Source organism: Aristolochia californica, unplaced genomic scaffold (genome assembly GCF_029961685.1).
Source record: "Aristolochia californica isolate CCGP_79_NKW_82.1479 unplaced genomic scaffold, dmAriCali1.0.hap1 SCAF_6, whole genome shotgun sequence".
In the NCBI taxonomy this organism is placed as follows: domain Eukaryota; kingdom Viridiplantae; phylum Streptophyta; class Magnoliopsida; order Piperales; family Aristolochiaceae; genus Aristolochia; species Aristolochia californica.
The window spans coordinates 5,920,383-5,978,874 of record NW_027182257.1 but is presented as its reverse complement, the minus strand read 5'-3'; the positions used below and the strand labels follow the sequence as shown (position 1 = coordinate 5,978,874).

Here is a 58,492-nt window from a genome sequence, read left to right as displayed (position 1 = left end):
AAATGAAACTGATTGTGTAAAGTGACAATAGCACTGTCCGTAAAAGCCAGCAACTTCTCCTCTTAGCGGCGGGCCCGTTCGTCCCTTTTCCTCTCCTCCACCGAAATTCTCCGGCGTGCTAGATATCACTGTGAAGTCACTTGAATCCGCTTCCAAATGTCAACTTGGTATTTCGCAGAGATCGAGTGTCGTTTTCGTCAAATGAAAAAAATCTGGGAGGATGAAAATTATCCAACTCTGCTTTTTTCAAAGGGCGGTGGTGGAATCTGTCGTGGGTTGTCGATAACTCCCAACCAGATCTCTGTCACGGGCACTCTCCCGTTTGTATTTTGTTTCTCCGGTCCTTTCAAGGCTTTAAATCAGAGCAAGACAACCCCATTACTTCAAACGCATCGCACGATTCGTCCCTTCTTCGAATACAAACAAACATGGATCGTTTGAATGGAAACAGATTCCTCTTCCTTTTCTTCTCTCTCCTCGTACTTGCCTACGCCTCCGCGGCCTACGATAACGCAGGCGGTGGCAGAGCGTCCCCGCCAGACTTCTCCGGCAGGGGGCCTCGTACTGGCTCCGGTCATGGTTCCGGCCCTTCTGGCTCATGGGACTACAGCTGGGGGTGGGGGTCTGCTCCCAGGAGTGGATGGGGTTACGGTTCCGGCTCCGCCAGGTCGCCGAGTGGGGCAGCGAGGGGATTTGGGTTTGGTTACGGGTCCGGGACAGGTTCTGGTTCTGGATATGGGTATGGATCCGGCGGCGGTGGAGCGCAAGCTGGAGGGTCCGGACAAGGTAGAGGGTCTGGCGGTCAGGGTGGCGGCTCTGGTGGCGCTGGTTCTGGAGCGCACGGCAACCATTCTCCTCACACTTCCGGCAGTGGCGCCTGAACTGCAATTAATTTCTCAATACTAGATGAGTATATAAGAGAAAGGTGTGGCTAGGATACTTAAATTATATAGAGAAGATTAGATGCTCATATCTTTGTAGCAGAAGAGTTTGTAATACTACGTTTGCAGTATATGTTTGTCGTCTTCATCGTCTGGAATGAGCAGGAAGAAAACAGTTCAACTGTGTATGTTGCAGATATTCTCTGTGTAGTCCTCATTCGAGTTTGCATCAAGTTCTTACGCGCGCCATGTCGCGATATCTATGTGATTTGATACTTATCCAGGTGTTATGGTTGTCGATGATGAGAACTCAGAAGGTTTTTAAAAAGGATTTCTTGTTAATCAACTCTTGCGACAGGTGATGAACTGGTACCTGCTCCGACTCCGGGCTGGTGTTTCTCGTGGCGCCTTTTGAAAGCGAGGTTTTGCAGTTCTTGCCTGGATGCACTCTCTGTCTCCCACCAACTTCCATTGCTCTCAATCACCATCTTCTCCAGGGGGAAGAAACGGACAAGTCCAAGGAAATTAATTGATTCACTCATGCACCGCAATTGCAGGCCCGAGTTATCCGGGTTTGAGAAGAAGATGGGATCGGATCCCCTGCATAGCTTTGTCAAGGAAATTAACCAGTAAAATTCATATTTTTAAAATAAATAATGAACTATTAAGTAAAATTAATAGGATCCCACCTCTGAATTCAGTTTTCCAACCCAATCTTGCACATACATTAAGGTTTCTATAGTAATTGGCAAATCCATTGTCAGTGCTAAAGATAACTCAGATAAAACAATAGAAATAGGGACAACCAATATATTTTTGGCAATCAATGACAATGTTGGACATTTCCTCTCATCCATCTATAACTTGCAATAGTAAAGCCCCAATTATGTCTATTTTATACCTTGATCTAACACAACTCAATAGCCAAAACTAAAGAACAATTCTTCCCATACTTGTCAAATTTGCTAAGCATTGGTTTTGCTATTAAGGAAATATCATAATCGACGGACTCACTCCACCTAGTTAATATAATCCTTAATATCACATATTTTTGCAAAAAAAATGTTTAACGTGGGGTATTTAGTACATGAGAATAACTTAGTGACTTCTCTAAACATCTCCTACCCAGAACATATTTCCGTTGTCATTCTCTATTCTTCTTCAATTGACAATTACAAGTTCAATTTTCACATAAAGTCTTTATATTCTAAAGCGACTTGAAGTATCTTATGGGTGGAGTTCCAACAGATTTTACAATCCAAAATTAACTTCTTTTTAAAACTCTTTTGAGCGCTTGCAATTCAATACACAACTCAATCTCTTAAAATCTCCATCATTTCTTTTATTTGTCCAATATTTGCTTGAACAACTGTGATTAAAATATAACTGCTACATCTAACATATAAAAACTCTCCATCGAGCAAAAGAGGGTGTTGAATGATGGGCCCAAGCCCATAAGATATGGACCTACAAAAGATAGGCCAGAACTCACATGACCAAGGAAAGCCTACATATCTAAGAATGTTGGAAGATGAGCCCAAACCCATAAGATATGGACCCACAAAAGAGTTTTAGTTTAAAGGTGTTTTAGTCATGATATTTTTCTATTTATATTGGGTTATTTAATTATGCTAGGACTTATATTTAAGTGTTAGAGTTTGATTGTAATTGGGAAAAAAATAGTTTAATTATAATTGGACTCTACCACCTTCCTCTATTATAAATAGAAGTTCATGTACTTTGATTATAATAAGCCAATGAAGTATTTATCTTTTTCATAAATTCAATATGGTATCAGAGCAAGTTATGTGAATTGACTCTATCAACCCACAAAGGTAATGCGATTTTTTTTTAATATATTATCTCTAGCAGTTTAGGTCCGTGTTTGTTAGAAGACAGAGCCCAAACCCACACGACCAAGGAAGACCCAACATATCCAAGTGTGTTGCAAGATGGACTCTAGCCCATAAGATCCAGGATGACACATACATCCAAGAGATATAGAAGACGGGCTCAAGGCCTACAAATCAAGGAGAAGGCCCATAAACTCAAATACAATGATGACATGATGGTAAATAAAGAATCATCTCATAGAGATGGCATTGATGTAATTAGATTAAAGTTCCAAGGGTATTATGGTGATACAATAGTTTCATTAATCTATAAATAGAGTTTTAGGGGGAGGGTTAGGACAACAAGTCCATAACCTCTTCTTCCTATGGTTTTCTCCCAATGGGTCTCTTACCCTTTTTCTGCATGAGCTAAATCCATGGAGTCCTGAAAAATCAACATGGTACCAGAGCTTTGATTTTCAGGATTCCAACTATGGTTTTTTAGTTTTCATTTTCCTCTGTTTAGGGTTGGAATTTTTTTTTCCTCTCTTTTATTCAGTCTCGTGCACTTTTTTTTTTTTTTTTTTTGCTTTCATGTTTTGGTTCTTTTTCATAGTTAATACTTCTGTATTTTTAATTTTACTTCTAGTTTTCTTCTGCCCCTACTCTGTCTTTGCTCAAATTCTGCCATTATCATCGTATCACGATGGAGTAGTTCCAACAACTTACTAACCGTGGTTTTTATCTGAATCTTCTTGACTGGTCTTCCTCGTGAATCTACTACTAGCATACTTCTGATTATTATCATTGTTTTGCCACTGCTATGAATATCTCCGTTCTGTTGCTGTCGTGATTTATCGTTCTATCGAGAAGCCCACTTTGTTTGGAAAGTACGTTGTTGTTCAGCTCCGTTGGTGTCGCAGGAAACGACGACCTCAATCTCCACTGAGTTACTAAGTTGATGTCCATTACAACTTCCACTGAGGGGGAGAAAGAAAGTTTAATCTGCCTCTGTTCGGCGCTGCGGGGAAGAAAATGATATTGTAGCCGGATTTAAAACAAATTTCAGAAACTCCTCTGGTTTCCATATCTGTTTTTCTACTGTTGCTGGCATATTTTTTTCTTCTTCCGAAGATATCAGAATCGACAATCTCTAGCTTGGAAGGTTTTGTGTTGTTGTTAATCCGGAAGATAACTCTGTCTATCCTCACTTTGCCGAGAGATAACACATAAGGCTATAATTCTAGAAACTTATTGATCATCTAGTATTATTTTCGGAAGTTACTATTGTCGATTCTCCATCGAGCATTGTTGTTGTTTCTGGAAACTGTTGCTCGAATGCAGAAATAGGAAGGAAGGTTTCTATATGATTTTCTATATGATATTTCTGGAAGATCTCTTATGGAGTGAAGTTTTTTCGGTAAGTCCACTCTGTCCGAAATCTTGCTGTTTGGAAAGTTGCCTTCCGAGCTCTATACTGTTGCTTTATTTAGATTTCCTAAGTTAGGAAAATTTCATTGCGCCGGTTCATCGCCTGTTCCAGACCAACCAGATTGGCCGAATTCCCAGCAAACCCAACGAACTTGCCAACCCGAGCGTGACTTATGTTCCTTACCGAGTCAACCTAGGCCAACTCAGACCGAGTCAACTCGGTCCAGGCCAACTCGGGTCTGGGTCAATCTGACTCGGGCCACTTATTTTTTGCCTCGATAAACATGTCTGGACCAAAGCATATGCATATTTCTACAACAATTCAAATATATTGGTCTACTATTTGATTCAACGCGACTTGGTAAATTTTTCTCTAGCTAGAATATTATTTTGAAGAATTGACATATTATTCCTTGGTCAGCATATTATTTGGTACAGATATTTGCATTAAATTATTTCACGGGTCAATTTTACAAGGATTATTTTGGTTCGTGTTAATGGGCCCAAGCCCATATCAGCTGCTGTTATTGTGTATCTTTGGATGAGACATTATTATTAAAGAATAGGTGGCCTCAGTACCTTTTCTCATACCATAATGTATTTGACTCTAAAAAATATCACGGTTGGGACACCATGAGAGTCGGTGCCAGGATTGGGACACCATCATTAATTTAACTCTCAAAAATATCACGGTTGGGACACCATGAGAGTCAGTGTCCGAATTGGGACACCATGATAAATAAGCCCACTTCTCCCCATTAATGTTATTTATTATTCCTACCAATTGAGAGACATTATCTTGTGGAGGGACACAGATGGAGAAGTTTTTTTCTTTTTTATTATCCTTTAGTGAATAGACCCGCTACCTAGATTAATAGAAGTGACACTACCTAGGGGTGGCTTCGAACCGAGCCGAACTCGAGCCACTAGTGACACTACCTAGGGGTGGCTTCGAACCGAGCCGACTCGCGAGTGGCTCGAGTTCGGCTCGGTTCGATTCAGTATCTCTCGAGCTCGAGATCCAAAATCAGCGTGTTTGAGTTAACGAGTCGAGCTCGACCGAATCAAGGTTCGGCTCGAAAGCTCGCGAGCCGGCTCGTTAACGGGCGAGTCACGGGATCGGGATCGGGAGTTGGGGATTGAGAGCAGGAGCCGAGGGGTGGACGTCGAGCCCCTCCCGTCTGTCGCCTCTGTCGCTGTCGACAGCTCTTCGTCGACCGCTACATTCCCTCCAATTTTTTCGCCTCCTCTGTTTCTATCGCCGCCGCTTCCATCGTCACTGACAATAGGTGATCGCCGGCGTCGCGCCTTCGCTCCCCGTCGTCTCGGCAAAAAACCGGAGTCGCACCTTCTCGCGCCCCCCACCTCCCACCCCCCCCCCCCCCCCCCCCCCCCCCCCCCCCCCCCCCCCCCACAAAGTCGTATGTGTGAATTTATAAACAAGGAAAAAAAGCTCTTTGTCCCTTCCTCATTGCTCTTGAAGAAATTGAAAAAATATTTTTTTTCAATAAATGTTAAAAATACATTTTTAGTAGAAATATAGGGACCATTAATGCCTCATGTTTTTTAAAATATTTTTATAATTATAAATTCTTGTTAAAAAATCATATAATTTTCTAAGTAAGATTTTCTTGCCAAGATGGGCTAGAAAACCGTATAAAAAAAATTTGAATAAGTATTTGACAGTTGATGATATAATACTTTTAGCATGATGCAATTTTCATAGCAATTTTGTGTTTGACATTTTATTTGATTAAAAATGTATCGATAAGTATAGTAATATATTAAAATAATTATTAATTTTTATTTATTTCCTTAGAAGAGGCAATAAGAGGTCCATTTAACTTTCCTAAAAAAAATTTAAAATATTTCTTGTAATTTTCTAGTAAGTCTCTAATAGTACTAAGATTTTATTTAAAGGATTTATAATTTTTATTTGGGTGATTGTAAATTGATAGTGATATTTCATTTAATTTTGTTGTGTTTGATTATTGTATGAAGTGTTTAGACTATTTTATGGAGTGTATGGAGTGTATAAATAGTTTCATGGAGTGTTTATGGAATGTATAAACAATTTTATGGAGTGTTTATGGAGTGTTTATGGAATGTATAGACAATTTTATGGAGTATTTATGGAGTGTTTATGGAATGTATAGATAATTTTATGGAGTGTTTATGGAATGTATAGACAATTTTATGGAGTGTTTATGGAGTGTTTATGCAGGTATTATGTATATAGATTACGCCCAATTTTAAGTAGAGGTCATGTCGAATTTTATATAGGTATTATATACATAGATTATGCTCAATTTTAAGTAGAGGTCATGTCCAAACTTATACATGTATTATATATATAGGTTATGCCCAATTTTATGTAGATGTCATACCCAATTTTATGTAAAATGTATGCATAATTTTATATACAATTTATTTTATATATCTTTTTTGAAAAATTTTAAATGTATGTTGAAGCTCGAGCTGGGCTCGAACTCGGTTAAAATTTGTGGGCTTGAGCTCAATAATAATTTTAGCCTCGAGACGAGGTTCGACTCGAAGCTTGGCTCGAAATATTCAAATCAAGCTCGGCTCGAACATAGGCAGGTTCGGGCTCGGCTCGACTCGATGCCACCCCTAACACTACCTATAGAAGATAGGAGTGTGCCGAACATCTAACATGAGTTATTTGACTAGATTATGGAGCAATGTCATACGACTTGAAGTGATGCTACTCTCACTTATGTTATGCCAGCTGGGCCTCATGAACGAGAGCACCAGTGTGAGGAGAGTATTAGAAGATATGGAGGACTACCATTTTATACAAAAAGATTTTATACACCATTTGCAACAAGCTGGGAGTTCATAATGTTCTCTCACCCCCAGCTTGAGGATGAGTGTTGGAAAATAGGGCCCAAGCCCATACGACCAAGGAAGACCTATATATTCAAGTGTGTTGGAAGATGGGTTCAAGCCCATAAAACCAAAGAAGGCCCATACATCTAAGAGATATAGAAGATGGGCTCAAGACCCATATATCAAGGAGAAGGTCCATAGGCCCACATACAATGATGGCCGAATGGTAAATAAATAGTCATCTCATAGAGATGACATTGATGTAATTAGATTAAAGTTGCAAGGTTAAAGCCCTAAACCCTAAACCCTAAGTTCAGGGGTATTATTGTAATACAATAGTTTCATTAATCTATAAATAGATCTTCAGGGGGAGGGTTAGGACATCAAGTCCATAACCTTTTCTTCATCTGGTTTTCTCCCAATTGGTCTCTCCCTTTTTCTCAATGAGCTAAATCCATGGAGTCCTGAAAATCAACCGTGGTTATATTTTTTCAGTCTCTACACCCGTTAGTTGCTTTATGTTTTTCACCTCTATACCGCTATTCTATTTCTAAGAGTTTCTGGTTCATGACCGGTGATAACGACGATCCCTCTCTCTGAAGCTGCTCTCCCGCTCTGAAGCTTGATGGCGTAGGCCATGGTTGCCGCCTGGTCGGACTTGAATGTCCCAAGCCAGATTCTTTGGTGGCACAAATTTGGGCTCCTACGCATCTTTCATCCTTGGAGAAATCCAGTCACTGATTTATGTCGTCAGAAGGTCGCAACCTCTATTCCATCGAATTATCATCAACATTCATCTTCAGTTACTGATCCTTTGTTGTCAACCAGAGGTACCTTCCGTCTATCCTCACAAAAAACACGCTACTGATTTTCTAGTTCTGTCTGATCATCGCTGGGTTGCCATTTTGGGAGGACGAAAGACAACATTCAAAAGCCATCAGAATCGTCTTCCTAGACTCACGTTGTTACTGGCACTAGCCTCGCTGGCATTTTTTTCTGAAGCACGCATGGTATTGCTCTCTGCTTCGTTGGTTGTCAATTTGGGATCATATCTTTGTTTCAGATGTTGTTTCGGAAGTTATCTATCGAGTTGTTGTTTTTGTCTTGCTGTCATTCCGAAATTATTTTGCTAGATTATTTCCTCTGCCGGATTTATCTCTGTTCTCAAACCAGCGATTATCTCTGCTCTCGTCAAACCATTTATTTTTGGAAGTATTGAGAAAAATTAAATCCTAGTTCTGAGTCTTACACCAGCCCACGCCTGTTCTGACCCAACCCGGATAGGGCCGAGTTCCCTACGAATCAACGATCACTTGATGTTTCAAATTCCACCGAGTTAACTTGGGCCAACACGGTCCAGGTCAACTCAGTGAGTCAACTCAAACGTGACCCACTTATTTTCTACCTCGGTATATGTGTCCAGGGCCAAAGTTTATACATATTTTTGCCGCGACTCAGATATATTGGTCTACTATTTGTCTCGACGCAACTCAGTACTTTTTCTCAGACTGGATTATTATTCCTTGGTCAACATATTATTTGGTACAGATACTTACATTGGATTATTTCATGGGTCATTTTACAAGGATTTTATTATTTTGGTTCGTGTTATATGGGTCTAAGCCTTTTTCAGTTGCTGCTATTGTGTCTCTTTGGATGAGGCATTATTATTGAAGAAGTGGTAGCCTTAGTATCCTTTCTCATACCATCCTTTATTTGACTCTCACACATATATTTGGGTCAATCTTTTGAGTGTTGCTTTGGTCAGGAGTTTAAGTCTATCATGTATACATATGAGTGTTTTTAAGTCTATTGAGACTTATATATATACCCGTGGGTCTTTTATCACCATCTTGTGAATGACAAACATTACCCACTTATCACCCATTTCTACCTGTGAGAGTTGGTGCCCGGGTTGGGAGATCGTGATGGAGGAGCTTATTACTACATCTATGTTATACCCCCTTAATTGGCATTTATTACTCTTATCACTTGAAAGTCGTTGCCCCGTGGAGGGACACAATGATGGAGGAGTTTTATTACACTTATGAGCATTGCGTATAGATAATATCATATGCCTTGGAGTGATTTTACTCTCACTTATCTTATGCCAGTTGGGGTTCATGGAAGAGACCACCAATGCGAGGGGGAGTGTTGGAAGATATGGATGACTACCATTTTATACAAGAAGATCCTATACTTCATTTGCAGCAAGCTGGGAGTTCATGATGTTCTCTCACCCCCAGCTTGAGGAGTGTTGGAACCAAACCTACACGACCAAGGAAGACCCACATATTTAAGAATGATGGAAGATTAGCCCAAGCTCACACGACCAAGAAAGACTCACATATCTAAGAATGATGGAAGATTGGCCCAAGATCACACAACCAAGGAAGACTCACATATCTAAGAATGTTGGAAGATGGGCCCAAGCCCATAAGATATGGACCCACAGAAGAGTTTCAGTTTAAATGTGTTTTAGTCATGATAGTCTTCTATTTATATTGGTTTATTTAATTATGTTAGGACTTATCTTTAAGTGTTAGAGTTTGGGTGTAATTGGGACAAATATAGTTTAATTGTAATTGGACTTTACTACCTTCTTCTATTATAAATAGAGGTTCATATACTCTGATTATAATAAGTCAATGAAGTATTTTTTTTTTTCCATAAATTCAATAGAGGGTGAGAAAGTTGTTCCCTTAGTAATGTTATACAAGCATTATTAGTAGAACAATTGTCGACAGTAGTGCAAGACAAATTTCTTTTTATATTTCGATCCAAAAAAAAATAATCCAATAGAACTTTATACAACACATCTTTTTATCTAAGGATAAGGAATAAAAGCAAACCTAATGAAAAAAAGTACAAAATATTTTATCAACACTAGTGTAAACATAATATAAGATATGCAAATACCATAAACAAGAAGTATAGATATAAGTCTAAGACATACCACAAAATGCACTTTTATCAACACTAATGGCCATGTACCTTTTCTTTTGCATTGAAGTCAACATGTAAGAAGTGATAGCAACTCCATTAGAAAGTTTATCCAACTCATTCAGAACCCCTGGCTTTTCACTATTATACATCTTCAAGAGGTCTCTTTTCAAAGTAGTACGAGAAATGAGTTGATACAAAGTGTGGACTTTCAATTGCATTCAATGGTTGTTCCTCTAATACAACCCACTTAGTCATACTAAATCTAAGTCTCTCTAGATTAAATACATGATTTGTGACTCCACTAGCTTGTTGTGTAGATGATAGTAATTGTTGCCTAATGTTAAGATTTTGGACACCTCCTCAAATGCTGAAAGTAAGTAGATATTCCATTTTTTCTAGGTGATTTCAGTTCAATTTTACAATAATTACTTCTAGCCATGTCTATGCCATCTTTTTAAAATTTATAAAAATCATTCCACACTGCTAAAACTAAACTCCTTTATGTTTGTGAAGGTTCTTGAGCTTGATTAGTACTATTAGTGCACCCCCTCCCTACTCATAGTGTGGAAGGAGACTTTAAAACTGTTATATCTTGGGCCAAAGGTGTCTGCCAGACGGCTTGGTAGTAGGAGCAACAGTTTCTCCAAATTCAAGATCTACAATTGCCTACTGTCAACTTTTGATATATTGTTTACAGCCTTTCTTTTGTGCTATTAGTCCAATATGAAAACTAGGTCAGCAACAGATCTCTTACCACAAATTGAGCTTGAATTTGCTGTATTGGGTGGTCCAACCCTTTGATGCATCCAATCCATCACATGGTTAGGTGAGAGTGAACCTTTGCATGAGGGAAATTGGTGTGCTCATTCCCCATCAGTTTGATTGTTCTGGTGCATGAATTTGCTGGAGCAACCGATTAACCAATCCCCATACATACAAATCAACAACTTGTGAAATTGAATGATCTGAAAATACGCAAAAAATGAAGATGATAAAACCACACTTGATTCTACAACGAACTGCTTTGCAATGGACATGGTATACTGTCATTTACTTTCCTATGGCACATACAGATGCTAAACTTAATACAAGTCAAAAACTATGGTTAACAAAAAGCTTACAGCGTAGAACAGCTAACCAATGATCCGCAGCATCAAACTTCAAGCTTCAAAAATTGCCAACTGGTTACTGAAAGCTCACCTCCTATCAGTTTCAATACAACCTGCCAGTACACTCATGAGAACCACAAAAACAAGGTTTCTTCTTTATATCGCCATTGGCATCTCGTACTTGGTCTATAGTGTAATTGTAATGATAAGTAAGCTCCTGAAGAGGAGGTATATTTTCTGCTGCAAAAAACATAATATGAGGCAGTGTCTTGTCATCGTGATCATAAAGCAAATTCTGTGCATAGAGATTTGGCGAACAACTATGGTTGATAAACCTGCCCACATTCCCATAATCAGCTGCATCGATTGTGAATCCCACTGTCTCCACCACCTCACATATTGCATTTGTTTGTAAAGCAGGTATAACAGTAGACAACCCATCCCAGAGAGAATGGTCATTATAGTTATTTCCAATATCAAACAGATACTCATCATTACCAGTCCTTTCTTCTGCCTCAGTATCTTTGAGGACCACCCCAGTATACTCACATATGAAACTGCCAGAGGGGATGGAAGTCAAAGATCGAACTCCCCACCCCCTCGCTTCAGTTTTGAAAACCTCTAGATGGACTTTTATTCCCCGCTGGCTAACTCGATTGTAGCACGATGGAGGGCACTTACATGAGGGCCCACACTCATAAACAAGGGGCTTCGCTTCCACAATAGCACCATCATGGTTGAAAGGAATCTCCCCTCCATTCTTAACTGCACAAAAACAGTTCTCAGAATCTGAGCACCCTTTGGTGCAATCACAACCCCTTGGAGGTTCAGGATTGTACCAAGACGGATAGATCGCCTTGGTGATGTATTTGAAAGGGTATGGCTTCTCATCATCAATTAAGTTCACAGCACTAATTGGTATTCTTTCATTTCCCTCAGATATGTCTACTATACAAAGACCTTCCCTAACTGATGATTTTTTTGTCTTTTTCATGATTCTAAGAGCCAACTCTGGTTGCCCTGGCATTCTTCTCATCTGAAACTTAAATACAGAGCCTCCATGATGCTCTTTCTCCATCCAATATTTCTCCACTAGATAGAGTCCATCATATGTGTAGGTCGCTACCATCTTTGATTTTGAATCTTGGTATGCATCACTAGCTTTCTCTTTAAATCCACGGATTACCCGAACTGGTGTCTGAGCTTCCATACTGTTTTTCAAGGCCAGATTTCCCCGTATTAGTTTTTGGTCCTCATGTTTCTTATCTCCAGATGCATTTTGCCCTCCATGGCCTGAGTATATCAACACATCAGAATTGTCAAGTTCATCATTATAACCACCAGAAGCAACAATGCTAGTGGCTAATTGATGTCCATTTTCTTTTAGATAATCAATACCTGCCATATATTGGCGGTGAAGGCCTATAATGGCAAGCTCCACCCTAAAGTGAAACTCATCCCCGAGCTCAACTCCAGGAACACTCCCAAGAATTTGTTTCCCAGTGTTTACCCATTTGTTCTTTTCCTTTAGGAGACTGGAAGCCCTAAGATCCACCCGCTTAGTTGTCTGTCCTTGGTCCTTCGACTTGGATTCTTCTTCTTGCAAAAGTTTCCTACAGCAAACTTGAAACAAACGAAGAGTCTCTCTTACTTTCTTACGAGCATTCTCTTCGATATCATTATTTTTCCTCTCCAAACTAGGAACACCAAATGGAGTAAGAGTTACACAAAAATCTGGCAACATGTTTCCCAGACGAACACCTTTCTCATTTACCTTTTCTCGATCTAAAGAATGGTGGTACTCCTTTTTTTCCTTTTTGACTTTGGTTCTATCAGAATTAATCAATGGTTTTATATCTTTTTTGGACTTGGGAAATTTCTTATCATGACGCCATGGGCAGTTTGGTGCAGCCATTAAAGCCAGTACAACAACCTTATCAGCAAAGGATTCCACATTCAGTTCTTCACTCTGGTATACAACTATCTCATAATTTTCGCTATTTGATCCTCCTACTAAGTTATCCTTAGAATCCCCTCCCACAACTGAACTTTGGACTACTTTAGCACTTTTTCCTCTACTATTTTTTATCACACCTGATCGATTTAATTTACTCTCATCAGCACCCACCACTGATCTTCTGACTACTTTATCACTCTTTCCTCTACTAGTTTTTATCACACCTGAAAATTTTAATTTACTCTCCTCGGGAGCAACCGCTGAACTTCGGACTACTTTATCTCTTTTTCCTGTACTAGTTTCTCTGGCACCTGAGATATCTAACTTACTCTCATCAGCAGCCACCACCTGAAGTTCATCATCTTGTCCTGATGTGTCCTCAATTTTAACATGATAAGCATGCTCAACTTTAACTGTACTTTTGACTTCTAAATTGGCATCCAAAACATTAGATTTAACAATATCCATTGGTGGCACACTTTCTAAAATAGGCTTCTCAGAATCTGCAATAACTTTCCTGTTTTTGGCAAGGAATTCAAGGCATTCTTCTTTACTAAGTTGTGGAGCATGTCTTCCACAATATGGAGGAAAATCTCGTATGGCCGAAACTCGTCTCATACAAACGTACTCTTTTTGCTGATACTCCTCTTTAGCTTCAACAGCAGAAGTAGGAATTTGGGGTGACGCAAAATCTTTTGCCAGATGGATAGCTTCAGTCTGCTCCAAAGCACTTGACATTTTCACCGGCTCAAGCTGAATTAAATTGGGTCCCTCCAAAATTTTTGGCTCATCACTTTTCCCCAAGTCAGTAAGTTCTCCCAAGCTTTCTCTTGTTTCAGGATTTGAAGCTTTTGGTGGCTCATCTGTAATTGTTTGGTCTGATGGCTCCACAAAGTCTTTTATTACACCATTTACCATATCCAAGTTATTTGCAAGGTCGACATCCTGGGGAGGGTTTAAACTTTCTGCCAATTTTGTGTCTTTTAATGGCTCGACAGTGTCAGGTTGAATGGAGGACGTCTCTATCTTAATATTTAGACTCTCAGAAATATGATCAGAAACAACATCATCGTTAGGTTTTCCTTGACTGAGGTTTTCTGCAAATCGCCCACAGCCCGGGGGAAAATTTCTAACAGCAGAGACTTTCCGCCGAGGAAGCTTAACTGACCTGTTATTAAACGAAATCTCCACTATACCTTCATTACTAGTTTTTTTTGGAGGCTCCTGGGCAACATGTCCGTTGCTTAAACAGCCAGGTTCTGACAAACAAAATCAGTAAAATAATAATTATAAATCCAAGAACGCTCGAGAAACGGTAAGAAAATTCGAGGAAGAAGAATTAAAACGAAAAGAAAATAACCCTAGGCTTGAAGGATGGATGCTGACCTGCGAGAAGATGCTCCATTTCGAGGGATGACGCTCCCGGTGCCGCGAGGCCGGGAATCAAAAAAGAAACAAAAGGAGCGGTTTCACAAACGGTCTGATTTCCAAAATGCTTTTTCCAGAATATGTCTCCCAATCGAACATGTTTGTATTTAATATGGCCTTAAGCTCGTGTATTTACATAAAGAGGGGGGGAAAATGTTGCATCCAAGTCCGGATAATTGAAGAAACCTGATTCCGGTTTCACAAATGGTTTCTCACTTGAGATGGAAATCCCCCAAATCATTTGGCCTAATGAGAACAATTACATTCATGTCTCACTAGGGGGGGGGGGGGGGGGGGGGGGGGGTGGGGGGGGGGACATGAACGTCTGCCGTATTACTCAATTCATGTCCTGAGGTAAGTCATATACATGACTAACATGACTCAGGAGATCATGTCCAAAGCGTAAACGGTGGTAAATGTTTTCTGCCCAATTTTGGCATTCATGTACATGAAACGAGCACACCCCTCTCATACATGAAACGAGCGCGCCCCTCTCATTTCGTTCCCGCACCCCTTCTCTCGGCTTTGGCATCCATCTCTCTGCTCCCTCTCTCGGCTTCAGCATCTCACTTCAGTCTGCCTCTCTATGGCCTCTCCCTCTCGACCTCCATCGCAGAGTACGGGAGGTCGAGAGGCTCTGCGACGGAGGTCGAGAGGGAGGCCTTCCTCCCTTGATGACGACTTCTCTTCTCTCTCAGCCTCTCTCTCTTATCCCTCTCGGCGTACCATTGGAGCGCCGCCTCTATCGACATTGCCCGCTAGCTCGCCGCCGTCGCCGTAGACGATGGTTTAATTTTTCCTTAGTTAGAAAAAATTAAACTATAGTCAAAAAAATCATTAATTAATAATTTTTATTTATAAAATAATTATTTTTATTTATTTAATATATTTATTTATAAGTACTATATTAAAATAGAGATTTAATAGTCATAATTAAAATATTATTAAAATAAATATTTGATAAATTATTTTGGTTTAATTATCCCATTGCTATAATTAATTAAACCAATGGTTTTAAATTTTGTGACAATATATTATTAATTAGTAATACATAAAATATATTATGTTATTGATAAATATAAAAATTATTTATTATATTAATTTATTATTATTATATTAAACTAGTGGTTTTTAATATTAAAACATATCTTAATGTTATTCAAAAATCATTTATAACATTATTTATTTATTTCTTGTAATTAATCATGTGCGTATTTTATTGGCTCACATAATTATCATATTAATGCATAATAAAATATCTAATTTAATTAATTAATATATTTAATTATACATTAAATAACTTATTCGTGTAGTAATAATGATTGCTTTACTTAATTTGGGGTAGGCATTCTCTTATTTTTTATGTTTTTCTCATGTTGGGGCACTAACAATGGAAATTGTTGTTTTCTAGTGCACATGAAGTCGTCAACACTACACCAATCAAGTGTGAAGATGAAGATCATGTAGATGACTGACATGATCTTCATGTTGGAGATGAACATGAACTTCAAAATTTCGTTTTATTGACTAATCCCCATAAAAGGGGGTTAGTCAACAAACATGAAATTTGAAGTTTATTTTTATCTTCATTTCAATCATTTACATGAACTTCATCTACGAAATGGGTGTTTATGGGGGGTTAGTCCACAATGAAGTGGAATGAATTCCCCCCGCATTACCTAGGTCATCATAAATAAGGTGTTAGTGCAAAATGAATTGAATTGAAGCCAGATAACACCGTTTCATCTCCTCAGGCAAAAACGACGGAAACTTGATTCCGTCCATTTTTTCAAATCATCGACTTACCGCAAGCGACGGCGTCGCTTCTTCCCCCCCCCCCCCCCCCCCCCCACCCCGAAACTAAAAATCCTTTCTCATTTCCACTTTCTCCTCTCCTCTGCTCGCCCTTCGTCTCCCGACGAATTTTTTCGCCCGACCTTCTTCTCTCATTTTCGCTCTCTGCTCCCTCTGCTCCTCTCGCTCGGCTCTCGTCTTCGTTCTCTGCTCCCTCTACTCTCTCGCCTTTATCTCTCGTTTTCGCCCCATCTCCCTCTCTCGTCTCTTTCTCTCTCGGCCTTTCTCTTCCTCTCCCTCTCTCGTCTCCCTCTCTCTTTTCCCTCTAGGCCTCCATCTCTTTTCACTCTCAGCCTCCCTCTTCCTTCTCGTTCTCACTCTTCTCTTTCCTCCTCCCCCGATTTCTTTTGATTTAACCTATTTTGGTTTCGATACCCTTCGATTTCCTTCAATCTTCTTCGATTTTCGACAGTAGGCATCGATTTCTTCCATTGGGCTTACATTTCCCCATTCGGCGGTGATTTTCCCCAAATTTCAGAAGGTAATCCGAAACCCTAAATTTTTTTTCAACTAATTTAGTTTTGTGTTTGAGTTAATTTTAATTTTTGTGCGTAATTTATCTTGATTGTGGCCAAATTTTGGGATGTAGGGTTAGGGTTTATGGGATTTAGGGTTCAAATTCGTGTTGATAGGGTTTAATTTCGGGATTAGAGTTGGGATTTGGGACTTTTAGGGTTTTAAGGTCTAGGGTTTAGTTTTGAAGAGTAGCTTTTGTTTAGGATTGAACGACGTAGATCGTCTCTCTCTTGCAGTAATCTTGTTTGGAGCATTAGCCAAGGCAACCTTGAATCAGTTGCCTGGGATGAAAGTCAAATATCCCGTGAGAGTGATCCTCTGTTTTCTGTCTTTCAAACCAAGTCTGTTGCAAGTTACAGCAGAGCAGAGATGCTATAATTGATATTGCCTCTGGGTTTGTCTCAGAATCTACAGTCAAAGACGGGAGGTCCATTGCTGTACTTGCAATGCTTCCAATACCTTGTGACTTCTTTTCTAAGCTAGGCCAGGTTGATGGTCTTGGAGCTTGTAGACATGGCCTAATTCTATTCTATACTTGAATCACTGGCTCTAAACAATTTTTTCCTCCAAACTTGATCTTGCAAACTGTTTATGACAATAACAGACCGAAATGGTTTGCAAATAGCCTCTGTAGCTCCACCAAACTCATTTCATTCAAAATTTCTTCTGTAGAACATAGGGGCCATGTAGATACCGACTGATACAAAATAATGCACAATTAAGTTATAAGTGAAACCAATTTTCTTACTCTAATATAAATTAGCAATAACTTTGAAGAAACATGTAGTAGTTTCTGTAAGCATACATATGGCTTATATAATTCGAAGTGTGGTCCTTGGTTCAGTGTTGATGAGAGAAAATGCAATTGCCAGTCTCTCACTATGACTACAGAGACTTTCCTCCTTTTCTTCTGAATTCAGGCCATGCAACACAGACTGTGTCAGGGAGAAGACCCGCATCCTTCAACTTCTTCTCCAAACTCAGCTTTTGCAAATATCTCCTAGACAGAGAGCATGATGTCTACCCTTAATATCAATTTCATTGTAGCCATGTGGCTTAACTAATCCTGCTTTTCTCATCACTTGTTGAATCCTAGCAATTTCTCTCCTGTTTCCTTTCCAGTAGTGGTGTTTGTTGTCTTGGATTATCTTGAGAATTTTTCCGGGGTTGGTTTCTTATGGTATATTGGTGTCATTTCCAGAACAAGACACAAGGAACTTTCCTTTAGGGCATTAGTAAAATTGTAGAAGCAGGTGTTGCTGCTGAGGATTCTAAAAGTCCTTGGTTCTGCTGGTTTTCTTGAAAAATATTTTTTCCTTGCAGAAGTTTACATGTAGAACTGGTCAAATTTATTTTGTTGCGATAACAGATTTGTCTTGAGAACTGTTACTGATCAGTTGATTTTATTTCTCAGGTGCTAAGTTGTGAATGCTCTCTAATCTTCTTGGTAACTCAGGATCCCTCACAGCAATCTCAAAAAAAAAAAAAGTGGCGCTTGGCAGCTTGCAGAACAATGCTGCAGAAATACTCTGTAGGAGACGGTTGTTGTCTTTTTGGTGCAGATGGAACAACTTTTTCCCTATTACCATCAATGGTTTATCCAGATTCAAGATTAGGTTAGTGATTGCTGAAGAAATGTTTGTGAGAAGATTATAATCATCCAGTTTTGGCTAGTGGATTTCTGCAATCTGCTATTTGTATCTTCTTAATATCCTTGTTGCTTGTCTATTGAGTTCACTGCTACACAAGTTATTGTTCTTTCTAGAAATGCTTAGGCATGTTACATCTGAAGAGGAAATAGATGTATTCAAGGAATGGACATCTAGGAGGTGGTGGAAAGAAAGAAAGAAGGCTTCTAAAGCTAGAAATAATTTGCATATGAGTTTCAGTGAACATGGAACCAGAATGGTTTTACATGATGGCTCACCTTTAGGTTTCTTCTGCATTTTTCTCTGTATGGGAGAGTAGTGCATTCATTGTGTTGCTTTCTGTTCAAACTTTGTTTTCTTTGTCACTTCCAAATCTGCTAGAGAAACTAGCTTTGATCCTAATTTCTGTCTCAAAGTTTTTCCTTTTCTAATCCTATTGTACCATGATTCCTTGGGGTTCCATGGACTGTTTGATCGAGGTGAGTTTGCCACAGAGAACCCCAAGGATAATAAACTAATACAATAGGAACCCCAAGGAAACTAATACAGTAATCATAAACTGACAACTTAAGCACATTAAGAACTAATACTATACTTCTAACACTCCAATAACGTGAAAAATCTGAATTTTCCTTGCAATGGTTTCCTTCCTCTTGCAAAGTCCTATGCTGCTTTAGTTGATACATGTTAAGGCACTGAACGCATATCCATTGAAGACCCATTGATGTTGGCCATTGTGGGATGTCATCACTCTGCTTCTTTTGAATTTTCTGTTCTACTTCTAATAAAAAAACAGATCACAACCCATGGAAGCTGTATTTCATTAGTATAATAATTTATAATAAATTGTAATCATTAATTGGATTAATTATGTAATTTCTATAATTAATTAAACAATTAGGTTTATTTATTATATTCCCTTATGTTATTTTTTAATTTTTATTAATTTTATATAATTTATTCTAGTCACACATAATTAGTATATTAATTTATAATGAATTTTAATCATTAATTGGTTAATTATCCAATTTCTAAAATTAATTAAACCATTATGTTTATTTATTATATTCCCTTATGCTATTTTTTAATTTGTATTAATTTTATATAATATATTCTAGTCACACGTAATTAGTATGTTAATTTATAATGAATTATAATCATTAATTGGTTAATTATCCAATTTCTAAAATTAATTAAACCATTATGTTTATTTATTATATTCCCTTATGCTTTTTTAATTTTTATTAATTTTATATAATATATTCTAGTCACGTAATTAGTATATTAATTTATAATGAATTGTAATTGTTAATTGGTTAATTATCCAATTGATATAATTAATTAAACAATTAGGTTTATTTATTATATTCCCTTATGTTATTTTTTAATTTTTATTAATTTTATATAATTTATTCTAGTCACACGTAATTAGTATGTTAATTTATAATGAATTGTAATCATTAATTGGTTAATTATCCAATTTCTAAAATTAATTAAACCATTTTTATTTATTTATTATATTCCCTTATGCTATTTTTTAATTTTTATTAATTTTATATAATATATTCTAGTCACGTAATTAGTATATTATTTTATAATGAATTGTAATCGTTAATTGGTTAATTATCCAATTGTTATAATTAATTAAACCATTAGGTTTATTTATTATATTCCCTTATGTTATTTTTTAATTTTTTTAAATTTTATATAATTTATTCATGTCACACATAATTATTGTTTTAATTTATAATAAACTATAATCATTAATTGGTTTAACTATCCAATTGTTATAAGTAATTAAACCATTATGTTTATTTATTATATTTCCTTATGTTATTTTTAAATTTTTTATTAATTTTATATAATTTATTGTAGTCACACATAATTATTGTTTTAATTTATAATAAACTATAATCATAAAAGGTTACTCATTCTCTTCTTTATTTTGAAAAGGACACTAAAATCTGTTTTCCAAGCACTAACACTGGAATCTGTTTTCCAACCACTTCAACTGGCGTGGACTAATACCCAAACATGAGTTGAAGTGGAAGCAATTCATTTCACTTCAATTCAATTTTCCACTTCATTGTGGACTAACCCCCCCTTAGTGTGGACGAGTTCATGTCCACTGGAAAACAGTTTCCAATGTTAGTGCCCCCAAATAAGAAAAATGTGAAAAATAAGAGAATTAGTATCTTGTAAAGTATATTTAATTAAAATATAAAACTTAAACATTAAATTAGGTAAAATAAACATTGTTACTACACGAATAACTAATTTAATGTATAAATAAAATAAACTAATATACTAATTAATTGAATTATATATTATATTAGTTAATGGTTACTGTTTATTATACATTAATACAGTAATTGTGTGAGCCAATTAACAATGCACAAGTTTAATCATAAAAAAAAATAACATTAAAAAAACATAAACGAATATAATATAATTAGTTATTAATTTATTAATAATATATAGTATTCATTAACATAAAAAAGTCATGATTAAATAGGAAAAAACTATCAAATGCTAACTTTAACACACTATATATTTTTTTAGTATTATTAATTAATAATATTTTTACATTAAATTTAAAACCATTGATTTTATTAATTATAAAAATGAATTAATTAAACAAAGTGCATGAGTTAACAACTTTATTAATAAGTTTCCTAATCAGCAGTTGAGATAAAGCTCAAGAAACCTGTGTAGCAAGTTCAAGTCATGTAGATGACTAAAGGGGGGTTAGTCAACAAAATGGATTTTTGAAGTTCATGTTCTTCTCCAACATGAAGATCATGTCAGTCATCTACATAAACTTCATCTTCGCCCTTGGTGTTAATGTTGATGACATCATGTGTACTGGAAAATACTTTCCAATGTTAGTGCCCCAACATGAGAAAAACAAAAAAAAAATAAGAGAATCCCTAAACTGTTACAGTATACTTAATTACAACATAATTCTTAAACCCCAAATTAGGTAAAACAACCATTATTACTACACGAATAAGTTATTTAATGTATAATTACATATATTAATATATTTATTAATTGAATTAGATATTTTATTATGCATTAATATGGTAATTACATGAGCCAATGAAATACGCACATGATTAATTATAAGTAATAAATAAATAATGTTATAAATAACAAAAATGAAAGTAATACGTTTAGCTATTAATTTTATTAATAACAAATGATATACTTTAACCTAAAAATGAATGATTTAAGAGAAAAAATTGATCTAATCATAATTTTAACGCACTATATATTTGTACATAATATATTATGTATTATTAATTAGTAATATATTGTCACAAAATTTAAAACCATTGGTTTAATTAATTATAGCAATGGGATAATTAAACCAAAATAATTTATCAAATATTTATTTTAATAATATTTTAATTATGACTATTAAATCACTATTTTAATATAGTAATTATAAAATAAATATATTAAATAAATAAAATAATTATTTTATAAATAAAAATTATAAATTAGTGATTTTTATGACGATAGTTTAATTATCGGCGAGCTAGCGGGCAACGACGACAGAGGCAGCGCTCCAACGGTATGCCGAGAGGGAGAAGAGAAGTCGGGAGGCCGAGATGCTCTGCAACAGATGCTCGACCTCCTGTGCTCTGCGATGGAGGTCGAGAGCGAGAGGAGAGGGAGGATGGCCAACGGGGGTGAGGAGAAGAGAGGGACGTCGAGAGAGAAGAGAAGTTGTCGCCGAGGGACGAAGGCCTCCCTCTCCTCTCCCTCTCGACCTCTGTCGCTGAGCCTCTCGGCCTCCCGTACTCTGCGACGGAGATCGGGAGGAAGAGGCCGTAGAGAGGGAGACCGGAGAGGGACGATGGAGACGAGAGAGGGAGCAAAGAGCTCAGGGTTTAGGGAGACGAGAGAGGGGGTGCGGGAACAAAATGAGCAAATTGCGTGAGAGGGTGTGCGACAGAGAGAGGGGTGCACTCGTTTCATGTACATGAATGCCAAAATTGAGCGGAAAACACTTTCCGTCGTTTACGCTTTGGACATGATCTCTTGAGTCATGTTAGTCATGTACATGACTTGAAGTCTGGCTCTCCCCTAACGACCTCAGGACATGAACTGAGTAATGCAATTGAAGTTCATGTCCTGAGTCAAGTTGACTAACCCCCCTTAAGATAAATCCGAAAATCATCTCCACGGTTTAAGTTCGGGAATCTGGTTTCCACAGCATATTACGAATCGAACCCTCGTCGTTTTTTCTTTTTCTTTTTTGTTTCTCTCCCTCTCTTGGTCTCCTCCGTCTCTCATCATTTCTTCCTCCTCAAAAATTTTCTTCACTCCCTCTGTAGCCATCTTTGTTCTCCCTGCTCCCTCTCGCTTCTCCTTCTCTTTTGGCCTCCCTTTCCCTTCTCCCTCTCGCTATGAACATCCTCTTGGCCTCCTCTCTCTCCCTCGCACTCGCTCTCCCTTTCGGCCTCTCGCTCGCTTCTCCCTCACTCCTATCCCTCTCGGCCTCCCACTCCCTTCTCCCTGTCACTACTCTCTTTTACTCCAAAATACCTCCCAATTTCGTTTGATTTTCTCCATTTTGATTTAGATTTTATTTGATTTTTGACATTTTGGCATCGATTTCTTCTATTCTACTTTGATTTTCCCATTCGACTTTGATTTCACCCTTCGGCTTTGGTTTTCCCCAAATTTCAAAAGGTAAGCCTAAACCCTATTTTTTCCAATTAATTTAGTGATGTATTTGATTTAATTTTAATTTATGTGCATAATTTGGGGATTTAGGGTTAGGGTTTATGGTATTTATGGTTCAATTTCATCTTTATAGGGTTTAATTTGGGGATTATGGTTAGGGTTTAATGCTTGGTATTTAAGGGTTTAGGGTTTTAAAAAATAAGGTTCTTGATTTTGGGGTTTAGCATTTTTTGGGTTTGGGTTTAGGGTATTTAAAGGGATTAGGGTTTATTCTTGGGGTTTAGGGTTAAAAAAAATAGGGTTCTCGGTTTTGGGGCGATAGGTTTTAAGGTTCTCAGTTTTGGGGCGATAGGTTTTAGGGTTTTTAGGGTTTAAGGTTTAGGGTAATTTTTTTAGGGTTTAGGGTTTGTGATGTTTAGTCCAGTTCAAACAAGGCTGAGTCACCTACAGAGGCGTCCATTAGCCAACGACACCCGACCCCTCTCACTGACGAGGTACAGTTCGCAGTGACTACAAAGTCATATGGGGCTCTACCAAGGATTTTCGGTGAATTTGGACTTGATGTGTGTGTGTGTGTTTGCATTGTTTAGTGCATCTGCTATGGAATGATTTTGCCATGTAGTGAGGAGATTCGGGTGTTATAAATATCCACCACATGGTGAGGAGATTCGGGTGTTATGAAGCCTAACGAGGGCGATGTCGAAAAAGATTGTGTCAATGCCCTCAGGGAAATCCTAGACCTGTCGGACGACATGAAGTATGACGCTCCTAAATGGTTGGATACGCCAAGTAAGAAGACCATGTTAACGGCAATGACAGTGGAAGAGCGGGTCGGGTGGCTTAAATATTGTGCAAGAAAATACTTGTAATGCGTTTTAAGTACAATATTTTCTTTGGGAAGATTGTTATGTATTAATGACGATGTTTAAATTTTAACGTTGCAAGACTTATCAGTATGGTCAATATTTTTATTTTTTATGATTTTTGTGTTAATATATTATGTGGATGAATATGGTGGATGAGTATGGATGTGGTCAATTAAAGATTTTCATGGCTATGAATATGATTGTTGAGTATGGATGAATAGGTTATGATTGAAGATTGATGTTTATTTTTGTTTATGACTTTTAGGAAGATTAAATTTTCAAATTTCCATGGCTACTATGACAAACGAAAAAAGGTTACAACTTTTGTTGGATTGACATGTATTATTGTTGTCATAGGAGGATACTATCTATGCCATTGCGATAAACGTCTACCACGTTCTTGTGGGGTTAATGGTTCATTGTCTTTGCAAAAGGCACTAGACAAATCACCTATAAAATTTTGAAAAGTTTATTGGATGAATCAAATTGTATTTCACAAATTAGCAGAGATAAGTAATAACAAAGGGTTTTTATTAGCCACAAAGACCATCTCAGTGGAAGAATAACTTGCCTATTTCCTTCTAACTGTTGGTCAACAACAATCCTATAGTGTCACGACAAAGATGTTTGATAGATCGAACTGGACCATAAGTAGGTATTTCAACAAGGTGTTGGATGCTATTCTCAAACTTCACTATGATTACATCAAACGGCCTTCGGAACACACACACTCGAAGATTTTAAACAATTCAATGTTTTATTCATAATTCAAGGTAACATCACTTGCCCTCTAACTAAACAAATTTAGATTACTATACAAAGTTAGTCAATATTAATTGAAATTATATAATTAGGATTGTATTGGGACTATTGATGAAACTCATATCAAAGCGAGCATCCCACTTGAAGAACAACAAAGGTTTTGGAACAGAAAGGGCTATCTCTCACAAAATGTGATGACAACATGTACATTTGATATGCAATTCACTTATGTACTTGCTGGATGGGAGGGATCAGCAGCTGATTCCTGTGTACTGAAGGGCGTATTGACTCGCCTAGATAAAATATTTGTACCTGAAGGTAAATAATATATTTTTATACAGTAATCTTTTATCTATTTTATGTTAATTTATTTTATGTAAAATATAATTTCTATTGTAGGTAAATATTATCTAGTCGATGCTGGTTATGCAAATCTTCCAGGATTTTTGGCTCCATATTGAAGAACTCGGTATCAACTGCAAGAATTTGGAGATAATATTCCTAGGAATGAAAAAGAATTATTCAACAGAAGGCACTCATATTTGCAGAATACTATTGAGAGAACTTTTGGTGCTTTAAAAGCTCGATTTCAAATGTTGAAAGGTGCTCCTCCGTTTTATTTTAAGATGCAGACAAAAATTGTAATTGCTTGTTGCATATTGCACAATTATATACGTGGAGAGGATTATAATGATATATTTGAATTGGAAGATGATGATTCAGATGATTTGGAGGAGGTGATGGGGTCCAATTAGGTGCAATAGATGATAGAGACAACGATGATAGTGATGGTCTCGGGAAAGAAGATACCCAATCAACAAACTTTCGGAGGTAGCGTGCATTAGAATCCACAAGAGCCGCACAATTTCGAAATGACTTAGCGACTTGCATGTGGAATGATAAATGATGATTGTATCTTATTGTTTTTTAATGTGTTGTTCTTATGTACTAAACTTGTAATTTGATGATTTTAATACTAAAGGCACGAACTCATTATTAGAATAATATTTCTTAGGTTATTAATGAAGTTGTATATTTATTTATATATTATTTTTATTACATTTTATTACTATATTAAACTAGATATTTAAGTCTGGTAAATAATATATAATTACAATATACATTTGATGAATTAATTTTTTTCAATGTTGTGGAAATATATTATTAATTAATACCAAGTAAAAAGGCTTATTAATAAAATAATTCTTTATTTATTCATTATATTTATTTTTTAATTATTATATTATATTAGTGATTTAATAGTGGTAATTAATATATTGTTAAATTAAGCTTTCGATCAATTATTTTGGTTTAATTAACCCTTTTTTATTTAATAAAATCAATGGTTTTAAATTTAATTAAAAAATATTATTAATTAGTAATATGTACAAATATATAGTGTGTTAAAGTTATGATTAGATCAAATTTTCTTATTAAATCCTTCATTTTTAGGTTAAATTATATCATATGTTATTATTAAATTAATAACTAAACTTATTACATTCGTTTCTGTTATTTATAATGTTATTTATTTATTTTTTATAATTAATCATGAGCGCATTTCATTGGCTCACTTAATTATTGTATTGATATACAATAAAATGCAATCATTAAATAATATAATATATAATTCAATTAATTAGTATTTTAATATATTTTAATTATACATTAAATTACTTATTCGTGTAGTAATAATGCATGTTTTACGTAATTTGTGCATTAAGGATTATGTTTTAATTAAGAATATTGTTAGGTTTAGGGATTCTCTTGTTTTTTATATTTTTCTCATGTTGGGGTTCTAACACTGGAAACGAATTTGAATCAGGAGATGAAGATGAATTTCAAATTTTCGTTTTGTTGACTAACCCCCCCCCCCCCCCCCCCCTAAGTGATTGATTGGGCTCTAATTGTCTATAAGTACATCCCAAAGGTAGAACACTCCTCTTCGATTTTTTTAATTTTTTTATGAACAACCAAGGTACACCTTTCTTTCTCAAAAAAAAAGATTTTTAAAATACATTTCTCTTAAATGTCATAATTTAATTTTGACTATAATATTATAAAAATCCACTTGCTAACTGACCAGGTGAGGGGATGGTCTGATTCAAAACTGCCAATTGGAAGAACCTTTCTTTCTCAACATCATTAATATTGGAAGAACCTTTCTTTCTCAATTTTTGTTTTAAAAAGAGGGAGGGAGAGCTTCCCCCTCATGTTATTATTTTTGTTAAATGAAAACAAGAGGATAATGATGGTAGCCCCCGTCCCCCTCTTTCCTCTCTCTCTATTTATACAAAATAATAGCAACATGAAGAGGGGAAGGGAGCCACCGACCCAAAAGTAGTTCTACAATAGCATAGACTATTGGTCTCAAGATCCATGTTAAGATAATTTTGATGATAACAAATACTTAAGTAACTAATTATGTACACTAAGAATATTTTGTAGCTCGAAAAGCCTCCAAAAGAAATTTTTGCCTACCTATTCATTCAATCAACAAAGGATTGACTAAATAAATAAAAAATTATGCTAGAAGTTATACATTTGGACGACCAAACAAGCAAGATGAGTGAATGCATGAAGAAAAGAAACATTGCAAAAGGATGACTGACCAAATTTCTCCCCTTCGACCGCCTCGAAGAAATCAAAGACATAATTTATGCAGGTTGACCAATTAAATCAAGATCCATCGAATTGCGAGAGAGAAAAATGTTTCTATTTGGGGTAATTCACCCAAATGACCAATCAACCAATTTAAATGAAGTCGAACGCTCTAATGAGAAGAAAGAGGCGTCAAATGAAGATTGACCGTTGCCTGACCCTAAGTTGTCTTAATGACGCGTTCTAGAAAAGTTGTAGAACAAGATTAAAGGCTTCTATTTGGTCATGATAGGTTTCCAAAAAAAATTAAGTGACCTATCTATGTCATTAATAGCTCATTAAATGTTGGAAGACATCTTAAAGTGGCATTAAGGTAAATACTTTCCCCACGTCAAGGAGGTGGCACAAAGTGGAATCTAATGATCTTCACAATAGGATGACACAAAGGTGTAATTAAAGAAGATGATGTATGTTTATTTATGTCTTTTTCTTCAGAGAGCTTGTAGCCTTAAGGGCATTGTAATCATTTTAAATTTTCTTCATAAACTATAAATAGAAGCTCAAGACAAGGGGTAGATCATTAAGTCTCCCCTCTTCTCTTTCAAATTCGTCTTTAGACTTTTCTCAAAGTTCCTCTTTTTCTCCTCTCCTTAGTCGTTTCTCTCTCTCCTATCTTCTCTCTTCCTTCTTCCTCTACTTCTACTTCTCCTTTCACTTATGCTCCTGGTCAAGGACCTTATCGTGGGATCCTAAATCCAACATGGTATATCAAAGCAATGGATTTAGGATCCCGACATTAATGTGGTTATTAAGCAAGTTTTATCAAGCTTCATGCATTGTTGTTGTGAAGCAAAAACTCAGTAAGCAAGATAAGTTTTTTTTCTTCTACCTTTCATGAGATGATTTTGATAATGTCTTGATCTCAGAAAGAAGTTTACTGGTTGATAAGTGTTCTCTTGATAAAAAAAAAGTGTTCCATCTCATACAAGATTTTTTATGCTCGGTTTATTTTGAATCATGAACGAGAATTTTAAATGCGAGATTTAAGCATATGTTGGATTATCATATGTTTGATTTTCTCTCCTAGAAAAAATATGTTGGATGAAGGTTTTCTCATCCTCTTTCTATATATGTGGATTATCATGATCAAAGCATGATTAAATTCATTCAAGACTGGTTTATGTTTATGTTTGTATGTTTACTCTCTAAAAAGAGTTTGATGAAGGTTGTTTTCTTTTTACCGAGAGGATGATTTTTTTTTTTGAAAAGGTGTTGGTCCTTTGCATGATTTTTGACCTTCCATTGGTTGTGTTATCCTCTGGATTATCTAAACTAAAAAATCAAGGATAAAAGGTAAGATCAAGCTATTATTTAAATCACAAAGTTGGCGCACTTTGCATAGAAAGAAAGTTTCCTTCTTCTAGAGCCTGCCAAGAAGAAAGTTGGAGGAAAGAAAGCATTGTGATTTATCTTTTTAAAGGTTCCCTATATTAGATTATTCTATGGAATTTATTTCTTACATCATTTAGGAAATAAAGAAGTCAAAGATTGTGATCTTATTTTGATAGTTGGCGCAAGTGACATAGAAGGAAAATTTGCTTCTTTAATAAGATCCTCTATGTTGTCCAAGATCCCTTGAGATTTCACTTGACTTTATAATTCTTTCTTAATTGAGAAAGATTTAGAATCAATTTTATATGATTTGGATTAGCTTGTGGACTCAAAATATCCTTGATTACATGCATGATTAAGGGCATGGTTTGGTTTGGCTTAGTGTGAATTGTTGATTGACTCTCACTTTGGCTTGCTTGGTTTCCTCTCTTCTATTATTGGTTGGTGGTATAGTGCATTGAATATTCATTAGTGATGGTTGAAGAATATATGAAACAAACAGATAAAAGAGGAAAGCCATGGGAGTGAAATGAAAACCAAAAGATCACTTGTCAGCCACTCTGCATAGGGCTTTGTTCGGTCAATGCATAGTAATTGATCAATCAGCTTTAGCAACTGATCATCAAATAGAATGACCGATCCTTCACGGTGCCAAATGAGAAGTTGAAGATTTTTAAGTGAGGTTTCACTTCATTTTCCCATTTCAAGCTCTTCCACTGCTATTGCAACTTCTCAGCCATCCAAACTTTTTCCCCTTTGATTTGGTTCCATTTTATCGATTTCCAACCCCCAAAATCGAAAAAGGGATACTTTTTCCTCAACCAAAGGCTCCTCTAGTCAAAATTCAGATGGTTAGAACCAAATTCATGGGAAAGAAGAATACTTCCTCCAAGGACACTAATGTTTGTGAAGAAATGCCCAATTGGAGAGAGAAATTCTAAACAAGATTACAACGGGGTAAGTATTTCAAGAGCTTCATCTCGAAGAGTGTAGTTGAGCCTAGCAAAGTTGACATTGGATTTTCTAAGAGACAAATCAATGAATTTGATAGAATTTTTAGGCCGGACCTGTAGTGTGTGAGGAGGCCATTTACCCACTTTTGCATAAACCTTGAGGTAGAAGAGGTGACCCCATGTACCATGAGGCTCACTACCTATGTGAAGAATGCAACAATTTCAATTGAGTCTAGTGACCTCAACACAATCCTTGGAACAACATCTTTGGGGATACCAAAATATGTCAAAGAAAACTAACCTATGGACCTCCATAGAGATTGCCCTCAAAACATACAAGATGTCATCTTGCTCACCTTCAGCCAAACTACGGATAGCTCCTATGAAATAAAGATCAAAAACCTTAGTAAAGAGCAATGGGTATTCATAGAAATCATTACCCATATCCTCAACCCAAGGGTACCTTCTCAAGACTCGCCACGATCGATATCTTCTAGAAGTGGGCACTCACACAAAAGATAGACTTGAACTCAAGCTCATGAGTAGACGGTCTACCATTTGTTTAGCAAACCACCACCATCCTCCGCTACTTTGGAGTAGACCTCACCGACGAGGAAAGTGTCAATTTGACAAAGAAGATGTCAATCAATGAGACCAAGTTAGGCAAATTTGGCTTCACCAAATGGAGGGGCCAATGGGTTAGGAAGGAAACAATTGGAAAGGAGGCACCTCAGTATGTTGGTTCAAAAGATGAATTGAGCCTGGATCCGTCTCAATTGGAATAGTATGAATTTGTGGAGAGGAAGCTGGTTGAAGGTACATCCTCATCATCAGACCGATTTCAATAGCTTGAGGAGGTGATCGATGAATAGAAAGCGACCCAAGCCGTGTAGTGGATACACAAGAAGAGCTCAAGATGGGTCAGAATAAAATCAAAGAGGGATAGTTGAGGATCCAATCTATTGCAACTCAATTGCTCTGTTCCACTGGCGCCGCTTCAATCCTAGGATGCCAGACCTTCCTTTTGACCGAGCAAACACTCCCTTATTTATTTTTTGTATTTACATTTGAAAACATGTAAATATGCTATGTAAATGTTTTGATCATATCAAAGGCCATTGAGCCACCTTTTATCTATATAATTTCAATTGTAATATCTTTTTGAGTATGACAAAAAGGGGGAGTTATTTCCTAAATTTAAAAACATACTAAGCTCCTAATCATACTAATGATTTAATTTTAGTTCTTTTAAATTAGTTTTTGTCATCATAAAAAAAAAGAGAGAGATTGTTGACTGAGTGTTGAATCCCTTCTTGATTTTAATGATAACAAATTTTAATTGATCTAACAATGGTAGTTCTAGCATTTCAAATGCATTTCCTTCAAGAGGTACAAAATTCAAAGGTCTATAAAATGAACAAACAAAAGTTTCTCAAAAACCTCGATCTACATAACCGTGTCAAAGTGTTCTTGAAGAACCACCCTCAGAAAGAAGAAGCAATGAATTGAATACTAGAGTTTAGAAAGTATTTAAAATCACAAAACTCAGTCCATGTAAGAGAGCAATCCCAAACCTTCCAAACTTGAGGTATAATAGAAATTTTTGGAACTTTAGGATAAGATTTCACTTTTACATGTTTTGTCGATGCATATACATACTCTATACATGCTAGAGTCACTAAGGATCATTTTTATTCATACTTTAAAAAATCTACTTAGTGAACTGGCACTAGATTGATCAATCAACATTTGTCAATGATCGATCAACTAGACGTGCATAGGCCAAAAATATAAAGCATGATCTATCAATCAGGATTGGTTGATCGATCAACCACAACATGGCCAAACTATGCTATGAAGCATGATCGATCATTCCTAGTAGATTGATCCATCAATGATGTCCAGGCAATGTAAAATTACATTTATTGATCAATCAACCTCCAAATATCGATCGATAATATAGAAGTTTGCTGACTAGGGACATAAAGCATAATTGATTATAGCAATGCCATTGATCAATCATACTTGTTATGCACTGCCAGTAGGAACTTTAATTGATCGATCATTCCTTGTACATTGATCGATCAACTTAAATTATTAGACCCAATGGAAGGATATTGATCGATCATTCCATCGATCAATGAGTCATTTTTTGAACGATTGATCGATCAATGCTTTGCACTATTCGATCAATGCAAAGTCAATTTTTTTACAAAAGGGAAAAAGCCAACTAGTTTGGCTTGGGGAGAATATAAATGCCCCAAAAAATATTGTTTTTAGAAGTTGATGAACTTTTATTAGCGTACCTACTGCATTCAATTCTCAAAAACTTGAAATTCCTTCCTAAGTCCATTTTTGAGAAATAACCTTCTTTACAAAACCAACTCATCATTTCTCAATCCTACTCGTATTCATATAGTCAAACTCCTGAATCATCGTCATTGTGCATCAAAGGCTGAAGGCTTGGACATTTCAAGAAAAAGGTTGTCTCTCCTCAATTGTTAAGGTTGTAAGTTTTTCCTTGTTTTGTAATTTTTTCAATTTCTAATTAGTTTAAAACCGTTTCAAATCTAGATAGAATACTTGCTAAAGCTAGGATCTAGCTAATCTCAAGAGATACCGATTTTTAATCATGCATCTGAGTATACATGTGGTTTGAGTGAGAATCACAATCTCTTTTGTATAAATTCCAACCTAATTGATTTAATATTAGTGGAATTTTCCAAGCATGGGTTCTTGGGCAATAACTTTAAATCATTCCCACTATCAAGTGCAACCTAACTTGTCAATGTGCAATGAAAGAAATTTCACGTTCACAAAATTTTCATCGATCAAACACATGATTGCATACATCAGACAAATAAATGAAAATAATCAACACACAAATAAGGATCATAACAAACGAAAATATATGTGAAAAAATTTGGTCCAAAAATAAATATTAGAAAATGTAATTGGACCATTGTGAACCAACATAGTTTTTGAGTTAGTATTCACTTAATTAATATTCCCAAAAATTACTGAAACAAAAATTAGTCCAAAACTAAATTAATTAAAAAGATCGGAATTGGATTATGGGTCCTAAACCGGTCTATTATGGACTAAAAATATATTTTAGATGCAAAACGGTTTTGGTTTGGGTCATTAATTTCTCGTTTATCAGGCTAAAGGTTTGTCTTAAACCTCCTACTATCCCCCTAATTGACAAAAAACCCTAATTAAGGTTTCTTTTCTCAATTGCCTACTACAGCACCACCATGATGAGTAATGGTTGCAACCATCATCTTCAACCTCTAAAACTCAATCTAGAGGACTTAATAATGATAAAAGGGTCATCTTTCCTGACAACTATAATTCTTTTATTTCCTTCAGTGTCACCAGAAAATTTTGACGATGTTTGTCAAACAAAGTAACACCAAAGAAAGGTTTCAAAGAATGATTTTTCGATATATTCTTCTCTCAAACGAAGGATATTTAACATACACTTACAACCTAAAATTAGGTCCAATTTAGATCCTAAAATCAGGGAAACAAATCGTTCCCTAAAATACGCTAATTATACAACTCATAATTATACATTACAACTTTGCACACACTCCCCCTCAAGTTAGTGCATAGATGTCGATCATGTCCAACTTGTCAATTATACTATGAAATGCCTTCCCTAATACTATCTTCGTGAGCATATCACCCAACTGACTCTCGGATTGAATAAAAGGAAATTTTATAATCTTTGCACCGAGGTTCTCCTGTTCTCCTTGATGAAATGATGATCAACTTCAACATATTGAGTGCAATCATGTTGAACAGGACTTTGTGCAATTGCGATGGCTACCTTATTATCATAGTGGATATTCATAGGTTTAGCGTATTCAATCTCTAAGTCCCTCAGTGTATTCCTTATCCATAAAAATTTGCATACACCATGAGCCATGCCTCGAAATTCAGCTTCAACACATCATCATGATACTGCCTTCTGTTTCTTGCTTTTCCAAGTGACAAAATTTCCTTCCTCAAAAGTAAAGTGACCAGACGTAGATCTTCTGGTTGTTTGATCACCTGCCCAATCAGAATCTGTATATCCTTCAATGTTAGAGATACTTTTTTATTTTTTAGAATAACAAACCTTTTCCTAGAGCACTCTTTAAGTATCTCAAGCTCCGATAGACCGCTTCCATATGTTCTTCACTTGGTGCATGAATGAACTGACTCACAACGCTCACTGCATATGCGACATCTGGACTTGTGTGTGATAGGTAGATTAATCTTCCAACTAATCGCTGATAACACCCTTTGTCTGTTGGGGTTTGATATGGGAGAATTTCAAGTTTTTGATTCATTTCTATGGGCATCTCTACTGGTTTACAATCAAGCATTCCGGTTTCGGTTAGAAGATCTAACACATATTTTCATTGTGAAAGGAAGACTCCATGTTTCGATTTAGCAACCTCAATTCCCAAAAAAAAATTAAGTTGTCCGAGATCCTTCATTTCGAATTTAGTGGCTAAATACTCCTATAAAGCTTGCATTTCACATGGGTCATCTCCTGTCAAGACCATATCATCAACATACACAATTTAAGCTATTACTTTTCTTTCTTTCTGTTTTATAAACAAAGTATGTTCTGAGTTACTTTGCTTACAGCCAAAATCCTTCATTGTAGTCGGGGATCTCCCAAACCATGCTCTAGGCGACTGTTTTAGTCTGTACAATGACTTCTTCAATTTACAGACTTCACCTTGACACAAAGAACTAATTTTAACTCCGAGTGGTAGCTCCATGTAGACTTCTTCTTCTAAGTCTCCATTGAGAAAGATATTTTTAACATCAAATTGTTGCAAAGGCTAGTATCAATTTGTTGCGATAGATATAAGAATGCGAATTGTATTGATCATAGCTACTGGTACAAAAGTATCTTAATAGTCTATCCCATACCTTTGTGTATATCCCTTTGCAACTAGCTGAACTTTATATCTTTCAATACTTCCATCCGGTTTGATTTTCACCGCGAACACCCATCGACATCCAATTGTCTTCACTCCTTTAGGATTTGGAACAAGTTCCCAAGTGGCATTCTTTTGTAGAGCCTCCATCTCTTCGTTCATTGCCTTTTTCCATTTTAGATAAGCTAATGCATCCTACACATTACTAGGAATAGAAACCCTGGATAATTGATCAACAGTAAATGCATACGATTTAGTCAACCTATGGGAGGACACATAGTTGTTGATTGAGTATTTTGTCTTGGCTTCAGGATTAGGTTCATACTGTTTCTTTGGAACTCCCCTATTCAATCTTTGTGGATATCTAGGAGTTATATTTTCTATAGGAACACATGTTTCATTAGACTCATTAAACACATGATTCGTATTTACCTAAGGAGGAACATTCTGGGTTGATTCTTCAGTTGATGGTACAAACGGAGGCAACTTTGAGGGTTCTTCAAGAGATATTAATGATTCACTCTCGTAGTTGTGATCACAGTCTTGTTGCACATCATGACAACCTAGTTGTTTAAAAAATTAATTCACCGCTTCTAACTCAATAAACTCAACACCTCCGCTATTCTCTTATTGATTAAAAAATTCATTCATCGCTTCTAACTCAATAAACTCAGCCCCTCCACTATTATCTTGTTGAACATTCTCTTCACTTGAGTTCTCCCCTTGAAGAGAATTCCGAGAGACTCCCCTAGAGTAATAAGGCGTTAATTCATGGAAAGAGGCATCTAGAGTCACATAGAGCTTTCGTGTGTGTGTGGATCATAGCACCGATATCCTTTTTAAAAATCAAAATATCCAACAAAAACACATCGTTTGACATATGGATAAAGTTTATTTCTCAAGATTTTTGGGATATAACATTTACGGTACATCCAAAAACCCGGGGTTCAAGATTCGAAAGATGGGGAATGGAAATTAGGGAGTGTAGTTTTTTTAGGAGTTTGAAAGTCTATAACTCGAGAAGGTGTTTGATTGATAAGGTAGGCAACAGATTTGATAACTTCGCCCCAATAAAATCGAGGCATGTTCATGCCAAAGAGGGAGGCACGCACTACTTCCAATAATTGTCTATTCTGCCTCTCTGCCAATCCATTTTGTTGAGGAGTATACATGCATGAGGTGTGATGACGAATTCCATGATTGTTCAGACAATTACCGAGAGAAGCATTGACAAACTCATTACCATTGTCAGATTGCAAAACATGAATTTGCTTTTGGTACTGAGTGTGTACCATTTGGTGAAATTTCTTAAAACCTAGACACACATCACTCTTTTTTCTAAGCAAGGATACCCAAGTTATTTTAGTAACGAGCTCTAGAAATAGAGAGAACCTTTGCAGGACCCCAAACATTAGAATGAATAACCTCAAAAGGTTTGGAACTCTTATTCAAACTCGGTAAATAAGAGATACGGTGGCTCTTAGGTAGTTCACAAGTGTCACAATGAAAATCCAAGTTATTCAAACCTGAAAAAAGTTGTGGTCGCAATTTCTTAAGATAACTAAAAGAAAAATGTTTGATTCTTCGGTGACATAACCATATAGTTGTTTATGCATTATCTTCACTACTAGCTTGATTTGTCTAACTAATTTTTTATCCCCATTCTCTGTCAACTCCAAATTGTAGAGTTTGCCCCGTCTAACACTATAACCAAGCATCGTCTGAGTTAGAAAATCCTGAAATACACAAAATGAAGGCCAGAAAGTTACAGTACAAACAAGAGTTGGAGTAATTTGGCTAACAAACAAAAGATTGTATTCAAGAGATGGAACAACAAGGACATTATCTAATGTAAGATTATTCGACAAGATAATTGATCCTTCCTCAGTAATAGGAGAGGTACTACCATTGGCGGTGGAAATAATGGATTGAGGAGCAGGTATGACAGGTTTTAACTGACCGGAATCCCTCGTCATGTGATCAGATGTACTTGTGTCAATAATCCAAGTTCTGTTCTTAGAATATGCAGAGAATACTGATGTTTTACTGATAATACCTGAATGGGCAATATTGTCTATAGGCAATTGATTTTTTTTTGTGGATGTCATCATGGCTTTCTGAGCAATTTTTTTTTGAGGTCTTTTTTTAGAAGTCCCACCACTCCGAATAGCCAATAATCTCGTAACAACACTTTTGTGAACGACTTTTTTCCCCGCAGTGAGTGCATACCCGATTGTTAGCTTTTCCATAGGATTGAGTGTTTTGATTGTGTGATGATCCTTGTCGAGTTTGATCTATTTCAATTTTTTTTTTGGTTCTCGGTTTGGTCTGGTCTGAGAACTGGTCTGGTTTGCCCTACCAGATTTGGGTCTCTGATTACAGTCTGGTTTGAGCTTGGGTCGCTTGGCAGAATAATCAAAATACGAACCTAAGTTAACGGAAGCAAAAATTTTATTTTCGTACCTTCGTCTTCTTCCTCAAGACAATGCGTCTTCTTCTTCGCTGGAAGGCCGAGCAGTGGCTCGACTGTTCACGGCGACATTCAAAATGTGGCTGGACTTCTCTGACAGTGGTTCTCGTCATCGACGACAGAGAAGAATATGATGTTCACGTCAAAACAGAATCTTCGGCAACAATAGAGCGTCTCTTCATTTCACAACAACGACAAAGTGTCTTTGGTTTTGTGGTGCAGTCGTCGGTGGTGTTCGTGCTTGTGGTGCGATCGTCGGCGACATTCAGCAGTCAGTTTAAACCAACTCTTCATTCACGACAACTACAGAGAAGACCTACTCTGGGGTTTTTTTGGTGACAGAGTTACTGCTCTATGCTTTAGCTACGGGACATAGCTTCAACTCTATTCTTCGGCTATAGGATAGCTTCTTCGTTCACAATGATGGCAGGAGACTTCTCCGGCTTTGATACTATGTCAAAAAAAGTAACACCAAAGAAAGGTTTCAAAGAATGATTTTTCGATATTTTATTCTCTCAAACGGAAGCTATTTAACATACGCTTACAACCTAAAATTAAGTCCAATTTAGATCCTAAAATTAGGGAAACGAATTAGGAAAACAAATCGTTTCCTACAATTACGCTAATTATACAACTCATAAATTATACATTATAGCTTTGCACATAATGTTCACAACTTGTGTCATAGTCGAAGGCCCCAAAATCTAGTTTTGAGGTCTTAGCCATGATTTGGCTAAGAAAGGGAGGTTAAAAAGCACAATCTTAAAGAGAGAGTGTTGCACCTTGTCACCTTCTGCCTCTTACTGAGCCTGTGGCTGGCCACGGCTAGCCATTCAACGACAATTGTTGGTCCCGACCAGCCTTTCAGCAACAATTGTTGGTCACAGCCAGCCGTCCCATTGAACCATCATTAGCCAAATCCAAAATTTGCTTGATTTCACACCTAAGTATTTTAATCAAATACCTAAATAAAAATTTCAACTCCTACTAGATACCTATTATTGTTGCACTAATCAATTCGAAATTTAAAAAACATGAGTACTCACCACTTTGCTAAATGTCCACCGGGCCCCTTTTCCGATGTCTCTCCTCTATAAGAGGTCCTTTCATGAGGAGGGTATTAGTCAATTTGAGGATTGTGTGACCTCCTCAACATATGTTTATATAGTGTCAAATGGTCCATCAACCTCTTTGACTTTAAAGAAGATCCGTCCTCCAACTCCACTTCCTACTCAAACTCCAATTGGTTAAGGCATCCCTCAATAACAAAGTTTGTTCCCAAATAGGAACCCCAATATGTGGGATCCACTAAGTTCAATTCCCATACAATATTTTATAAAATATTTTTAAAAAAATTATTGGTAAAAATATTTATGAGAAAAAACATATCCATAATTTTGAATATAATCAATAAATTTCCCGATTTATTGATTTTTCTCAAAATTATCATATTATCCTTAGGATAATTTTCTCTTAGAATAAAAACCTCATAATTTTGTATAAAATAAAATTTCTCCAAAGTGGCAACATGCCTCACATAAATCACTTATGCCATCATTTCCAGTCTAAAAAAAATCACGCATCTCACATAAAACTTAAGCCAATTTCTAAGATTAAAGGAAGTGAGATTAATTAAGGGTCGATCGGTTTCATAGACTGAGGTCCAATTACCCAATCAAGTGGTCACTATTCTACATGTTACACATATATAATATTGTACAGTGAACCCTATATCCGACTATGTAAACATACAAAGGGCTAAGAGAATTACACCAATTTTCACTACTATTGACTCTAAACAAAGTTTGATAAGGGACCAACCTCATAATGGTCAATCTCTTAAAGGATGAAATTCCTTGGAATTAAATAGTGCATGGTAAAAATATTTATTATTAAATATAATAAATACATGCAAAGTGTTCTTAGTAGTACTACACAATGGAAAAATGGAAATTTTTGAACTGTCAAGTTTTCTCCTTTGTGAGGAGGGTCCATTATAGTTCATTTTCCTCATAAAGTGTCTTTGTTTCTTTCTTGGAGGTTTTGTTTTGTTGCCCCATCTGAGCATCTCCATTTACTCTTCGCTCCAAAAGTCTTGATAAGGAATTCAATGAGGAGCCCCCCTTTTCCCATTGTATAAATGTAGGATCTATCAACACACAGACTTCCTCAAATAACAAGAGGCTTCACGAACAGATTTGGAACTAGAGAGCTCGACGCTGGCTGCTGGCATGGCGTCTCTCTCTCTCTCTCTCCGGTTTCACTTTTCAAACTCGACACCCAGTAAAACAAAGTTTTAATGATCACCCAACAAACTTTAAACCAATGATTGACTCCAGCGGCTGCTCACTTGGGCAATTCACATGGCCCAATCAGTGTAAAAATGTAAATCTCTTCATCTTTGGGCAATTCTTTGCTGTCAAGTCGTAGACTGGGGACTCCGGTCGCCGTTTTCACATGTCAGAGGTCTGCCCCCTGTATCCGTTCGACGAATGCCCCAACGAAGGGTTGGAGATTCATGTGCTATGTCTCCCCCACATGTCGAATGCATTTAAGGAGTAGTCTGCAACCTGATGAATTTCAGGAAAGTTGCACTTGGAAAGGGGTTGGTTGGGGACAACTACCAGACTTGCTTTGTCTTGAGATATGTGTGAGAGTGACGTATCTTCCCGCTGTGAAGGTGCAGTTTGGGAAACAAAAGCCATGTCTGGCTTCTACGGTGGAAAAAGTATAAGAGAAAGACAAGAAGGAAGCTTGTTAGAAAACAAAAGCAACATGGCCAGTTGTAAAGGAGAAATCACAATCTCTCTACTGCTTCTATTTACCACTATTAAATACAATATACTGGACCCTTCAACGAAACGGTGAAAAAAAAAAAAAAACAAGGTGATGGGATTGCTTGGATGTCACAGCTCAAACAGCTAGGCGATGTTTTTGAGGGGTGGAATCATCTTCTGAAAAGCTGCAGTGGAGTTTTAGTGGTTTGGGTAGATTGATGGGAGATTCAAGCAACATCTCTCTTTGAAGGTAATTGCAGTAGGAATGGAAAGTAGCAGGGGTTACATTCAAGTGGAAGCTCAGCCCAAATAGGAAATCCACTTCAAGGAAGTTCATCTCTGTAGTGCAGATTCCCCCCACTTTGGCATAGTAAGCATTGTTATAGTACCTGCATGTTCCAAAACACCCTTAAGAAGTCTCAATCCAGAACAGATCATAGAAGTAGAGACTCTGTCAATTTCAGAATTCATATTTACACTTATGTGCAGTAACTATAATGCTATAATGCATAGAATTATTAAACAAATGCCTTTACACTTCTTCTCAATTATGAATTTGGACTACGAAGTTTAGCCATAATTAGGTGGGTGGTTCCTTTTGGAGGTGGTTTGGCATGGCCTTTTTGGGGATATCACCGGATTGCTCTGTTCCAGACTTCCGGCTACAGAAACATGGAGCTTCGTGTTTACTGTTGTTGATAATTCAAAGTTTTTCTCTCAAGAGTTGATTTATGGTCGTTTTTAGAAGTTCATTGCAAGCGAGGAAGAAAAAGGGGGTAGATTTTTTTAAAGAAAAGCAAAAGAAAGATTGAGAAGAATTGCGACAATTCGTTCAACAAATTATCTCCTCTTCTTCAGCGAAAAAAATTATTAGGATTCTGCCCGAAAAAAAAGTCAAGAAAATTGTAAACTACTTCTCCGTTGGAAAAACCCCCAAAGGATTAAAAAAAACAAAGAGAAGATAAAGAGGAGAAACTGAAGAACATCAAACGCAAGAATTTCCAAGTTCAAACAGAGCAAATCCAGAAAAAAAAACCAGAATGCAGATTTCCAGAACACAAGATCAATGAAGACATATTTTAGTAGCTACGAGATTGAAGGCAAGTAAACGACTGCAACAGCGGAAGAGCATAGTGACATAATGAACCAACACTTACATATCATCCATGAATTTGGCGGCAACCATGACGCTAGTGATCAAAAGCCGGTGTACGTTGAAAGAGTTGATGGGTAACGAGGGTTGCCTCTGCGAAAATCGATCAAGATAGACGTAAGCGACGACGAAGCAAGAAGGGCTGCAATTCGCATACTTGAAGATCCTCTCGAGGTAGCTTTGGATGGAGATGGTAGGCCTGGTAAGTCCATGGAAGACGGAGATATTCTGCGGGTCGATGCACCGGACGGAATCGTTGGATTCGGCCTCTCTCTGAAGCAGAGACGAGAGAAAGGTGATGACTTTGGGCATCACATGGGGATTTTCAAGCTCCGCCATTGATGTCTGTAGAAGCTCCGTGCCAGCTTTATCAAACTATCATTTATAAGGCCACGAGGCTCAAATATAAAAGCCAGTAATTTACGCGCAGGTGGTCGTTAAAAGGCTCCTATTCGATGAATTCACCATAATACCCTCACCCATCTTATCATCCTGGCAATCTTCCAGGGGTATTTCCGTCCTATAAAAAAAGCAATTCGGTTCGACGTGAAGAAGAGGAAAAGGACGGGACTTTTACAGCGAAGGGTCGATCCGTTATGGACCACGAGAGCAAGGCGGGCCCCACCCTAACATGCTGGCAAGTGGCACGGCCTCCGCATACCTGTCCTTTGCCGGCGCCTCTTTCTTATTAAAATATCGTGCTTGTTTACCGAATTGCTCGTCTTTTTTCACTTATTTACGATTTTGCCATGTCGTAAATACGCTGGCAAGCCAGGCTTGCATTTTTATATAGTTTTACAGCTCGTCTCAGAGGTCTAAACCTGGTGATCTGAGTACAGAGTGGCGGAGATTCCAGTCACCGCCGCATCGCGGAAGGCGAGCGAAGAGAATCGCGTCTTCGTCGTCGTGATTGTCATCAGTGAAATTACCAAGGTGGGATCCCCCTCCCCTTCCCCCAACAGCCTGTCGGGGTCCCACCTGATCCACTTCCTTTTTCACGTTTCTTCTACTCTCAAAGACGACGACGACGACGACGACGACGACATTCTCTTCTTCTGTAAATACAGGAAACAGCTCATGGTTTCTTCCGGTAATGCGCTCGAGTAATTTAATCCAGAATAGCTGTAAAAGTGGTGGCGATGATGAATATTTCACGCTCCAGAGGAAGGAAATGCGGAGTCCCTTACTCGTGTGGTGGCCATGTGAGGGGGGGCATTTGTTCACACCGCCGTTCCTTCGCCAGTATTATATTGCTGCACAATGGAGGAGATTGACGTGATGACCTCCCTCTCGTCGCGGCAGTTTCAGTGTTTGTACAACTTTTAATGTTCTGCTGTTCTTGATTAAACATGGCCGAAGCTTTAAATAGTGGACACATGATCTTAAAGTGGATTGAGGAAGAAGCCGAATCCTCCCGTGTCCCCTTCCTTCAAACGGTGCCATGTTCTGGGTCGTGGATGCATGTATGTGGCACTGTTCTTCCCTTTTCGTGATGAAATTAGGGTTTTTTATTTAACGGGTGGGAATTATTGGATCAGTGGATTGCTTCACGGACAGCCACTATGATTTTCATGCGTCCTGATTCGGCTAACAGTCTAACATCATCGGTTTTAGTTGAATTTGCTGTTGGATATCGTAGAAGAGACATTGGTTTTATTATATTACCTAATTATTTTTAAATAATAGTAAAAATCACTAATTTTTTAACTTAATTTTGATTAATTAATTGTACATGTGTATAATCAAAAGTGACACGTAAATTTTTTATTATTTGTGTCATATCATCATGCCACATCAACACCCGTAGAGCCTAATAACACATCACCCACCATGTCATAAAAAGTCACATCTTCATCTGTGTGCCACGTAAGTCATCCACGTCATCTTACTTTTTTTTCTCCCATTCTCGTTTCGTGATCGATTTAAGTTATTTTGTAATTCAAAAATATTAATTTCTGATTTTAAAAATCTTACACATTTCATTTCATTATAATGGTTATTTCACATCCACTTCATTTTATTTCACTTTAATATAATAAAAAAAGAAAAAAAATAGAGGGTCGAAGGCTTACTTAACACGTGATGATATGGCATGTAATATGGATGATGATAAGGTAATTTGATGATGTGGCATCCTACATGGATGATGACATAGTTTTTCACTTGGTGGGTAGTATATTGCAAAGCTCTTCAGTTTTTAATGTGACATGATGATGTAAAACCACGTAAGTAGTCAAAACTTATATATTACTTTTGACTGAACACGTGTAGTTGACCGATCAAAATTAGGTATTTATGATATTAAATTAAAATTTTAGTTATTTATGCTATTATTTAAAAATGGATAATATAGCTAAAATTCCCTTATTATTAAAGTACTAATATATCTATATTTGGCACGCTGAACATGCCACGTTAAGTGACGTAGGGGAGCCCACTGCAAGTTGTGCGCCAACAAGATGACTTCCATGCAAAGGAGAGAGGAAAAAGTATGCCCTCCCAAAATCAACAGGGGTCTCACCCCTCGTTTTTTGTTGGACAGCTCTCTTACACGTTTTCCCTTGACAAAGAGGGAAGAGGGGGTCCAGTCCTTATGTCCCTTGTTCTATCATCATACAACAAAAGAGAGGCAGGAGGGGAAGGGCCCCTCTCCCCTGCCTGCATCAATAGCAAACATCGAAGAAGTTGACTACTCTTCCTCTGCCTGTAGGAATGAAGAACAGCTTCCCTTCCTCTAGCTGCTTTCACCTAGAAAGAAGAAGACTAAAAAGACAGAAAAAATTGAAGAGTTTTCTTACTGGTAGAGTTTGTTAAATGGAGCTCTGGCTGAAGAGGAAACATTCCAAGATAGGGTAGAAGAATGTTGGTGGAAGGTGAAGGCTCGAGGAAAAGAGGGCTTTTTGTTTTAATGTAAGAAGAGACATGGAGCAATTCTAGAAATTTGATTTTTCTATTATTCTACTAGGAAACAATGAAAAAACTAAGAAGACAGAGACAAAAAAACATGCCACAGATAACTAGCAAGTTTGTCATATAAAATTGTTCAAAGCAGAAATTATTTTTTACCATTTTGTTTTCCTGGGACTATTTTACATAGTCCCAAACAATTAAATAATTTACTTAATCGTTACTATTTCAGAAAAGGCTTTCAAAGGCTATTTCAGAAAGCTTTTAAAAAAATCTTCAATTCTTTTAAATTGAATCAACATCTTTATAATCAGGATAAAGGGTATCTCTCTTGATGTGTAACTGAAAGATCCTCTCATCTTTGTTTGATCTTGCTCGCTTGGAACCTTAAATAATTAGGTGCTCTATAATCAGGAAGTCAAGTCACTGAGAACCCCATCTTCCTGGAAGGAGACTAGGAGATGTTAAAAGAACAACATGGGTCTCAGATCCCAAAACTTGTAACAGACAAGAAGAGTCCTCTTTCGCTAGTGGGTTATCGATGAGCCTGTTGGAGGTGAATTCCCGCACACCAAAGATGTATAACCGATCAAGGACTCAAAGAGGGTTCCTCAGTATTGGCTCAGGAGCTTTTCAGATTCATCACTCTGATCAGATTCATGTCTCACTGATAAATTCGAGCTGAGAGTATCCATATTATCTCCATCATGTGCTCTTAACAATGCTTTGTATTTGTCCATGTGAAAGCAATCTAACTTCTTCAGGAGCTCCATCAAGGTCTCCATACTTTCAGGATCTGATTTCTCCTTGCAGAGATTCAACAGGGCCTCCACATTTGCAGGTCTGGGGCGCCATAACAGCGGCCCCTCGACCAAAGAAGCTTCCTGCATGCAGGACAAGGCCTTGGTTATTTCATCTTTACTTATGTAACCTTCTGCAAGTAGCTCCCATGTGGTCTGATTTGGCTTACCACCAATTTCCTTTATCTGAACAAGAAACTTTTCAGCCTTTTCCATCAAACCTTGTCGAATGTACCAGCGCAGAAGAATATTACCAATTCTTGGATCGTATCTGGATTTAACAGATAACCATTCTTCATAAATTGCTTCTGCACCTTCAATATCCCTTACCTTAACCAAAGATGAAATCATTGTAAAATATCCTAAGTTTAAGATTCTAGGGAAACTTGTTTTGTAGGAGTTCCAAATTCGGTAAAGCTCTTCCTTCTTGCCAATGCTACTATAGAGACTGATTAGATAATGATAAGGGAATCTGTCCCTTCCTGTCATTCGAAGCTCAAGATCTTTCAAACACTGCTCCGCCTTCTCAAACAAGCCAAATTTGATGTACATTGAAGCAAGGGTACTAAAAGTTGTCCAGTTGGGAATAACATTGCCATCAGATTTCATCTTCTCTAGGACTTGTTCCATCTCCTCTGCATTCCTTAATTCTGCACATGTTGTTATCCAAATATTGTAAGTGTATACATCCAAGCGTATGTCATTCTCTATCATCTCAGAAACAATGGATAAAGCTTTCTCATATTCTCTTAGATTCATGTAAAGTGTCATCATCACATTGCAGGATAGTGCATGCATGGCAAAGCCAGCATTTTTCATTTTCTCAAGTGTTGTCTCAGCCTTCTCTCTCATATTTGCTCGCACATAAGCATTTAAAAGAGCACCATAAGTGCGCATGTCTTTCGAGGCCTCTGGCAGCTTATGGAAGAATTCTTCAGTAGCTGAAACGTCATGAGCTTTAGATATAAGATCCAACTGTATTGCAATATCACTGGAATTTAGCCTAAACCTCTCTCGCCGCTCAGTCATCCATTCATACACCTGAGAAAAATCCTCATTTAGGTAACAGAAAAAGTGAAGAAAAAAAAATCAAAAGGTGCATTACAATCATTACCAATAGTTTAAAAACATGTCAAATAACTAAGATGAAGTGCATGGTCTAGTTGAAGTATCGGTCTCTAGCATCCTCCTACCATCAGCAAATGAAATTGAGAATCAAATCTGTATTTAGTCTGAGTGGTATCAACTGGTGTGGTCATTATAGCCTTGTTGCCTGGGGGTTCAGATAATTTTTATTCATATTTGCAGGAAGTGACGGAGGTTTTATTTATAATATTTGACACAGTCGGCTGAATGACCATTCATTCACTCTTAGGGTTATGTACACAACAACAACAACTAAATCAGCACTTAAAAGTTTAAGAAAATGATATAGCCTAAAAATTTAGGATTTCTTTTACCTCTTAGGACATATAAATGCTGACAAAGATGTACATTTAGTGCGTAGCTATTTTAAGAAATTGACAGACATGTTGGCAGCAACATAATTTCATGCAAAGACAAGGCCATCTGATATACTTACACACTTCCACAGGCAAAAGATAATGCAGCATTGTTTTAAAAAGATAAAAGATAATGTAGCATTGACCACCCAGAGAAGGCTTTCAATTTTTTTTCAAAAAATAAATATGCTGATGACAGCAACCCAGCACTGACAGGCATACATAAAGCAATTAACAAGATTATCAAAAGGTTTTGTGGAAGGAAAGATGAATTTTGACATAGATTGTTCATTTGGTGAACCCAAAATAGTAACTTACTACAACCGACTCATTCTTGAATTTACCTACACAAAAATGTTCCTCAAAGGAGGCAAATAACATCAGGCATGCAATAAAAGTATAGTCAAACAGGTGAGATCATTATCATAGAAATGTTGGTGCCACAACTTGACACCCAGCACCAGAATATAACCTACCTCTGTGTGTGAGTCTAACTTTTATTTGGCATCTTCTAGACAATGTTACAGTTTTCTATAGGTCCACTAGTGAGTTGATCAAAATGAGCTAACAAAGTCCATTCAGACTTACTAATCTCATTTAAATGGTTAAGATTCGCTTATTACAAAACCAGGCAGATTTTACACCCAGTTGTTCTTCCCCTTATTACAAACTAACTCACTCCATGTCGGATTCAAAAACACAAGGACACAAGATCCCCTCAAGATTACTCATGGTTATGGAAGGAAAAAAAAAGGAGACAATTTAAAGAGAGATAGCCCCCTATTTTTTGAAAGTAATAAATTTGGATCAGTAAGTTGCAACTTCCTATGTTAGCTTATTAAAGTAAAAGTAAGAGGTCTAAAAGTGGTGGCAACTTGCTGAAAATGGATATTTTATCAAAAGAACTTTCTGTAGGCTTCATGTTTTAGATAGTTTGGGAAAAGCAACTTCCTGTTTTAGATAAAATTTCAGTTCAAAACTAGAATACAAGTTTTAGTTTCTGGTAGTAGATAACAGTTCAGTTTTTTTTTTTTTTTTGAAGTTCAAGTTTGTAAACTGATAAAGACTAGAACTGGTGAATCTACAAGTTAAAGAGCTACTCCTCTGCAACAAATTGGAGCTAGATATCTTCAAAAATAAAATAAAAATAAAAATAAAGCTGGATTTAGTAGGTACAAGTTAGAGTTTATTCAATAGAATAGAACTGCAAAGAAGTTTCCTATATTGTTCAGTGTATGTGCCTATTAAAAGCCTAATACGTAAAAAGGGGCAAATTTCAGTTTACTGATAAATTTTTGGTCTTTACTTCCTGTTCAGTAAAGTTATCTTTTTTCACTTTTCTTAAGTTTGCTAGTTTTTTTAGTAGGCAGAAATTCAATTATCCTCTTTTCAAGTTTTACCCATTAAGCTTGAGTTCAAATTGCAGTTTTCTGATAGTTAGTTGAACTCTATTAATTATTCTCTAGAGATAGCTTTCAACTTCATTATTTCTTGAGCTCAAACCACCACACTATGTCAATGCCCTACATTAATTTTTTTTTCTTTTTGGCTACCTTTTTCCTGATGAAAAGTTCAAGAATCAAAGAACTTCAAAAGAGGGCATAGCCAAAATTCATAAGAGGATAAATTAGGTTTTATGGGTAAACTAACAAAATTTATGATTTCATTCATCTAGCATGGAATAAGATTAAATTCGTCAAGTAAGCAATATAAATAAACTTTTGAAAATAATATATATATCTTCACTTGCAAAAAAGTATTCTTACTTGACTAGATGAAGGATTTTGGAATATACTAATCACACAGTTGTTATTTACAAAATTGGCACCCTATAGCACAGCTAATAATAATCAATTGTTCCCAACTCTGTTAGGGCAACCTTGATAGGAGATTTACTTGACAAAGAAACTTGAAATATTTAAATTCTTTTGGGAATAGGCCTTGCTAATGTCTCATTTAGGAAATCCTTGAGATTTTTTTTTTATTATAAAGTTGAGAGACTACTCCAATTTAGGGGAAAAAATAACTCTTTTTCTTCACTACCAGACAAGTTACAAAAAAACAGGCATTATAGTGTTAAAGTTCATTTATCCTAAGCCGACTAGCAGAAGTAAGGAAAACTTTTCCCAATTAATAACTGCACGATTTTTCCTAACATTATCTATATGGGATTATTCCCACTAACACTCTCCCTCACTTATAAGCCTAAACAAACAAATAATGGGTCTGTGATATGGACAACATACATGTGGTACGAACTATGCCCAACAGAACAAATCCTCTGGAGTCCATCCCAAAATGATTATTCCAAGCCAGGAGGTTGTTCCCAACTATTAGCCACAAGAATATTCCTAATATTAACCTATGTGGGTTTATTCCCACTATTCCCACTAACGGCTTATAGACAATAGATGCCACAAGGTAGAAGAGAAATGATTTTATTCTTTTCCTTCTCTATTCTAGGGCCATCTCAATGTTAAGCTACACCTGCAGAACATCACCATTAATTAAAGTCTCTCTACCAGAAAAAGTAATTTACTCATGAACCTCCCCAAGCATTCAGTTTTTGGGACTTTCAGTTAGTCACACAATAAACTTGTATCTAGGGATGGTGCCACCTTGTTCACTCCCCCATGTCTCAACCTTCAGGGAAATTCATGACCAGCTAATCAGTGCGACATGCAATCACAATTGTCAATGTATGCCAACAATGGGTTCATCAGAATTGGAAAAGATGAATAATTTAGTCTATGCCACTTCCAGCGAGGTCAGGCAGCTAAGGAATTGAATCTCACTGACTACTAGAGAACTCTTTATTGCAAAGTTCCTTTGGAAATCGAACTCTTGTCTATAAAGTGTTTATGAGAGAAAATTTTAAACAGGAACAGTTAATTTCACCATAAAAGAATCTTAAGTTAAATTTTTGTGATCCTAAAAAACTGAAAAATCAATATATGACATCATTACTTGGACGATCTAGATGGAACAATATAATAAACTGAGGAGATAGAAGAAACAAATTAATTCAATTGATGTTACACTATTTCTCCAGTGTCTCAGTGAGGAGGTCTTTGGTGGTAACTGAAGTCCCGAAGGAAGCAGCAGGTCCCACAACATCTTCTGCACCAATTTGACAAGATATGTTCCAGAAGGTTGACAGCTATAGGCTTCAGAGGCCAAGAGGATGATTGAGAAAGAAGCCACAAATGCATACAGCTTGATCCAGAACTCAAAGCGAGAACATGTCAACCACATCTACCAAGCCGTGTACTTCAAACTTCCCTGAGATAGCTATTCAAATATTAAGTAAGCTGCTGAAAGTTAAGCTGAATTCTACACCATTTCAATTATGGCAGACACAGCTGGAGGCTAATGCCATATTTTTCTTTTTTTGAAAATGACTACGGCTAATTAATTCACGAAATGCTGAACACTTAATTTCGAATTGAGTTTCAATGTCTTGCTAAAAGTTGAAAACAAAGCAGAGAACAAAGCACAAGAGACCCTTAATAAGTATTAATCAGCTCCGTCAATAGTGGCCAAAGAATTTTAAACTATATCCACGTGAACAAGGCTTTTTTATTTTTTATTTTTTATTGTAGTTACCTAGCTCAAAGCAAGAATGGTAATGTTTCAACGGAAAACTATCCTTCCTAATACTTCCAATCAATAATACCTACTGAGACAAACCTAGAGAATACTGAACACAAAAGAAAGAGGGAAGAAAGTTGGGAATAAGATTGGAGGAGCATTAGGTAACCTCAAGAGCTTGCTTGTAACAGTGGAACTTCCTCAGCTCCCTCACGATGCGGCAAAGAGTCCACTTGTAAATCTTCCCCTGCTCCTCCTCCCACAGATTCAGAATCAAAGAACAGCCTAAGCTGGGGCTCCCCTCCATCGTTATCTTCCGATAAAGCGATCTCCATGGCTGAGGAGGTCGCCGCTCGTAATCCACGGTTCCGTAGCTATGCACCTGAGATATCGAACACATAATCGAGTTTGTCTTGTTTTTCTTTGACGGAAGAACGACGACAGGACGACAAAACCCAGAGGTCGGAGAGTACGAGGTGGTCGAGGATAGAGGAGAAGGACGGCTAATAAAGGTTGCAAATTGCATTCTGCTGGCGAGGACGTTGGAGGTTGGGGAGGAAGCAATTGGGATTTTCAGGCCTGCCATGCTCTCCAGTTCCTTCTGCACTCGTTGAGAACGGTCAAGAGATTTGGTAGTCGGAAGACGAGTAGCAGGAGAGGTACCGCTTGCTTAACAGCGCAGTGAACAAACAACTATTGCTTCCAGCTTATCTTTGCCACGCATGCGCCTGTTTATGACCCGCAACGGAACCAATAAATTTATGCACATAGCTCAAGGCGACCAATATAGCAATTCTAGTTACATAGGCTATTAGAGTATTGGACTTGCCTCCCCATTATAATGTGACAAGGGACACTTGCTTACTCTATGGTCACAATCAAATAATTAAAAATAATACACTCAAGCCTAGGTGCCTAATAAAGAAACGAAGAAATCAAATTCATGTCACTTAATGATTTGAAAAGATATGCATTTTCTGAAATGCCAAAATATGATTTGAAACTGAAACAATGTTACAATGCACTCAAATGAGGAGATAAATGTGAATTCAAGCACAAAGAGGATTGTTGAACCCTATTCAATTACTATAAAAATCAAATCCACACTAGTTTAGCACCCATTTCAAAGGTCGATCAAAGTTCTTAAAATCTAAGGTAAAAATACTTTAGCTATTTTGCATAGGAGGAATTTGCACTTTCGAGTCGAGTTACAATAGAAGACCCCATGAACGATTTAAAACTTTTTGGAAGCTTTAGAGGTGTTACGAATCATTTACTCATTCTTTTCTTTGTTAGTAAACCACGAGAAATCAATTAAACGGATCAATCTTCAACATATTAAAACTAGTTGTTGAACTCAGGCATCCAAGTAGCCTAAATATGATCTAATCATTTAGATAATTTAAGACATCTATGTTTTGGATAATGTTCAACTATGGCTTCAGTTTTTTGCTGATGCTTGAGCCATCTTGGGACCACTTACAACCTGCATTATGGCAAACTCATCAATTGGTTAACCAACTTCTACCACTCATTCCATCACTTGCATTTTATCCTATTAAAGATAGCATAAAAAATATAATATTACTCTCCCTTAAAATGAATCATATAAATAAATAAATCTTAAAGTTATAATTACACTTACATATTGTTCTTAGGATCCTTCGGTCGACTCGTACTACGAATAATGAATAAGCATAAATTGCTCAATCTAAGAGCAATTTTCACCCTACAAATTTTAAGATACAAATGTGAATGTGTTAGATTAATAATATAATAAATAACACATTTCAGTTTGAACACAAACCTTCTCCTCTTGAATGAGCAAAAATGAATTTGTTTCCATAGTATGTTGAACCGTTTGTTTTCTAACATTTTCAACATTTAAGAATTGTATAAATTTTACAATTCCACAAACCCCCCCCCCCCCCCCCCCCCCCCTCGATAATGCTGTAGGGTGACCCCCATGCTCCGAGTACCAGACATGCATACTAGTCTGGTGTTGTTGAAATGTGATACCCCATGTATGACGACATGTGCCTCCATATTATTCTGAATATTGACATCAAGCTTTCCTTAAAAAAAAGGAATAACACATAACAAAAACATTATCACACTTAACAATAGAGGTATGTGTAAAATAAAATTTTAATTGTCAAATTTTTAGTATTTACCTCAATATATGGGCACCCATATGATAATTTCTCTCAGTATAGGCCTTGAAATTATCCACCCTTAGGTCTAGATAGTTCCTAAACATGTCACTTACTCAATGAGTGAAGTGCAGATTATAACTCCTTGTGTTAAATTGTGGAACCTAATCAACGCCCTACGCTGAGTCAATACGCAGATGTGGAATCCATGATGAGTCCACGATATATTGACTGTTGTGTCAATAAAAGTAGTGTGGGGACTTCACACTTGTAATCCAGTTGCCCTAATTTTCTCTTTATATATGGAGGGCGCCATTGTTAGGGTTTTATCACCTTGACGAGTATCATCATCCCGAGGAGCATCTGATGTTCCAACCTGAGAGGTTAAAAAAAAATACTTGTAAGTGTGTGCGGTTTCTCTTTGTAAACTATTTCATCTTCATAGTGAATATTACTGCAGCGGCAAAAGACAGGACGCAGTCTCACCTTGAGGCGAACCTGTATAAAATTGGTTGTTATTTTTCGTTGCTTGTTTTTCCTTTTTCTGTGATTATTATTATTGCTCTCGTTGGTTTAGAATTAGGGAGTCTACTTCCTCACATTGTGGATGGAGAGACATCCATATACATAAAAATTATACTCAAAGCAAATAAATAAACTCCAACCAAAATATAATTTGGCATTTAAGAAAATACACTTGTGTTAATTTTTATACTTGGGTCTCTAGGACAAGATCATCCTCCCCATAAGACTCATCATCATATATCTCCAATAGTGGATCTATCAAGGGACCACCCTTGGGTGATGCAAGTCATACAGGTGGTAGTATAGATGGATGGGGACACATGATATAAGATGAACTGCACAATATTTGTATAATATCAATAATGTTATTAATACAAAGATTATAACCCAAAGAATTTGAAATTTAACATTTGGCATAAAATAACTCTATTAACTATAAACTATTTAGATTCATTGTTTTCTTCATTTCTCTCCTTCCACCTCTTCTTCATCTTCATCTTCTTTCTCGTACTCGTCTTCTACCTCTACCTTATGTTCATTGTCTTCTACTCTACCATTTGAATTATCATAGCTGTATGTTTTGAAGGAACATCTGCTCTAGCTAAAGGCACAACATCATTATCCACTTGGATAACATTGAGATTATCATTTGATAATTCTTGTTGCTAGCCTATAGTTGCTTCATCTATGATTAATTATTGCTCCAACAAATCAAACACATTTATCATAACCACATTCTGAACTACATGTCATGATCCACCATTTTTTTAGTCCCCCATGTAGAAAACTTGTTCCGCTTGAAATGCCAATGTAAATGGATCATCATTACACTATTACACACTGTAGATGATGTATTAACACCGGTAAACCAGTCACTAGTCAAGATACCTTGTCTATTTTTGCTTATATTAGTTACAACCCCATAATAATCAATATAATTGTCTTCATAATACCCCTTTAAAACGATACTATTATTTTGGTCCTATGATTTGCCTCAAGTTGCTCGGTATAGATGTGCATGCCTTTAATAATATAACTCGAGTAACTATTGCTTGATATAGGACCCATAGCAAGACGATAGATATCATTGTTTAAGTCAACTTGCTCACAAGCTACTAAAATTTTGACCTGTAATATATTAGAGGACATTAAATATATCAACACACAATAAATCATATATTTGCGCCCATATATATATAGTTAATGAACACAACTAACTTTTTGATTAAATCAATTCACAAACTCTTCTTCATGTCGTTGGTCTAGATTAGTTGTACCCTTGCTTTGTAAAACTTTTTGTGTTCATGGTTTAACATAAATGCTAAATAATAAAAAATCAAATTCTATAACTCAAGGGCAAACAGAAATTGACAAACAGTTACATGAGATATTATTCGATTTCATCACAGTTGTTCAGTACAACCCATAACATTTTTTTATACAAGACCTGGTCAAGAATGATTCAGTTAAGACAATGTGTGAAAAATTGATATTTTATCCTTGAGGCAATTGACATCTCCATTGTAATTCCCTACATGTTTGACTAATTCTTGTTTCAATTCCATCTAAGTGCATAGAGCAAAACATTAAAGCTTCATTCTTAATATATGCCTCGGTGATTGAATCTTTCACATGAGTTTTAATTTGTACCTATATTTCCAATTTGCTAAGAAACTTCTCAATTGCATACATCCATCAATATTATATCGGACCTCATAATAGTGTTTATAATGTATATGAATTACCAAATGGACCATCACATAAAAAAAGATGGTGAGAAAATATTTTCGTACTCACATAAGTTCACCATGATGTCACCTTGTAATTTCTTTAACACATCAACCTTGAATACATTTTAGCACAACTCTTTGAAGAATAATCTCAACTCAATAATAGGAGTATATGCACTATTGGGTAAATAACCTTGTAAAACCACATAAAGCAAATATTGCATGATTACGTGGCAACCATTAGAGGATCCACTTTGACGCATCATGATATATTTGTGGTATACCTATCTGAAAACTTAATGTTTCAAAATCAAGTACAAAATTATTTTTTGTTAAACATTGTGTACGATGTAGGAGGCATGTAAATTGAATTATTGTCTCTTTTCAAATGTAGTTCCTTTTTTATTCTCATATCTTCTAAGTCAAGTCTACCTTTCATAAAAAATTTCGTTATACCATTTATATTCAAAATTGTGCCCATAATATTGTCACATACGTTTTTCTTAATATGCATGACATCCAAATTGTATCTCAATTTCCACTTCGACAATAACATAAATTAAAAAATGCTCTTCTTCTCCAAATTCAATTCATCAAGGGGTTATTTTTTCTTCATATTGGTTTTTATTATGCTATATATACTATAGGGGAGCTCCTATAATTGTGTCTTGATCTTACAATTGGATAGATAAACTCGGGGGTGGGGGGTCAATGCTCCGACTTGCCATCAAACTTTTTATCCCTTTGCCACTTATTGTCCATGGGTAAAAAATGACAATAACCCATTTAACATTCCTTTTCTCCACATTTCAACATCACATAATATGTTTGGCCCATACACGAAGAGCATGTCAATTTCCCTTTAGTACTCCAACCAAAAAGTGTTAGAGGCTTTAGGATACAAAAAAAAAAAAAAAGATTTTGGTAACTATTTATGTTTGTAGAATGTGCATTAGGTACCCCTAAGACAAATTGAGTCTCAAGTACCAAGCTCATTTAAAGTCTAAGAATCTCATTTTTATGGCTCAAAATGACATGTTCTAGATTTTCAAATAGTTAGTTGTTCATTTGAAGCATGAAATCAAGTTTGATCTCTAACTTGAAATGTGAATTGGGAAAAAAGTCTTTCTCCCATGGCTACATCTCGAAGGAATATTGATGTGTTAGAGGAAAGAAGCTCATTTATGCCCCCTCTAAAATGGTATTTGCCTAATGAAATAGAAAGGGTTTAGGACCTAGTTTTGAGTGAAAGATTTGAAATCTATAGTTTCTTCAATCGTAAGTATTTAGTTGTGGAGTCTAATTAACGCCTTACAAAGAGTTAGTACACGGATCGATATATTGATTGTTGTTTCATTAAGGGTAGTTTGGAATTTTTATACTTATATTTCAGTTGTCCTAGTTTTCTCTTTATATTTGGGAGTACTACTATTAAAGTTATCATCGAGAAGGATCATCTGTTGCGGCTGAGAGAGGTTAGAGAGAAAATACTTGAGTGTATGTGATTTCTCTTATAAACTACTTCATCATCATAGTGAATTATTGTATCGGTGGAAGACAAGACGTAATCTTACCTTGAGGCGAACCTGTATAAATCTTGTGTTTTTCGTGCTTAATTATTTCTTCTTCTGCAATTATTATTGCTCTCGTTTGTATTGAATTAGACAGTTATTATTGCTCTCGTTAGTATTGAATTAGAGCGTCTAATTCCTAACAACAAGCACCTAAAAAAGTCAATGGAAGTCTATGTGACTACCCAAGAACTCTTTGCCTATGGTGTGAGAAATGAACATGCCTTCACAACTACCAAACTTAGGATAAAAATATAGATATGCTTGGTATATAGGCTAAATAGCCCATCGTATTTTGTAGTTTCACAATAATACTGAAAGTTGATGGGTTTAGTAAATTAATGAGCCAAAAAATGTTCATATGCATGCATACTTTGGTACCCATACTTTGGGACAAAATGATTTTGTGGTTTCTCATTCATGAGATTGAGGATCACATCTCATGGCAAATTGAATCAATTGTGCCCTATAGTAAAATCTCATGATTTGATTCTTCGTATGAATTTTATAAGTTTGATTCTCGACCTTAAATTTGAGATTTAGACACTAGTCATCTATTTCTAAATGTTAAGTTTCATAAGGTGGACATGCTTGAGGAAGAGGGGAAAGCATGAGAGAGAAAATTGAAGAGAAAGAGAATGAGGAGACAATAATCACAAGAGAGGAACTAGTGAAAAGAGAGGTTAGAGCTTGATGCTCTAATCTATGTCCCTATGCCTCTATTTATAGTAGAAGTGTGAAGATTATAATGTCAATAATACTGTAAGGGCTACACCTCTTTAGAGAAAAAAAGATATAAAATGACATACACCAACTTCTATGCCACCCCTTATTAAAAAGTTGTCCTATTTACCATCAAACCAAACACGAGAGAAAAACATCTCATGCAAACATTCAACACAAAAGAAGCGCAGTACAGTAATCTATATACAAAAGGAGTCGACCCCTCACAAACGAGTTGACCGCATCAGCCAGAAAAATGAAGACATGAAGGAGTTGACTCTTTTGTATAGAAATTCAAATATGCAATCTCTCAAACTTTCATCCAGGAGTTGTAGGTCTCGAACATTATATGTGACCATTGTTGTATTCAATAGCAAAAATATTATTTAATGAATATTTTCAGAATTTTTGGACCAATTTTTACGTAATTACTAAATGACAAAAATATCGCTCTTTAGTTCTAATGTCTAGGTTTTTTTTTTTTTTTAACATTGGAGGAGTTTCTATCTAACCAAGATTGCCACAAACGTTGGGGACTCTTGGCCTTAGGTGTTTTCTAAGCCTTTCAAGCCCTCACACACATTTTTTTAGGATTTGAGTCACCTCCAAAGCTGCAAAAGAAGTCAAATATGAGGTTTTCTCTTTGAGCTAATTATCTCTAAGCTTGTACTTTAAAGTCTTTATTTACTTTGCTTCTATAGTGCTAGAATTGTTGTCCTTGTACTTTGAAACATTATATTCACTCTAGCATTTGAATTTCAAGGGCTTTTACATAATTTTAGCATGTGGGGGCAGAATTTAAAAAACTAGTCTGACATATAGCTTGAGCTCATATTTTAAATCAAGTCATTCAGGACCACTAAATCTACTGATTGCATTGATTAGGTGTGGACCTTTTTTGCTTGTGTTTTGATGGTAAATTATATCTATTGAGAGGCTTTTGAATTGGGCAGAATAGTAAGCAAGTAACCCTTGAAATTGAGTCCAAGCCATAGGTAGACAAGACCTTCCTCATCTCAATTTCATTGAGTAAATCCGTGTGTGATTGAAAAGAAAAGGTTGTGAGGCCTTACTATTGTTGTATATCTTATGTCTTTGTGTAAGCAGGTTATACTATTGTTGGTTTGCCTAGTGTTAGAGATTAATTGACCTTAAAGTTCGAAGGTACATCATATGGGGCTAAATCTGATTAAAATTGGGTCGGTCTTCTTCAATCACATTGAGAAGGTGGCAGTGATAACTCATTTCCAGATAAATGGGTTTCATTTATCATCTCCATGAGTTTGGAGAGGACTATCCCTAATGTTAGAACAATTACAAGAAAAATTGAACTCACTAATATGAGACTCATTCCTTGGAGTATTGAGAAGGTCCAACTTAATAAATAGAGTACCTACTGCAATGTAATTTAGAGCCAATTTGGGTTTCATTTATCATCTCCATGTGTTTGGAGAGGACTATCCCTAATGTTAGTACAATTACTGAAGATTAGATTGGTCAACGAACCGGTGACCAAGTTCTACCTGACTCAATCCCTTCACCACGTATGATAAAAGCATGACTTTAAAATGGGTTAAAATCTGATTGATCAAGCAATGTTTGGTACTTCAATGGGTGAATTAGCTTATTAGGCTAAATTAGTCAGGTCATGGTCACAAAGAAAATTCTCCCAATAAACAAGGGGTGGTTGTCCCCTCTCCTCTCTTTTAGCACTACAGGGAGCTATTAGTCCCTAGATGTCAACTAAAAAGGGTGATGAAAGGGGTGGTAGCCATCTTTGCCATAGTGCAATGGGAAGGGATCCCACCCCTCATTATAGAATGGTGGTGGGGGAGGAGGGCACCACTCCAACCCTCTTCCACTAGCAGAATGAAGGTGGAGGAACTATTCTTTAAGCTTTTTGAGTTGGATTAACCAAACCC

The 58,492-nt window shown here is 36.5% G+C and overlaps 4 protein-coding genes across 5 annotated transcripts; 1 reads left to right on the top strand and 3 right to left on the bottom strand.

Annotated features, from left to right (window-relative positions):
• Positions 1-428: 428 nt before the first annotated feature.
• On the top strand, positions 429-881 carry LOC137935212 (putative glycine-rich cell wall structural protein 1). The gene has a single exon (XM_068779905.1). The coding sequence runs from the start codon at positions 429-431 to the stop codon at positions 879-881; it is 453 nt and encodes a 150-aa protein (XP_068636006.1).
• Positions 882-10,468: 9,587 nt separating this feature from the next.
• On the bottom strand, positions 10,469-14,477 carry LOC137934146 (histone-lysine N-methyltransferase, H3 lysine-9 specific SUVH6-like). Of its 2 annotated transcripts, XR_011109158.1 has the most exons (3): positions 14,393-14,477; positions 11,062-14,265; positions 10,469-10,905 (listed from the first exon to the last, which is right to left on the bottom strand). XR_011109158.1 is itself a non-coding variant. In XM_068778393.1 (2 exons), the coding sequence occupies exons 1-2, from the start codon at positions 14,409-14,411 to the stop codon at positions 11,153-11,155; spliced, it is 3,132 nt and encodes a 1,043-aa protein (XP_068634494.1). In that variant the 5' UTR covers positions 14,412-14,477; the 3' UTR covers positions 10,912-11,152. The 2 variants fall into 2 exon arrangements, 1 of the variants encoding a protein (XP_068634494.1); XM_068778393.1 differs by lacking the exon at positions 10,469-10,905 and having other exon boundaries at positions 10,912-14,265.
• Positions 14,478-39,916: 25,439 nt separating this feature from the next.
• LOC137934289 (cyclin-U4-1-like) lies at positions 39,917-41,451 on the bottom strand. The gene is made up of 2 exons (XM_068778572.1): positions 41,073-41,451; positions 39,917-40,304 (listed from the first exon to the last, which is right to left on the bottom strand). The coding sequence occupies exons 1-2, from the start codon at positions 41,405-41,407 to the stop codon at positions 40,052-40,054; spliced, it is 588 nt and encodes a 195-aa protein (XP_068634673.1). The 5' UTR covers positions 41,408-41,451; the 3' UTR covers positions 39,917-40,051.
• A 2,722-nt stretch (positions 41,452-44,173) lies between these two features.
• On the bottom strand, positions 44,174-50,531 carry LOC137934520 (pentatricopeptide repeat-containing protein At1g02150-like). The gene is made up of 2 exons (XM_068778914.1): positions 50,038-50,531; positions 44,174-45,816 (listed from the first exon to the last, which is right to left on the bottom strand). Exons 1-2 carry the CDS (start codon positions 50,452-50,454, stop codon positions 44,587-44,589), a joined length of 1,647 nt encoding a protein of 548 aa, XP_068635015.1. The 5' UTR covers positions 50,455-50,531; the 3' UTR covers positions 44,174-44,586.
• Positions 50,532-58,492: the final 7,961 nt, after the last annotated feature.

Excerpts from the sequence above, each read along its gene's own strand:
- LOC137935212 (XM_068779905.1), top strand. The coding sequence starts at position 429 with ATGGATCGTTTGAATGGAAACAGATTCCTCTTCCTTTTCTTCTCTCTC.
- LOC137934289 (XM_068778572.1), bottom strand. The coding sequence starts at position 41,407 with ATGGCGGAGCTTGAAAATCCCCATGTGATGCCCAAAGTCATCACCTTT. Across the intron at positions 40,305-41,072 it reads GCCAAATTCATGGATGATAT|GTACTATAACAATGCTTACT; the intron begins GTAAGTGTTGGT and ends TGGAACATGCAG.
- LOC137934520 (XM_068778914.1), bottom strand. The coding sequence starts at position 50,454 with ATGGCAGGCCTGAAAATCCCAATTGCTTCCTCCCCAACCTCCAACGTC. Across the intron at positions 45,817-50,037 it reads GTTACAAGCAAGCTCTTGAG|GTGTATGAATGGATGACTGA; the intron begins GTTACCTAATGC and ends GATTTTTCTCAG.